This window comes from Vicia villosa, linkage group LG5, assembly GCF_029867415.1.
Source record: "Vicia villosa cultivar HV-30 ecotype Madison, WI linkage group LG5, Vvil1.0, whole genome shotgun sequence".
NCBI lineage: Eukaryota > Viridiplantae > Streptophyta > Magnoliopsida > Fabales > Fabaceae > Vicia > Vicia villosa.
The window spans coordinates 138,279,947-138,350,055 of NC_081184.1; the positions used below are offsets into that span (position 1 = coordinate 138,279,947).

Below are 70,109 nucleotides of genomic sequence, written 5' to 3' on the forward strand. Positions count from 1 at the left end.
AATGTGAATTAGGGTGAGAAACCTGGGTTTATGAAGTTAAAAAGACTAAGGGTAATTAGGTCATTCCATTTCATGACTTAGTGATGTGGCATATAATTTTATTAAAAAATTACAGAAAATAATGCCACATCAGATTTTTTAATGATGTGGCGTGATAAAGGTCTAAATGCAAACTTTTGAAATTTTATGAGGCATGTTTTGAAACTTTTTTTTTGGCAGGGGGTTTTTCAACTAGGGCCCATATGGCAGGGGGTAAAATAGGTATTAACCCTTTATTTAATTATTTGGTCTTCTCAAACTGAGACACATTTGGTATTTTCATTGGTCTACAAGCTCATTGAATTGGCTTTGATATTGCTGGTGTCGACAACATCTGTTGAAAGAGCTTTTTCAGCAATGAAGATTATCAAGTCTAATTTACGCAACAAGATCAACGATGTGTGCGGTTCAATGACTTGATGATATGTTACACCTAGCGGGAGATATTCAAGTCACTTAAAGATATGGATATTATTCGAATATTCACCGCAAAGAAGTCCCGGAGAGGGCATTTACCTCTTAATTTTATTTAGCACACTATTCACATGTTAGGTTTCATCTCTCTTATGTAGCATACTTTATGACTATTTATATATTATTACATGTAACGTGCAGTTAAATTTTCTGCCCAGGCTACATAAAATTTCTGGCTCCGCCACTGGGTGTTAGGATTAAGCATACTCAAAATGCAGCCAACACACCAAAACCTAACAGAGGCTTTCACTCGTATTCTACCGATTGCTTCATTGGCTTCCCTTTATTATCCTTTATTGTAATCTCCATAGCTAGGTCTTAAGTTATGTCAACTTCAACCAGTATTCTTGCGTACAAAACCCTTAATCTGTTTATTATGCATTCATCTGTGACTAGAGGTTTTCCTATTGCACTCCCTAATTTACTTAGACTTTTAGCACCCTATAATTGCAATGGAAGTTGAGGTAACTTCACCTAGATTGGGATTATCCTCAACATATCCCTCTTTAGACAAAAGTCTGACTTGCAATCCCTTAGAAACATTGTCCTATAATGAATTTTATATGGCCCTTTATTAACACTGCTTCTTTGTCTTGGAACGACCATAATTTCAGAATGAGGTAATGTTCTTCTTTGTAGAACATACCCGGTAGTTGCACAAAGTTCCAAGTTGTGATCATGTAGTGTTTGATGGCATTCATGCTTAATTCTCCTCCTAACACATACATTATCAAAGCGGATTCCCAAAATTTTACCTCTGATTCTATATATTCATATTCAATTTCAACTTCGATTTCACCATCCACGATCTTCGGCGCCACGAGTTCAATCGCCATTCTATTCATTGGGTTTTTGTTGTCGCTTATCACATCAACCCATAACTTCTTTGGTTCTTCCTCTTTTGTTGTATCGTTATCGCTTTTGTTTTCCATGTGCGTTTTAGGTTTTAGGGTTTTGGATTCACTTATTTCTGCTTCCTCTTCGTTGTCTTCTCCCTGTTTGCCTTCTCGTTTTTGAATCTTCTACTTCCTCTTCTTTCGTCTTGTTGCTTTTTTTCAAGTTGAGTGATGTGAGTTTCCGGTGGTGGGGATACCTTCTTCCTCGGCCATCCCCTCCCCCTTTGAGCCCCCATTCTCAATCCGTTTGATTTTCTTATAAGTTCAAGTTGGATATCCGTCGAATGGTCCCTAATCCGATGATTAGGAGTTTAAACCATCTTAGTTGGATATTCAGCTGTTGAACCGTACTAAATCTGTTCACCAGAATTGTTTCATAAAGAAAAAAGTTATAAAAAAATATTATTATAATTTTTTTTATAAAAATAGACTAGTTTGATTTTTATTTTGTCTATGGATATTGAAAATATGAATTTAGCTAAAATCATATTAATAAGAGGATTTCTCAACCAATCTCATGGATCTCTTAAACACCATACGAAATTTCATTTTTGTCCTCAGTTTTCGTAGATGCACTCCATATTTTTAAAAAAATTGGTTTTTTCCGTAGATGCATCTACGGAAGCGTATAAAACATAGTGAAACTTGGGATTTTCCCAATTAATTGGAAAAATCCCAAGTTTCGTAGATATATCTACATAACACTTTATTGTCAAACCCCATCAAACCTTTTCGTAGATGTAACTACAAAATATTTCTCCCAATTAATCAAACTCTATCAAACCTTTCTGTATCGAGATTTTTTCCAATTAATTGAGAATTTGGGATTTTCTCAATTAATTTGTAATTTAATTGGAGATTTTCCCAATTAATTGGGAAAATCTCAAATTAATTAAGTTTGATGACATCTACGCCATTGTTAAAACATAGCGAAATTTGAGATTTTCCTAATTAATTGGGAAAATCCCAAATTAATTTCTCAACTTATTGTGAAAATCTCAAATTAATTAAGTTCATGAAATCTTCCGTATATGTATCTACGAAACATATTTTCCCAATTAATTCACAATTAATTGGGAAAATCCCACGTTTCATTATGTTTTAAGGGGTTCCGTAGATGCATCTAGAGCAAAAAACCAATTTTTTTTAAAAAAATGGTGCTTCCAGAAATGCATTTACGGAAACACGGAGACAGTTTTGTCAATTTAATGGTGCATAAGAAGACCATGGGTTGGTTGAGAAATCCTCATTAATAATATATCCAAAATATAAATTTGATTGAAACTATATTCATAATTAACATATTACTCATTAACCGATTATTAATAACTAAATTTAAAATATGATTATGAATAATTCAAAGGAGAAAATTTATCTACAATTTCTTTCTTAGGTGTAGTTTATGCTATTTTTCAATGCTAATATGACAATGTATTTTAACATCATTTAAGGAGTAAAAATAGAAAAAAATTACATACGTATAAGAAAAAACTATAAAACTTATCATATTTTTATTGAAAAATAGTACACACTACACTTAAAAAATTGTAAAATTATAAAACTTATCATATTGAAAAATAGTACACACTAGGGCTGTTCAAAAGAACCGCCAAATCAAACCGAATTGCCGAACCGGATCGAACTGAAGTTAAAATAACCAAACTATTAGTAATAGTTAGTGAACCAAACTTATATTTTATTAATGGTTCAAGAACCGAACCGTTAAGTAATTAACCAATATCTAATTAACTCCGAACCGAACCGTTTGTTATATTAGTTTCTAAATTGAATTTCTTTTTTCAAAAATAAAAAATTTTGATTTTTTTAAAAAAAATTACTATAAAATCGAGTTTTTCCAAAAATACAGTAAAATGTGTTTATTGAAAATACAGTAAAATTGAGTTTTTTTTAAAAAAATTACTATAAAATCGAGTTTTTCCAAAAATACCATAAAATTGTGTTTTTTGAAAATATAGTAAAAAGGTTTTTTAAATGCAGTAAAATCGATTTTTTTGAATAACAGTTGATTGAATAACCAATAAATATGTCATTCGCAAAATGAGGGAAAAAAACTTGATTTATCCCAAAAATACAAAAATTCGTTTTTTTTAAAAATAAAAAGTCATTTTTTCGTAAATTTGAAAAGTCATTTTTTTCGAAAATAAAAAAGTCAACTTTTTACCGAAAATAAAAAAAAAACAATTTTTACCGAAAATCAAAAAATGTCTTTTTTTAAGCTAAATATAACGGTTTGGTTCTTTAACAAATGGTTTAATTTGAAAAAATTTGTCTTCAAATGGTTTGGTATGGTTCGGAATTAAGAACCGTTATACCAAACCAAAACCTTTGGTTCAGTTCAGTTCTAAAAAAATTGAAAGTGTTTAGTTCAGTTCGGATGACCTTATATAATAGTTCGTTATGGTTCAATTCAGTTTTTTTACAGAATTGAACCATGAACAACCCTAGTACACACTACACTTAAAAAATTGTACCAAAAGTATTTTTCTAATTCAAATTACCGGTTAATACTAATTATACTTCGAGAGGAATTGTTAAGAATGTCAAAATAGATTACTTTTAAGTTTAAGAAAGGTTTTTGGTTACTTTAGTTAAAGGTTACTTTAGCTTTTCTCTCATCTCGCATGTTTTTACCATTTACCATAAAAAATAGATACAAAGACTAGCGCTTTTAAAATGCGTTACGTGTAAAAGAACTTGAAGTGCTAACATTGATTTTGGAACAAGAGGAATAAATATGGAGCAAAGTAACAAAGCAAAGTACCATTTTAAAAATTGAAAATCTTACTTTAGGCTCACTAACACCCTCACCTAACCTGTCCAAACTTCAAACTGACACAGCAATATAAATATTTCTTACAGAGTTCAATTCCTCACCGGAAAAATAAGAATTTTTTATGGTCCTACCATCTTTTTAGAAACTATTACCCATTATACCATACTTTTCAAACTTTTTCCCAAAATGCCATGTTTTCAAAAAAAAAAAACTGTTTCATAGAGCATCCGCCCTTTGAATGGGCGGAGCTATTGCTTTTTTGTGAAGAGCCGCCCTTTGATTGGGCGGAAGTGTGTATTTCGTTTTTTTTTTTTTGAAATTCTTAATTAATTTAAAAACAAATTTAAATAATAAAATAAATATTATAATTAATAATAAACCAATAATATATATTAAAAATATTATAATAAAATATAATATTAATTTCACATGTTTATAAAAAATTGTATTATTTAATTAAATTATTTTATTATATATTAATCATATTATTATTAATTATAAATTTTAAATACCGGTATATCACTGCAATTATCAGTACCGCTATTGCAATGGGCGGAGTTTTTAAACAATTTATTATTTAATTTCAGATCCGCCACTATAATGGGCGGAGCTTTTAAATATTTTATTATTTAATTTCAGATCCGCCACTGTAATGGGCGGAGCTTTTAAATATTTTATTTTTTAATTTCAGATCCGCCACTAGTAGTGGGCAGAGCTTTTAAATATTTTATTTTTTAATTTCAGTTCCGCCACTACAATGGAAAAAAAAATCCAAAGAACCAAGTTTAACCTCAGTTGGCGCCAATGCCCATTTGCCTTGATCATATGCGCCACCAAGGGTGGCTTCATAGTTCGTTTTCTTCTTTCAAGGCACCTAGGGTGACGCCTATGTACCTTTTTTTTGTAGTTTTTTTTTTGCTATTTATTAATAAAATTGTCATTATTTTAAAGTATTAAAAATATATATATATATATATTAAATTGCAACAGATAAGATCAGTGAATCAGTGAATCAACGGAAAAGAGTAGTTCATTCATTAATTAAAAGGACTGCAAATGGACTAAAACCAACAGAAAAAGATAAAGGTACATAGAAAATAACCAACAGAAAAAGATAAACTAAAACATCTAAGAAATCACCACGGTTAAAACAATGTCATTAGGTCCATGCATCATTTGAATGACATCAATGTCATATTCCACCTTATCCCAGAAAGTTGTTATTGCTCCAGTCACAGCATCGGCCCAACTGATAGTGACGTGTGGAGTTCAAAAACTTTTATCATAAGCTTCACTTATGTTGAAATGCATCATTCTGATAGGGTTAAGCTCCAGTTTGGCATTAAACAGGGCATACCGGGTCCTCCAACTTGCATGGAAGAGTATCATAAAAGTCAATTATCCGATCAATGGCCATACGATGATTGGAAAGACCATTACAAAAATGAGCGTCGTCAATGGCATAATCGCCATAAAACTGTCTTGCAGGGGGAAATCATGCCTCAAGAATGTAAACCGAGCCCAGACTACATGTCATGGTATGCCACTGTGTCAAATTTGTATTTATCGCCGAATAGATACTTGTTTGACCCTCGTAGCCAACCCTCCACCTCAAACTTCCAACAATCTATACCACCTATCCCTAACATGCAACAACATTTTCATAACACCCAACAAAATTACATTCCAACACAACCACCTTTTACCCCAAGCCAACATTATCATCACCAAAACCCATATATTTCATACACCCAACCACAAACACCATTCTCACAACCTACCCCTTTCCCAACCCACCAACACCACTACCAAACACCCCAATACACCCAAATGCAACATACCACTACCCAACATAACCCATCTACATCTTATAACCAACCACAATACCACAACTATCAAACCCCCCAACAACAAATGCCTTTTTCTCAATCACAACAATTTACCCCAAATCCTTCACAAGAAAACTATTTCAACATGCAAACCTCAATGCATAACACCACTCAACAGGATTGGAATAACGAGGGGACCAGATTGAGTTATGGCAGTGCGACGGCGACTGATTTTATCAATGAAGAAATGGTCGAAGAATTATATGATCGCGGATATGGAATAGGTCCTTCTACTCAACCTGCAAATGATGAAGATCCTCGTAGAAGAAGTACGAGAGATGGACATCCTCCTAATTGTGGAACCAACCAACGGTTACGCCGACCGGGTCGAGGCGGCAATTAAATACCGTTTACTTTATTTTATTGTAATTTTATTTTTTTTAATTGCATTGTAACTTAATTTATCAATTAACAGTATTTTATTTATGTAAATGTTATTTAATATATTTTAATTCAATTTAATTTAATTTAAAATTAAAAAAATTAATTGTATTAATTTTTAAATTTAAAACAAAAAATAATTAACACCTATATATTCAAAAAATAGAATTAGAAAAAAAAAACGTTTTAAGGCTTCCGCCATAGCAATGGGCGGAGCCTCTTAAATTTTTAACACTTCCGCCCTTCTGATTGGCGGATCCAAAAAAGTTGGAAAAAATTTACATACCTCCGCCCAACCAATTGGCGGACCCTTTATACCAAAAACGAAACTTTTTTGAAAACATGGTATATTGGGAATTTGTCTCAAAAGAATGGTATATTGGGTATTAACTTGCAAAAACATGGTACATCCATAAAAAATTCGAAAAATAACAGCAAGTAGTAGCGAGTCTCGCCGGTGAAGAAATCACCGATTCGGTTTCCGTTTACACCCAAACCGGACGAAACAGCTACGCTAGTAGCTGCCACGAGCTCAGTAGTCACGTCCATTACGCAGTTACTGAGATGCCTAGCTCTACACCGTTAAGACAGAGAAGCGTAAACAGTGGCGGTAGTTTTGGGGATTCGGCGGTTACAGCCGTTGATGGCGGTTGCGAGAAGGAAGGTAGTTCTGTTGGTGCTGTAACATCAGAGACGGTGGAGCCTTTGGAATTGAAGCGCCTCTTAACAGAGGAATCGATTTGTAAGTAATAATATAGAAATATTCATAAAAGAATAATAGTATAAAAATATTATTCATATTTATTTAAGAAGCCGGTCTATTAGATTTAAATTTTCTTTTTATACAATTTATTTATGTCATGGCTTTTTTAACTAAATAAATTTTTACAAAAGTCTAAGCTTTCTATAATTAAAAAAAAAAAAAAAAAAGAGAAAAATTTTGTGTCTTATTCTGGTAAAGAATTTATAATGTACATGTTTTCGTGACAGTTAAGAAATCACCTGTAGCATACTTCTTGGAGAAAGTTGGCAATGAAAATTCTTTATGGAACACAACAACTCTTGGAAATGAAAAAGGAAGAGAACGCGTTTATGACACGATCTTTCGCTTGCCATGGAGATGTGAATTGGTATTTGGTATACTTGTATTTTCTTCGCAAAAATAAAAATAATTAGAAGGAACTGTATCTGCAGTTCTTGATGTTGTCTATGAGTATGCAGTATGCTCCAATGTTTAGTTGCTAAAATTTTCCTTCGAACTTATCAATTTATCAGAAACAAATATAATGTTGAAGTTTTGGGGTATGGATGTGACCTGAAGCTATTCATTTACTGTGAAAAAGTTACTTTAGAATTGTGTTTGTGTATTTCTGTTTAGGCATTCTACTTTTTATGTCATGGTATCTCAAGTGCTGAATTCATTTGCAGCTTATAGATGTTGGCTTCTTTGTCTGCTTCAATTCCTTTCTATCATTGTTAACTGTGATGCCAACAAGGATGGTAATGATCGCTTGGAAGCTTCTGAAAACAAGGTTCGCCACCTTTCTTCAATATTACTTTGTCGTAGTACTTTGAAGTTTGATGTCATTCAGTCTACCTGTTAGGATTTAGATGATATACTTATCCGTCTGCATCCTTTTGTTTAGTTTAGAGTTTTCACTTGAGCTTTGATCATTTAGTTCAATCTTTGTATTCAATTTCCAAAATTGTATTAGATTTATAAAGGAAATTGAACACGGTTCTTTTTTGTTGACTCGTGTCACCCAAATGAAGCACTTGGTTTAATGAGACAATCTACCCTGATTCTTTGTTCACCAAAGAAGTTGAATCTATTACATACTTAACGATACGATCTGCTAATTCATGTGCTTTGGTTTGTTTGCTCATCTACTAATTCTCATGTTCTGTTTTAAAGAATTAGGTCATGATTCATGATTTTCAGCTTAATTATTTAATTTAATGCTATCAAGATGACATCGTTATGCTCTTGGCAGGAAGTTCAAGAGGCTGTCTACAGTTGAGCTGTCAGATTTTGGATGTTTTGTTATTATGGCTTGTGGAATTAGTGTCTTGCAGCAAATAGGTTTAGTTCCATTTTGAATTATCAGGTTGTTTCTTATACTGAAGTTGGTGTTATGCTCACCACTCCTAATTTTTTGTTGTTTTAGATATCAGCTTAGTATATCATATAATCCGTGGACAAGCAACAATCAAACTGTATGTGATCTACAACGTCTTAGAGGTGAGCAAAACTTAAAGTTTTACTTATTATTTTGCTCTCCTTGCATACCAAATTTCTGGACTCCCCTATTTTGAGCAATAGCATTGTGTGACCAACATGATATATTCCATAATATGAAAGAATGGAATTTTGCACTGTGAATCAAGAAAATTTCGGCTGAAATGCTGTTATTTTTGGAAACTAATATCTATGTTTTCTCCCGTTATATTTTGGAGGGGAAGATTCAAAGCTTTGAAGGATTAAGTCTATGTTTTAACTTTTAATATATATTTGATATTTTAAATAAGTTGAAAGAACAACGTGATACATGAGCTTATAATATAGACTTAGTCTTCCAAAGCCCTTCCCTCCAAAAACCAATTTCACAAACACCCCCTTAGTGATATGGGTTGAAACTTATATTGTTACTCGTTCTTGAACCTTTTTGCAGGTATTTGATAAATTATGTCAAATTTTTAATGGGGATGTGTTGCAAATGTTATTTTATTCGGCAGAAGAACTTGCAAGGTGTCCTTCTGAAACACGGAGTATGAGATTATGCATTTGGAGATTTGTTTCTGACCAAATTTTAGCTGTTGTTACAACAAATATCCTTTTTTCTTTAGTATGATATCATGATTATTTTTTTTACCGGTATTAGTTCTCTAAGTTGGGTTAATTTCCTTAACTAGTCATACTTGTTCATTCTTTTATTTTATTAGCTCAGGCAATTACTTTATCAGCCTGCATTGTTGCTCACTACAATGCACTGCCAGCTTTGCTGGTGTCAAATAATTTTTCTGAGATCAAAAGCTACGTGTTTAAGGGATACAAAAAGGATAATATTCACACTATGGTGTACTTTGGTGAGTTATCTTTCCAACAACATTTGGTTTTCATTTTGTTAGTAGGTTTTTGGGATTTCATTTTTTTAAATTCATTTCAAACTTGAAAAAGGGCCTTAATGCCTAATTGTTACTACTTTCGTTCCAAATTATAAGATGTTTTGGACATTTTACACGAATTAAAAAAGGTAATTAATTTTGTATGAGAAAGAAATTATGTATGACATTACAATATTGTCCCTCATTTATTACACATGGAAGAGAAATGTAAAGAATTGGAAGAAGAAATAGTAATAAATGATAGAGGGTATATTGGGAAAATATCATTGATGTAGTATTGGAATTGTAAAGTGACTTATAATTTAGGACAATTTTTTTCCAAAGTGTCTTATAATTTGGGACTGGAGGAGTAGAATTCAATTTAAGTGAATCCTCATAAGCTAATGTCTACAAATTATCTCCCAATTTCAATTATCGATAATGATAACCTTGTAAAATTGCTTAAACGTTATGCAACTTGAATCCAAAGTATATTAACATCATCACCTTTTGTCACATTGCTTTCAGATGTAATCTTGTGCTACATAATACAGTTGCTTCTAATAGTTTCTTCATTTGATAAAATGCATGTTCTTCATTTTATGTTTAATCTTATTTATGATGTACTTTTCATATTTGGTCTATATTTTTTTCTGTTCGTCCCTTTTACTTATTGCTGACAATCAGATTCAATTGAAAGATTCCACATCTCAACATTTATCTTATTCGTTTTGGCTCAAAATATTCTAGAGGCAGAAGGCCCCTGGTTTCAAAGCTTTCTCATTGTAAGATTATTTGGAACTTTATAAAAATGCAGATCAATTTCCTTTGTTGTCTCTATTTTTCTTAGCTCAGAGCTATATTCTGTGGTGCAGAATATGCTTTCGGTTTATCTATGTGAAGTGGCTATTGATGTTATCAAGCATTCGTTCATTGCTAAATTCAACAACATCACTCCCATTGCATACTCTGAGTTCCTTGAAGCTTTATGCAAACAGGTATTGTCATTTGAATTCATGTGGAATTTAGCTGTGCAATACGACTAGTAATTACTGCTTAAACGGGTATAATAGCTGGAACTACTTTTGCTTAATATTGTTTATTTTAAACTAGCAGCTTTCCAAAACTGAAATTATCAGTGGATTAGGACCAGCAATTTGCAATGACATTTTGTTTATTTTCTATTCAAATTGATTACTGGTTCAAAACTGAAACTAGCAGCTGTGCAATATTCTTTCTTTAGTTTATGATCCGGGGTTTATCTCCAAGTGAATTCATTTTAAAAACAAATAACTTATGATTTAAATTTTGCAGAGGTTTTTTTTATAATAGAGTGTGCATAGACATGTATTTTTGTGAGACAGAAAACAACAGTATTAGTCGACATTTGACAAACCCACCCTTTTGTTACATGTTAAAATAACAAACTTCTGGATTTTTAATTTGTTTTGTATTAGGACCAGCAATTTGTAGTGACATTTTGTCTATTTTCTTTAATGTATCATTTCAAATACATAACTGCGATGTTTTTCTTTGTAGACTCTACATATGCAAACTGAGGATGTACAGAAAAACTTGAAATTTATCCCTCTTGCTCCAGCATGTGTGGTGAGAACGAAATAATTTTAGTGTCCCGGTTTCCCCCCTGATTTATGCCTTCTGATTTGATGCTTTTTTCCCCCTTTCTTTTTCTAAGGTCATTCGAGTCATAGCCCCGGTATACGCTGCTAATCTTCCTTACAGTCCACTTTCATGGAAGCTTTTTTGGATTATGCTATTTTCAGCAACAACCTACATTTTACTCACAAGCCTCAAGATTCTAATTGGATTGCTTCTAAAGAAACATGCCACTTGGTATGTTAATCGCTGTCTAAAGAGGAAGCATCATCTTCATGTAGATTAATTCAGGGAACTACTAGTTTGATGCCCTCTGCTGTTAAAGGATTCCCTTGCTTGTGCCTGTAAATCACACATGGAAACAACTTCGTAAGATAACTTATTAACTTGGGGTGATCAACAGCACTTGGCAAGTAGGAAAATAACTTAAAGTTCATCCAGAAGGTTTCTGCAGTGGGTGGAACTGGAATCTGGAACTTATTCCTCTGCGGTTTTGTTAGCAGTAAACTGGTTTTCCAATACGAGGAACATAAAGTTATGGGTGTGCATTATTGCTGGCATCCATTTGGATTTCCAACATTCAGAAACTACTGAAACTTCATATTTTATGTGTTGTATTATGACTATAATCGTGCAAGAATTCTTTGAACATGAAGCATGTGAAACATGGCAAATTTAGAAAAGAATATACTGTTGTCTGTATGGTGACATGGTATCGAGAATATGATCACACTATATAACTCTTTACTTGGTGATGGTACCTGAGCTTTGATTGTTTGAATAATTAAGGAAGGTACGTACACCGTGTTGTTTGTAATTATAGAATCCATCAATTTCAGCCGATAGCATTCTCAAAATCAGTGTGCGGAATGAAACTCTATGGGGGCAAGTAGGCATGGCAACAAAATCCGCATCCGTGGGGTATCCACCCGAACCTGCTCCAAAGTTGACCGGAAAAGTCCGTTTTGATTGGGTTTGAGTTTTTCCGATTACAAAATATGGCGACGGTCGGATAATGGGGACACTAGTATCCACTCCGAACACAATATGTATTTATTTGGAAAAATTAAGTATTTATATTAAAAAAAGTTAATTTCACTAAATCGATGGTGGTGGGGTGAGGATATTCGAACCCGTTTGGGTTGGGTTTGAGTTTTAATTTTCCATTTCCGTTTGAGTTTAGGACGGAAAACGGAGATTGTTTGAGAATTCGAATTTGAGTTTTCGGAAGATAATAACCGTCTCTGACTCGTCTCGTTGCTATCCCTAAGAGACAAGGCAAGGTTAAAAACCGCCAAACATTAGTAATAAGCAGTAAGCACAGGTTATTTTTTAATGTCATCGCCAATATCCTCCACTATCCACCACTATTTCTTAATGTCATCGCCAATATCCACCACCAGTGAACTTCACTTTCCAAAAAATAATTTAATTAGCCAAGAAAATTAATAATTTTAGGGTCCGTTTGGTGCACAGGATAAGAGTCAGAATAGAATATATGTATTATATCATATTTCAATGTAGTGTTTGATGACACAATATGATATGATAAGTTAATCCTGAAATTTATTTTATTCCACCTCATTAGTTCAAATTCTTATCCTAAATATAAGCTGGGTTAGAATCCGACAGAATAGGATAAAAAAATAATTTACGTCAATAATATATATTTTAAAATAAAAAAATTAATTATAATAAAAATAAATAAAATATTAAATCAAAAATATTAAAAAATTAAAATTTATATATGTATGATATTAAATTTAATTATAATTTTTATTTAGTTTTAAAATATTTAATACTATTCAATTAATTATAAAAAATATTTTAATAATTTTGTAATTTAAGGAGTTTTGATATGAGTTACACGCTGAAATTGAGATTTGATGATTAAAATATACATTCTAGATCAGATTATATAATTGGGATAATGTAATTATTCCTTTCATTGTAAGTTCCAAGCTTAGTCATTCATTGTATATGTTTTACATATCTCGCAGTGTATAAAATGGATTGAAAAGGTGTAGGTTAATGTAGATCTCACAATAGTGATAAAGACAATTAAAGAAGGCACAATAAGACATTTGGAGTGTGTTGCTATTTTTCCAAATATCAAACAACTTATGGATGAGAATGAGATTATGATAGTCTCCGATTTGTAGAGAGATGCGAATAGATGCACAAATATATTAGTTAACCATAGATTTTTGAGGAAGATTTCGTTTATATTACAAGAAACTCCAAACTTTTTGAAATCCCGATGTTTTAGGAATTTTAAACTCTAAAATTTACTTTGTAGATTTTTTTTTTTTTGGACTTAAACCCTCTCTTCAACCAAAAAAATCTATGTCTAGGGTAATTCATAAAGGTCATTCAATCAGATTTTGGCATCAAGATTTGATAATCTATTTAATATGGCTGATCATGTTCCTTCCATACCATAATTTCAATACTAATAAATTGAATTGACTTATACTCTCTTTGACAATCCGAAGAATATATTGTGACAAGATAAAAACCAACTCTTTTTTTTAGGAACATTCCATGATCCTGAGCAATTTTTGAGTAAGCTTCCAAGGTTCCTAGATTATATTCCTTCTCTGTTTTTGTCATCCAACATGCCGAGCAAATGAAGCAGAAAATTAATGTAAAATAAAACCTCCTACTTCAATAACTCTTCAGTACATGGCTCTCAATTTGTAGGTATCTCAATAGGGATTCTAATGGAATTTATATTATTGATTTTTCTTGTAGCATTGATTGATCAACTTCTGTTTCGATTGAGTTATGTGGCTTAGTAAATGGTTTGAGAACGATGAGTATTGGAAATTTCTGTTCTTTATTTGCCGAGATGGATTTCTTTAGGGGTGATCGCGGTGCGGTTTGGGCGGTTTTGACGAAAAAAATCATCCGAACCGCAAGAGAAAAAATCATGCGGTTTGGTTTGGTTTGGTTGACTTTTAAAAAAAATCCGAACCAAACCAAACCAACCTAATGCGGTTTGGTTCGGTGCGGTTTGTTCGGTTTTTTAGAAATATTTTATTGAACCATTCATATACATATAGATGATAACATAACTTTGTATTTAGACATTCATACACTATTAAATAACAACAAAACCCGTCATATTTTGACAATAACTTTCTATTTAATATGTAAAAATTAAATTAGACAAAAGTGAAATAATAAACATAAAATAATAGTATAAAACAATATAAAAATTATTAGAATCAAACAAAAAAATAGAAGATACGAGAGATTAGTGAAGGTGAAAAAGAAAAAACAAAAGAGTTGAGAGATTAGAGAAGAAGATGTGCGATAAAAACGAAACTGAAATAGGGAACATTTGCCTAAAAATGAGAAGGTGAAAAAGAAAGAATATAAGAGAGTAGAGAGTATAGAAAAAGAGGGAAGATGTATGTGGCAAAGAAGACGCGATAATGCTATTAGAGATTTGAGAAGATCGGAACTAAAATCATGTGTAAGGATCAGAAAATTGTTCGTAATCATAAGGTTAAGGTATTATAGGTTTAAGTTTGGGTTGGATGTGAGTTAACTAAAAGTTAGGTTGTAACATAATGCGGTTTGATTCGGTTTGGTTCGGTTTATAAAATACAAACCGCAAACCAAACCGAACCATGCGGTTTTGTTAAAAAATGACCCAAACTAATCCGAGCCAAATGCGGTTTTTTGCGGTTTCGGTTTGGTTTGGTTTGGTTTGCGGTTTTCTATTGGGTTGGTTTGGTTTTGATCACCCCTAGATTTCTTTATTGTATTCAGGGAAATGATAACTAGTGTCTTCAGGACAACTTTAAAAATAATAAATTTATTTCGATAATTTATGTATTTAATGTCTCGAAAATTAAAATATTAAATTTTTTATAAATTTTTAACCATTATCCTGAGAACACTGGTTAACCAATCCCTTATATTTAATATGTCCATGTATCAAAAGACTTATAATATTCATTTACTCTCTTTTTCTTTTTCTTATTATCTCTCAATAATCGAAAAGTTGAGATCAAATATATTTATTAAGAAGTCAATTATTATGTAAATCGTGTTACAAATATCGGCCGCAAGAACGAGTTTGATTAGATAGAACTCTCCATCTCTCTTTAATTTTCTTGTCTTTTTCCTCATGGCATTTCTTATTTGTTTTTAAATTTTCTTTTCAATTGGCTAACGATATTTTAATAAATTAATTTACAAAAAATCTATTAAAAATTAATTTAATTTAATTTAAATAAAATAAATTTTTGTTTGTTTATATGTCGGCGTGTAACTATTGTAAGAGGTGTCATCAATCACACTCAGTCACTGTAAATTTGGTCGTCGCCAAACTAACGAAAATGAGAGAGATTCCATGGGCATTAGCCACGAATGCATATATCATATTCATATCTCATATACATCTCTCTCTCTCTCTCTCTCTCTCTCTCTCTCTCTCTCTCTCTCTCTCTCACCTTCCTCTCTTCTCTTCATTTCGATTCTTTTTTGCATCTGGCTCGGTACGTCCTTTCATCTTCAAGCTTTCTTGCTTTTCGTTTTTTCACGCTTACCCTTTCCATTGCTTTTCCTCTCCCTTTTTCTGATTCAGGGGGAATTTCCAATGGTTTTTCCCTCCGATGAAAATCATGTTTCGATTTCTTATTATCATTTAATCTCAATGGCGTGTATTAACACTGTAATTTTCCGAGGGCTTCATCAGATTGAAATAAATTATTCCATTTCAGATAAAAAAAAAAAGTTATCTTATTTTTTAGTTTACTTCTAGTAGGGGTATCAATATCAATTGCAATTTTCTCTTAAGATTGCATGCAGCTTTGTTTTCATGTTATTTTCGGAAATTGCGTATTGCGTTGGTTGGTGTTGTTTGTTGCTATTTTTTGAAGGTTTGGTTACTTTACAGTTTATATCACAGTGAAGATTAAGCAACAAAGTTGTGCTTTTTTGTTTGTAATCGTTGCTGATATTCTAAGCTTGTTTGTGAAATTCACATGTGTTAGTTTGAGGCATGTGCATGAGTAGTATCTTGCTTTATGTGTGTTTTGTAAGATGAAATAGTTTATGAAACTTTATGTTGCAGCAAGCAGTTTGTGTTTATGATGAAGACTGAATAAAAGGGTTCAGTTTTCTATGAAGTCAAACAAATCATGGAGGTGGCCAATCACAGAAAAGACTCTCTTGTTTGATGGTCTGTTCCGCCTATTTTTGTTCAATCTCATTATTTTTTGTAAACAGTTTTTTATGTCTGAGCCTTTGTAACATGGCTTTTTCATTTTGATTAGGCAAAACCAAGTTTGAAGATCAAAAGGCTGCCTTTAATGGCAGTTGCATGTACAGTAATGTTGTTCGTTGTATATAGGACTTTAAAGTATCAATATACTCAAGAAGAGGTATGAAATAGTCTCTGAAGTAGGGCCAAATCATTTATTTTCATACACATGTTGCTGTCACAAAGTATCCACCGGCTTTGCCGAGTGCCTGACTTGTCACCTTTAGTGAGGTCTCTCTTCCCAACCGCATTTTTTTTCATCCTATGGACTCAAACCCGAAACACTGCTTAAGGGATCTGAGTCCAGTTTCATTTGGACCAACGTAATATTAGTATGGACCAAAGGTTTTGATCACATGTTTGACGAATTACAATGGTAGTATATCTTGATTTGAAATTTTGTGAAGTGGTGCCAAAGAAATTGTACAACCAAATTCTTGGTGATGATTGGAAAGATATTTTAAAAATAACTAGCTTTATTTTAGTTTTTCTTTTTCAGTTGCTAGTATGGTTTAGTCCCCACCTAGTAGGATAAGGCTTGGTTGTTCTTCTATTGTAGTTGCTAGTATGATTTAGTTTCACAAGCCATTTTTTATAGTAGGTGACAACAGCACAGACCAAGCTTCCTGATTTTATAATGCATCAGAAAATGACATTATATTCTTGTACCTCATTCGCTAATTTTGAAATTTCCTTTTTTGTTTACCATTTGTATTTATCAGATAGACAAAAGGTGGAGTAACAAAAGGTGGAGTATTTGGAGAGATGTAGTGGTATGCTTCTTTGACTTTTCCGATTTGTTTTCTAATTATTTTCCAAATTTGAGCTTTGATGTGTTTAAGACAAAGGTTCTTTCGTTTTTATGGTAAACGATGACTTTGATTGCATTCAAAAAAATTTCTATACGCCCACCTACTTTACCATTCTTGCATCAGTTTGATGATGTAACTTGGATGTCAATTCTTTATTCATATTGGAACTTTTGATGCATCTGTGCAGCCATATGCGGCTCATTCTGGAATGTTAAAAGGCTTGCCACGAGGTATAATACACGCCACTTCGGATTTGGAGCTAAGACCTTTATGGTTGCCAAGTAATTTAAGATCAAAGGTCAGCTGGCATCTTTGCATTATTCTTTTACATTATAGGTCTATTGAAACTCACAAATGATGGCGAGAATTCGCTACTATGTTTTGGAAAGGCCTATCTAACTAATGGTTTATTGGTCGTAATTATTTGCTCTTAGGATAATGTTTACTCGAATCGTAACCTGTTGGCAGTTCCAGCTGGTATCAAGCAAAAGGAAAATATAGATGCTATGGTGCAAAAGGTATTTTTGATGATTTTTTAGGTTATCAAAAATCATTTGAAGCAGAACTCTAGGTCTAATTTCATTGATTTCAGTTTCTCAAAGCAGATTTTACAATTATTTTATTCCATTATGATGCCAATGTGGATGGATGGAAGGATCTTGATTGGAGTAGCAGGGCAATACATATAGCAGCTAAAAACCAAACAAAGTGGTAGGTATAAGACTTATCAAATGAATCTTCTTGTTACAAATGATTCGAGCAATCAGCCACTGCCTGACCTTGGCTCTGTTAATATACTTTTGAATGTCTTGTGTTTATATGGTTTATCTTTCTCAATTTAATTATTAAGTCTCGGATTCTTTCTCAGGTGGTTTGCAAAAAGATTTCTAAGTCCAGATATAGTTTCTATTTATGATTACATCTTTCTCTGGGATGAGGATTTGGGGGTCGAATATTTTTCCCCGTCGAGGTATACCTAATGGTTTTGTTGATCCTTATTATATGAAGGTCACATAAGGTTGCTAAGTAAATTAAGTTACATACTATTTATATTCTTTATCTTGTTTTAATTTTCTAATCAAATAACTAATTATTTAATTGGCATCTGTTTTGCAGATATATTAAGATTGTAAAGGAAGAAGGGTTGGAGATATCTCAACCAGCTCTTCATCCGAATTCGACTGAGATACATCACAGAATTACAGTCAGAGCTAGGACCAAGAAAGTGCATCGGTAACTTTTGGTTTAAGAACACAATATTATACTCTCTAATCAATGTTTGTCGGTTGTCATTCCTACATTTGAGTTTTCTTACTTGCAGACGAGTCTATGAACTCAGAGGTAAAACCAAGTGTTCAGATGAAAGTGATGGACCACCGTGCACTGGGTAATTACTAATTACTACTTTCTTTGAATCTGGGTGTGCCGTGTGTTTTACTATTTTTGTAAGTCAATATTCAATATCCTATACATTGGCGTTATTGTCCATCTTTCTATCATTAGGATGGGATTTTTAGGTTTGTATCTGCTAAAATATTGAAATGAGAAATCGAGAATTTTACAAATTTAATAACATTACCTTTGTAAGGATTTATTATACTTTTGGTGGCATCTGTAATCATCATGTTATGGATGACTTAGAAACTTCAATACAACTTGTGAAGGTTTGTCGAAGGTATGGCTCCAGTTTTCTCTCGAGCGGCATGGTATTGTACTTGGCATCTTATACAGGTAATTTTCCTTGGTATGTAGGAATTATAAAAGTTATTTATGTGTTCTAACCTGAAACAACACTTGATTTTCTAATGAAGTTTAATCTTATCTCATTTGTAATTTTAATATTCAATTTTTTATTTGGACTTGTAATAGATCAAAATACACCATGATTTTGACAACTCATTATTATGATTTTCCTTTTCTAGAATGACCTTGTACACGGATGGGGAATGGATATGAAACTAGGATATTGTGCTCAGGTGAGAATTACATGATTTCTGGCCAACCCAACATCATCCATTTAGTATCCATAAGACTCGGTTGTGTTTGTATACGCTGGAATGATTTGCACTTGTCCCATTTTCTTTAAGCTTCATTAACTTCATGTCAAGTATCATTGGTAGTGAAATTAACGTCATTTTCAGGGAGATCGCAGTCAAAATGTGGGTGTTGTTGATAAGGAATATGTTGTTCACAAGGCGATACAAACTCTTGGTGGTAACAATCAGGATATAATCAAAGTATTTACCCCCTTCCTTTCCAAATTTTTGAATCCATATAGTTTTCGTTTGCGTCATTACTATGTGTTTGTCTATTTGCTGATTGCCCTCAAAATCATGAATGACTATGTTATGGATTGCAAAAATGGTCCCGGCGGGGCTCGAACCCGCGACCTTCGGCTCATAAGACCAACGCTCTAACCAACTGAGCTACGGGACCTCTTGGAATCTGTGCATGTTTGTTAAAAATATTGTTTATGATGCACCTATCTTGTGAAATCCATTCTCTTTGCATTTCATTAATTAACAAGTCAATCTTACATCCACCTTCTTTTCGATTTTGGTCCCTAATCAGAAACAAGGCTCAACAGGAATTGATATGAGAATGGAGGTGAGGCTTTTGAACTACATCCAATTTTTCTATTTTATATTGGTCACAATTTCAAATAGTAGCTTTTGCAAATGACAAATGACCTTGTCTAAATTTGTAATACATGCCTGTGAGCAGATTCGACGGCAGTCATCATGGGAACTTGAAATCTTCAAAGAGCGCTGGAAACAAGCCATTGCGCATGACAAAAGTTGGGTTAAACCATTTAAGAGCGATAAAAGACGCATACGACGAACACGACGAACGCGCAACCGCAAACTGTTTTCTTAGCAATTCTTTCATCAAACTAGCATGGTTTGATGTGTTACTCTTCATTCATTCATAGCCCTTGGTCTCATACATAGTTATAGGCATAATTTAGTTTTTGTAACTGAGTGAATTCTCAATTCATTGAATTTTGGAAGATCTCATATTTTTCAATATTGTTTTGTTCTTTCAAGGAGCCAATGTTTTGTTTCTTTTTTTTTTTTTTTCCTGCATTTTAAAGTATTTTTAAGTCTTATGCCTTTCCTATTCTCATACATGTAAGAGAAAGACTAATTATCTTCGTGTATTCTGCAAAATCAAATTGTAATTTTTAAGTTAGTGGTATGACATGGCTGAGTGATGAATTTTTATTGGATAACCATATCCATTAAATTCTACCGGTAAAGGTCAAAATGAATAAAATATTACTTTATGATTTCAAGATCTTGAATAAAAGTTAAAGGTATGGTTGAAACAAAAGTTTAAATTTTGGCTTTTCATGAGTCACATTTGGATAAACGTAAAATTGATTGCCCATTCTTCTTAACAATGGGAAATATACAATTATTTTCAAAAGGCAAAAAATGTAATTATGCTTTTAGGTTCATTGTTGTTAATATGTCTTTCAAAGGGAGCTATCGCCTCCAAGTCGGTTCTATCGTTCAGTCATAAAAATATGGGATAAGACATTTTTTAGGCACAAAGAAGTTAGGATCGTCAACTGATCCATATCTCCTTTAGAAATAGGGACTCAACAATCCACTATTGACTGAGTGACAATAACCACTTCCAAGAAAACCCCAGGGCCAAGAGCCTATTTAAATACCTTATTCTAAGGATGAAGTAGGACATATCATTACACTCTAAAAGCATAGTGTTTACAGACTCAAAGTCATAAATACACTCTAAAGTTTAAAAAACACAATGCTCCCCATGATAATACATCACTGTCGGTGACCGTACTAGCCATCAGTAGGATCTCTCACCTCACGTGAGCAGGTCTCATAAACAACCTCAAAAAACTGTCGTATATGGCTTCTTTCTGTCGCGTGCAAGTCCTAACCACCTAAAGGTGTTATACACCTACTAAGGCCTTTGAGTCTTCTTGACCTTGCAGGGGGGATATGCACACATGTATTTTTTATCAGTATTGTGGCGTCTACTGTGTGTCCTAGTAAAATTAATCAGGGCCACGTATCCACTCCAACCCTTTCATCCCCCATTTAAAGATGTTCAACAGGGTCCTACTTTACGAAGCCAACACCATCGTTGGAGGTATCCCTAGGAGGGGAAACTTCAGAGCCGCCCGAAGAAAATACGCAAGGTAGATGTTCACATCAAACATTATATCCCCTATCTTTCGTAGAAATGCCCTAGGGAAAATAAGGGTTGACATCATTTTCTCCAAAGAGGGTGTCATCGACGTCGACCCTCACGACGATGACCCCTTAGTCATCACCGTCTAGCACGACGACTAGAACATCAGGCGTGTCCTGATAGATTTGGGCAGCTCTACTGATGTTCTGTCCTAGGATGCTTTCTAGAAACTACAACTAGATCCAGACGACATAAAAAGGTTCAACGGTTCCTTGAGGGGATTATTGGGCGAATATGTACAAATAATGGGCCATGTGACCCTAAAAATCATAAGCGGTGAGGCAACGTACGCCAATGCTATTGGCGTAACCTACCTCATTGTAAATACCATGTCACCTTAATGCATCATCTTGGGGCGTCCCGCCATTAACACCCTAGGAGCGGTCGTATCCACCCGATACTTAACCTTGAAATATCTACTCCCGGATAGACGAGTCGGTATAATCCAAGGGGATCAACAAGTAGCTCATGAATGCTATCGGAGTAGCTTGAAGACATCCAGAAAAGAGCTCGCACTTATTGATATCCATCCTTTTGAGTTCCCAATACTGACTTTGAGGGTTGGGACCCCAGATTGGGCGTAGAGGCGGAAAGACTCAAGCCCTTGAAAGATCTGAAGGAAGGTCAAAAAGATATGCATTTCCTTGTCCATAGAGGAGGAACATAAACTAGTCGAGCGAATCAGAAAGAATATTGCCTGTTTGACTAGGCCCCCTCAGGCATGCTAGGTATAAACACAAAAGTGGCAAGTCATCGCCTTACCATCTATTCCTCCACTAAACCGGTGGCCTAGAGGAAACAGAAGGTATGCGAGGAAAATATGGTCTTCTTGATGAAGAGGTGGAAAAACTATCCAGCGTCGAATTCATCACTTAAACAAAATACCCCACCTAGTGTGGCTAATGTGGTTCTGGTATGAAAAGCCAATAATAGATGGCACATGTGTGTGGATTTTATAGATCCGAACGTCGCCTCCCCCAAAGATCTATATCCATTACCAAATATCGACAGCCTCATGGACTGATCGTCAGGCTACCACATGCTAAGTTTTATGGACACATACTCAGAAAATAATCAGATTCAGACGGACCCTTGGATGCGACCAAAACAACTTTCATGTCGAGGAAAGGTAGTGAAGTTAATCCAGACAAGTGTCGAGCAATCATCAACATGAGGAGCCCCAAGAACGTGAAGGAAGTACAATAGCTTACTGGGTCCTTTACCGCCTTATCTCGCTTCCTCACTCGTGCACATATAATGTATTCCTTTTCTTCGCTGCCCTAAAGAAAAATGAGAGGTTCAAATGGACTGCCGAATGTCAAGAGGGTTTCACCAAGGTCAATAATTTCCTTACATCACCCATGATCCTCACTCGTTTGAAGGAGGACTCACATTTACTCCTTTACCTCTCAATTGAAAATTAGGCGATGAACTTAGTCCTCATCCATGAAATAGATAGGCAGAGAGGCCTGTGTATTTTATAAGCAATATGTTCAAAGACGCCAAAACACGATATCAGAAGATTGAGAAACCGACATTGACCGTTGTCATTGCTGCGAGGAAGCTCATGTCATACTTTTAGGGACACCAAATCATGGTAAAAACCAACTATCCTGTCTGCAAAGTTTTGAAAAAACCCGATCTGGCAAGAAGAATGGTGTCATGGGTACTGGAGCTCTTGGAGTACGACATCCAATACGTCTTGAGAGGAAACATCAAATGTCAATCCCTAGCCGACTTTATAGCAAAACTTAGCTCACTCGTAGATGAAAACCCCTTTCAAATTGGGTGTTGTCTATAGATGGCGCCTCCAACGTAAAGGAAGCGGTGCAAGAATAATTCTCAAAGGATCCGGAGATATAGTTATTGAGTAAGCACTGAAATTTGAGTTCACCTCCAATAATAATTAGGCAAAATATGATGCTCTCATCGCCAGTATGATCCTAGAAATGGGAGCTACCAAGGCCTCGGGGTAATATCAAGCCAATGAACCACATTTGATAAAATATCTATAGAAGGCACGAAACCCATACTCACGTTTCCTCTCTTTTAAAGTAGGTCATGTCCCATGCGAGCAAGCTTTCAGGGCGGACCTATTGTCCAAGTTAGCCATCTAGAAGACCAGGGGTTTAATAAAATAATCATACATGAAACTCTCCCCTCCCCCAGCATCGAGGCAGATGAAATATACTCTTTGGGACTCGTCCCTAAATCCAGTTGGATATCGTACATATTGTGCTATATATAGTCGAGCAATCTCTCGCCAAATGAGGGATAAGTGGTGAAAATCAGAAGGCAGTCTTCCAAGTATATACCCTACTCAAGAGGAAGCTTTACATGATGTGTAGGGCTACTCCCATGTTGCAATGCATGGAAGACGATGATACCTCTCTAATGCTTGTCGAAGTTCACAGGGGAGTTGATCGGCCACCATTTATACTTGGTTTTCGTCAATCAATCGGCCAAAAGTCTATCATTCCGGTAACACAATATTTATCTTTTATCGTTTTTCATATATTATTTCAGTTTTCGCGTTTGGTTATTCTGCATTTGCATTGCTTTGAATTTCATGACAATTAGGGTGCTTTTGATGTTTGGTTTGGTAGTGTTAATGTCTCAGGTACAAGCGAGCAAGTCCGAGTAACCGAAGCGAAGCCGAAGGATATTTCGCAGAAGTTAAAACTGTGATTTTCTCAAAGAACAGAAGCCTTAAACAAGTGCCCGTGTCACCTGACACGGCCCGTGTCAAGGTGGGCAAATGAATAGCACAAGAGGACAAAAAACAGAAGGCTGACACGTCCCGTGTCAGCAAGCCTGATGCAAAGACTTCAAATGGGAGAAATCAGTGGGCCAACACGGCCGCCCGTGTCAGCTGACGCGGCCCGTGTTGGCAGGCGCGAGGATAAAAATTGTTTTCAAATTTTGAAGTGCCTTGGTTCATTAAGGGTACTTTGGACTTTCCGCATTGCTGTTTGGTGACCTAAGGCTATGTAAACCTAGTTTTTGAAAACATTTGGATCTTTGATCATTGAGAATAAATAATTACACAAGGAAGGAGGAGCTAGCAAGGGTTTTGGGAGAAGGAGATCTTCAAGAGCAATAGCAATTGGAGATCACAAGAATCCAGAATTTTTGTAATGTTTATATTTGTCTTTGTAGTTTTCTTGAATATTATGAGTAGCTAAATCCCCCAATGCTAGGGGGTGTCCCTGAATTGTGAATGGTATGAACCAAGTTTCCATTGTTTTTATGATATTGATTTTTTATGAGTTTAATTTATTGTGCAATGATCTTAATGCTTTTTTTATCGGACCAATAGTTTTTGATTTACGGTTAAGGTTAGGTTGGACAAACCACCTTAATGCTTTTGCACAATATTACTAAGGTGAAAACGCTTAGGAATGAGGATTTAACCGTAGTGACCGTTAAAGTCTTGGTAAACAATTCAAATTGCTTGATATCACCATTAATAGCTAAGGAATTAGGATTCTGAATGAATATCAAAGGTTTTCGGTTAAGGAAAACAAATCATGAGATTCAGTATTGATTCATTGTTACAATATGTCATAAAACATGGATGAAAGGTCTTTGCAAAGCAATTCACACACCTAACCCTAGCATGCTTTCTCATATATTATATACCTTTATTTTTTGTTGTGTTTAATTTGCTCGCATTTAGTCTTATTCTCAAACAAACAACAAACCCCCATGTTCTTTTATTCAGTGAATCATTATAATAACTTATATTTCCTGCGCAGTCCGCGAGATCGATACTTGGGATTAACTCCCTTTTGTTAGTACATCGGTAAAAATAATACACTTGCTATTTTTCCGATCAGGAGCCTGTAGCAGCCACGTCAGTGGAAAAGATCTCACTCACAAGTTATCTAGAGCAGGATATTACTGGTCCACTCTAATGAAGAACAATAACACATTCATTAAGAAGTGCGACCAATACCAGAGACATGCTGACCTTCACCACGCCCCGTCAAAACTTTTTCAATCAATGACTTCACCGTGGCCTTTCTACCAATAAGGTGAGAATATCTTAGGCCTATTCCCCTTGGCATCGAGTCAATTAAAATTACTGATAGTGGGGGGTGATTAAATCTCCAAATGGGTAGAAGTAGAGGCAGTAGCCAAGATCATGGCAGAAAGAATGTGGTGTTTCTATTGGAAGAAGATTATGCTTTGATATGGACTCCCCTGGGCTATTGTCTCTAACAATGGTACCCAGTTTTCCAACGCCACAGTCACAGACTTTTGTAAATACTTGGGCGTGCAGACGAAATTCGTGTCCGTGGTGCACCCTCAAGCTAACGTTTAAGCCGAATCGACAAACAAAGTGATCCTTAAGGTACTCAAGAGGAAGCTCGACGACGCCAAAGGCCTGTGGGTAGAACTACTATATGAGATACTATGGTCTACCACACCACGCCACATTACACTACCAAGAAAACCCATTTTCCATGGTCTATAGAGTCGACATAATGTTAGCCATGGAGATAAAGATGCCCTCATGTCGACGAACATAGTTCAACGCGGAAGAAAATGAGATAAGCTTAAAATGCCCAGCGGACCTGCTAAAGGAAGTAAGGGACATTGCCCATGTTCGAGAATTTGCCGCCAAAAATAGGGTCGCATGGAGATATAACACCAAAGTTAAACCATGAGAGATGTAGCAGGGCGACCTGGTCAAATAAAGTACAACTCTGATGGCCCAGTAGAAATATATAAGGTAATGATAGTTTATTATTTATCTCTTATAAGAAACATATATGAGTGGATGTAGTCTTACCAATACTCCCATGGACTCAAATGACAAACTTTGGGGAAAAAAGGGGATACACATGCCAACATAATATATTAGATGGAAAGTTAATTTACTTGGCACATAATCAACTTGATATTGTTTTCTGTCAATTTATGATTACTCTATATGAAGAATACCTTGAGATGATGTATAGAATATTTATAGCATGAAGTGGTTTCTAGAAGCAGTTCAAAGGTTGAGTTTAGAGCAATGGTTTAAAGAATTGGTGATGATATTTGGATTCTAAAGAAGTTAAAGACAACACTTGAACTTCCATTGAAATTATCATTTTTTATGAATGATGTTTTCCATGGATGAAGAATGAATCTAAAACTATCATATTGTACTCAAGTGAAAAATACACAATTTTGAGTAACTCATCATCATAACATTTGATGGTTGTGGAATGTCTTATAAATTTGAGTAACTCATCACCATAATATTTGATGGTTATAGAGAGCCTTATAAACTATAATAAAAATTATACTTGGCATGAGTCGTCTAAATGCTAGTTATCTATAATTTTGAAAAACCGTGAGATTGAATACAAAACCATGATATGCAAGTGTAAATTGTACAAAAGCGGGAATTAAGTACAAAAAGATTTTTGAACTTCTATTGAAATTATCATTTTCTCTAAATAACATTGTCCATGAATGAATAATGACTCATAAATTAGTATAATAAAAATTATACTAGGCAAGACACATAAAATCACTTGTATTAAAATTAAAATTATGTTATTTGGTTGGTCCCGGCGGGGCTCGAACCCGCGACCTTCGGCTCATAAGACCAACGCTCTAACCAACTGAGCTACGGGACCTCTACAAAATTATATTGCACTATAACAAGTTGTACATTTTCTAACAAACTCTTACCTTGGCCAATTAATCAATCGAGATAAAATCTATTCCATTAGACGTCTTTCTATCATTTAATTTTTAAGCCACTTTCCTCCCTGGTCAATGTTACCAACCGTGGGAAATGTCCAAATTCGCTAACTTACAGGGATAATTTAACTATTTAAACCTTTATTCATTATAATAGTGGAGTGTGTTGAAGTATAATCCAAATTCAACACAATTTAGTTAGCATTTCATTTTGCATTAAGTGTAGTTTTGCATTTTGGGATGTAGTATATAAATTGAGTTTGTTCAGTTTATTGTAACAAATTTTCATTTTGAGAATGTAACTGAATTTTCCCCTTTTGAAAGTTAGTTATAGATCTATTTTCTCTCTCTTCTTTCATCTACATCTTCATCTTTAACCTTGTGCACCAACAATGTGTTCCCTTTATTTTTATTTTTAAATTAAAATTAAGAGAAATTATATTTATACATCCAAAATTGAGTGTAAAAAAGGTGTCATTTTGTAAGTTTATGGTATATTAATGTATTTTTGAAATTTTTGCAAGTGTATGAGATCAAAAAGTAGGAGAGAGATAAACACACTAGTATACAGTGTCAAATTTCTGGTGTTTAAATAACACTACTCTAAAATTAAATTACTTTTCTCTTAGTCATATTTAGCAACGTGAGTAAGTGTCCCTCATAGATACACTTCAAATCACCACACGAACAATTTAGTTTTTTAATTCATTTTTAATCTACTTTCTCCCATGATAAGCCTTAGAAACTATGGGACAAATAACTTATATTGCGAAAAAAAAAATGAATGAAAAAAAAAAAAAGGAATCACCACGATGTTTTTTTTCTTTGTAATTTTTTTTTTACCGTTCACCATTTATTTTTTGGGTTGCAATATCTTCTCATTAATTTATTATCCTAAAAATTTTGACTTTAAAGATTAAAGTTAAGGTTCAAGCATATCATTTACTTGATAAAGTGAAATTTGATATTAATTTTCAAACCAAACTTTTAAAGATACTGTTTTAGCATCTTCAAAGACAAAATTTCAAAGTCAGTTATACAACAATAACATAATAAGAAATGATGTTAGCGAGTTTGGTTTATAGAAGAAATTATATTTTGATTTGGATTTAGAGGAGAAATAGATTTTTTATAATGGAAGATGAAGTTTGGGGGAAGAATGAATCAGGTTTAGTGCAAAGGTGAATGAACGTAGAGTTTTTAAAGATAAAACTGGAAAACATTTCTCCAAGGTTGGTAAAATGGACCGTGGTGAAAAGTTGTCGACGTTTTTTTTTTATATTAAAGCTGATTACCTTTCCCCACAGTTGACAAAATAACCGAGGTGAAAAGTTGTTCCGCTCCTTTTTTATTTTAAATTAAAAAAATTATATATATATAAATGAAGCTACCTTATTTCCCTTCTGAACAAAACATCGCCCTAGCGAATTCCCACCTCCATAAACCTACGAAGCACCATTTCTTAATTAACTTCCATCATATATTCTCTAACTTGTACAAAGAAATGAAAGGAAACAATAAATTCAAAAAAAGTAAAAACAAAACTTATTTATTTGACTTCTTCACCTTATTTTCGGTACGTGAAATATTTTCCCTATTCATGTTACAATAATGTTGTTGTTGTTGACAGTTGATGTTGTAATTATTATAATAGTTGTTCCAAAATGACAAGAGAAGTGAATTTAAAAAATGGCAACACTTCATGAAGTGTTGTAGAATGAAACCATGCCACTTTTGAAGTGTGTTGTTATAGGCCAATCATTGTGCCTTTTGGTAAAAGATATTGTTTCACCAAGGGTCGCTACCTTGTGAAACAATACCAATGTGGCCTATAAATAATTCATTCTGAATTTAGAAAAACATAACAACAAAAACACAAAATCCAAAAATTCTCTTTAATCAATTTCAACCACTCTTCGCTACATTCGAGTTTTCATCCGTCTTGTGCAAACTCGAGAAGGCTGAATTATCCTGGGTATACCTGCGTAGAAACTCCAAGACAAATTGGGAGTGCTTGAAATGCTATGAGAGTGTTCCGTACATGATTCTAGCCTCGATTCCATTCGATTTAAATTAATTTTCTAACAATCTTATAGTATTTCAAATAATGGCAAGCGAGTCTTCTGTTTCAAGCATTAAACTATAAACTGGTGTGTCGTAGACATTTTCTAAACCCAAGAAGAATTTACTTAATGAATTCTGGCAAGTTTAATTATTTCTAATGGAAATTTATAGTATTTGCATTATACATGGTTTGAATTTCAATGTTACATATTTAAATGCTATATCTATTTACAGTATAGTAGCAAACATGTTTCTAGATGTGTAGATATATATAGTTTTGATACAATTATCATCTTATTTTGATTGCATATACACTCATCTGACTTTAATATTAAGGATACTGCATATATAAAGCCTTATATTGGTTAATATATCATGATCTGTTGTATCAGTAATACGGAATTTGTAATATTGAAAGGTAATCATGATAATGATATATCATAATTGAGTATTATTTTTGTATATACACAGTAAGCAATTATTTTCACATGTCCCCGAATATATGACTTTGTTTATAATATTAAATTGTCATACACTGTTTACTATGAATTGTCATATATACAGTTGTTATCTTGTTATTGTGATACTACACACAATGCAACAATTTCTAAAAGTATGGTTTTTGTTTGCATTGAATTTTAATGTGATTACATTAATATATATTTCATGGCCTCTGTGTGTAAGTGGATTAAACGAAACAGTATCACTAAATCATGATTCAAATAACCATGAAATTATATGATAAAATAGTGCCAATTTTAATTTTCATTTAAAAGTCTTTTTTTACAAAATGAAAATAAACATATAGAAGGAAAATATACCTTCTTTTTTATACCCAGGATACCAACGTTCAAATAAAATGAGCGAGTACTATGCCTAGAAATATTAAAACGTTTAACATATTTCTATCAGGAATTCAAATAAATTTGAGTTAATTTATTTGTTTGTTTTTTTATATAATTTATTATTTTGGAATTATTATATCAACAATTTGTTCATTATGCAATTAAATTTTGATTTAGATTCTATGTGAATAATACGTTTGTGTTCAATGAAATTTTTTATAAGACATACAAAGATAGTCTAAAGATGGAATTGACTTATATAAATCTCTGAATTTGGATAATAATATAACTATTAAATCCCAAGATGTGGAATTTGAGAATCTTATTGCGGAGGATTAGGAATTCGATTTTCCCACAAATAAAGAACCTCGTGAGGAAGGTTATCCAAAGATTATTGAAACGAAAATCAAAAGTTTGTCAATGTTTGTTGAAAAACAACTGGAACTTGGAATAAGCAAAAAGTTTGAAAGGCTAAGGATCTAGAACCGAACAAAATCATTCTTCGACTTATTTCTCTTGTGTAAAAGGAAATAATGAGAGTTTTTTTTTATAAGATTCCTATTATTCTTCATGTGGAAGATGATCCTAAAATTTATAATGAAGCGGTAACTTTAATGGAATCCTCTTTTAGGAAGGATGATATCCAAGACGAGATGGATTCAAAAATGTCAAACCATACTTAATTGGCTGCAAGTGGGCGTTTAGAAGGAAGTATCATAGTGATGGTATACTAATTACCAACAAGGATAAATTAGTAGTCAAATGGTCTAGACAAAAGAAAGATGTTGATTAGCTTCATTGCAAGACCTTATTGTTCATCAAAAGGTGGTCAAAAACGAAATCCCTAAATAGAAATCTCGATGAGGAGATTGACATGGAGAAACCAGAAGGTAATATGCTTCCTGGTAATGAACAAAAGATTCAAAAATAAAAGACGAGACACACAACTTAGGGGGAGACTTTTAAATCTTATTAAAACACGAACTCAAAGAGTTTGTCATCATAAAAAAGAGGGAGATTGTGAAGAATATATTTTATATCTAGTTTTGATGAAGACAAAGACTATCAAAGAAGAAAAGGATAAAAAATGTCATACACATCAATGATGAAGTTGATCAAGAAGGTTGAACATATAAATTCAAGTGAATATTTGAGACAAGAGAACTTAACTAAGGTACTCATTGCAATTTATACTATACTACTTTAAATTGCTCATAATTTTATCTCTCACTTCATCTAAAAACCTTCTTTCATCGTCATGCATGATTATCTAAAAACCTTCTTCATCTAATTCTTGTGACAAGTGTTTGTACATAAAGTTGTGTGAGAATATTGTGATATTCCTTTGTCTCTATGTTGATTACATGTTGATCGTTAGCAACGAGATGAATTGAATCTTAGAAACAAAGAGGTTTCTAGATTTCATATTCAAGATGAAAGATCTTAAAATAGTGGACACTCTTTTGGATCAAAGTAAGACAAAAGATTGGGGGTTAAAAACATAATCAAACAAAAAATATTGAGAAAACCACATTCAAGATGAAAGATCTTGGACTAGTTGACACTCTTTTGGACATCAAAGTAATGTGAAAATAGTGTGGGTTATGAACTTAGTCAAATACACTTTGTTGAGAAAGTTCTTGATAAGTTCAAATTGTCTCATTTCAAGAAAAAGAATATTCAATTTGATCTTAGTGTCAAAATAATAATGGAAGAGTTGTGTTCATATTAGAATACACAAGTGAAATCGGTTTTCTAGTGCAATGTACTATATCCGACATAGCATGTGAAATTAGTAAATGAGTAGATTTACTAGCAATCCAAATGGTGAGCATTGGAAGGCCATCACGGGGATTTTTGATCACAAGTAATTTGATTATCTTTTAAAATCCAAAGTCTAGACCTCCATTGTGGTGGGCTTCCTACCATATTAGAAGGATATACCAATATGAGTTGGATATCGAGTGTTAGAGATCATAAATTTACAACTAAGTGGATATTTACACTAGTTGGGGTGATATTTCTTGGGAGAGCAAGAAATAAACATGCATCACTCTCTTGACCATGGAGCCATAGTGTGTGGATCTCTCTCCCATTGGTCAAAGAAGTTGAATGGTTTAGGGACACCTTCTGTTGGAAGTTCCATTGGCTAAAGACAAGTTTCAAAGGCGTTAACACAATGTGATAGTCAAGCTAACTTAGCAAGAGAATTCAGATAAGTGTAAAATGAAAAGTCTGGGCACTAAGGCCTCAGACATTCTTTCGTAAGAAAATTGATTAGAGATGTAATCATTTCGTTCACATATATACGATCGATCTATAATTTGAATAATTCATTTACTAAACTACTGGCCATGGATTTAGTAAAGACAACCTCGAGAGGTGTGAGGTTGAAACTCCTTGAATAAGCGTTCCGACAATGATAGCAACCCAATCTGAAGTTAATACATCTTAACCTAAGATTCAATGGGTAACAACAAGTTGTTGATTTGGAAGTTAGTGCAATATTTATTGACAATGTTGACTATTACATAATTGTGGGTTGAGTTTTTTAAAAACTCTTAATGAAGTTCTATATCGAGGAGGATATGTATATCAAGAAATAGATACAAACTAAATTTCACCTATATGAATTTCAAGATGGTGCCGTCTAAAAGTGAGATTTGGAGTTTCTCTCATTAAAAGTTCATGAAAACAGGAAAAGCACATGGCCATAAATAGTGCTAGGCAAGATATGTAGGCGAAGAACCTTTAAAGAGTGTGTGTATAGTAACGCCGGTCTGATCACATGGGATAGCGATTCAAAGCATAGCTACCTAACATTCCGATTAGGCTTTGCGTTGTCTTTACTAAGGTTAAGTTCAAATCGAAAGATACGTAACTGTATTAACACTCTTTTGCTTTCTACTTTCTGGAATTGATCTTGTCATTATTAGAACAAGTGGGGGATTGTTGTAATTATTATAATAGTTGTTCCAAAATGATAAGAGAAGTGGATTTGAAAAATGGCAACACTTCATGAAGTGTTGTAGAATGAAACCATGCAACTTTTGAAGTGTGTTGTTATAGGCCAATCATTGTGACTTTTGGTAAAAGACATTGTTTCACCAAGGGTCGCTACCTTGTGAAACAGTACCAATGTGGCCTATAAATAATTCATTCTGAATTTAGAAAAACATAACAACAAAAACACGAAATCCAAAAATTCTCTTTAATCAATTCCATACACTCTTCGCTACATTCGAGTTTTCATCCATCTTGTACAAACTCGAGAAGGTTGAATTATCCTGGGTATTCCCACGTAGAAACTCCAAGACAAATTGAGAGTGCTTGAAATACTATAAGGAAAGTGTTCCGTACACGATTCTAGCCTCGATTTCATTCGGTTTAAATTAATTTTCTAGTAGTTGAGACCCTAAATACTAAAGGTTTAGTATTGTTGTTGTTGAGATTGAAATTGAAAATTTGATGTTGTTGTTATTGATGTTGAGATCCTAAACCCTAGAGGTTTAATGTTGTTGTTGTTGATGAAATTGAGATTGAAGTTTTTATGTTGTTGTTGTTAAGATGAGATTAAAGATTTTATGTTATTATTTGTTGTGATGTAAATAAAAGGTTTAATTATATTTTTGTTATTTAAATTGAAGGATTTATGTTGTTGTTGTTTATATTGAGAGAATGTTATATGTTGTTGTTATTGAGATTGAAGAAGATTTTAGACAAAGTTTTATCAATGTTCTAAGAACAAGTTATTCTGATATAGTCCATGCTTTAATTAATGAGAATTTCTTTACCCACCTCCCAACCTTCTAGGTCACCTCTGGTGAAAAACCACATATACCCCTGACTTCGGAAATACATTTCCGAAATGCAAGAAAAAGGTGTTTTCAAAGATGCATCTTCGAAAGCGCCTTTTTTTTCAAAATTTGTCTTATTTCGGAAATGCATTTCCGAAAACACCATTTCGGAAGTTCATTCCCGAAATACTGCGCGTTTTGCAGATTTAGCAAAACAGCCCCCCTCCCCCATTCATTTTACCCTAATCTTCTTCCAAACTCAGCCTCTCTTCAAGTTTTCTGCAAAAGCAAGTGTGAAGTATCAGAGATTGCCAAAATCTTCTTCCAATCTCAACCTAAATCATCTCAAACTCTATTAGTGGTAAGTTTATCAATTTTTTTCAATTTTTAGATCCATTATTCAATCTCTATTAGGGTGTTTAGAAATTGCAAAAATCATATTAATGTAGGTTGGTACTGCTATTTAGATTGTTTACAATGAATAAAAGTAGTTTTGATTTAGGGTTTTGGGGTCTGCCATGGAAGTTGCAGAAAACTTCATCGCAGGGGTGTTTCGGAAGTTCATTTCCGAAAACACCTCCATTCCCAGTTTCGGAAATGAACTTCCGAAGTGTATCAGAAATGCAATTTTTTTAGTTTTTTCTGTTGTCTCGCATATTAATCGATTTCAATTGTTTTCAGGAACATGTCAGGCAACCAAGCACGCATCAGACAGGGTAGAGAGACTCAAAATGCGTCGGCTAGACGCGAGCGGGCGGCGGCGCAGCTGGCGTCGATGCAGGGACGGGGGCAGGGCCGGGGACGACGTGTGCGAGTTCCCGTGGAGATGGACGAGGGTACCTCTACATCTGGATCGAGGAGTCGTCTGGCTCGGGTATCTTCTTCCCGCCAGCGAGAGGAGGAGGAGGCGGAGGAGGAGGAGGAGGCAGTGACATACCACGAGGCGGAGGAGGTACCAAATGTTGACCCTCCACACAGGGAGGAGGAGGAGCAGGAGGAGGGCTACCCGGGAGGGCCCAGTGACACTTCCGTGCTGCTTACCTACCACGAGCACGTCGCTCGGCGTATCTGGGAGGGAGAGGTATTTTTTATAATTTGCCCGACTATATTATTTAACCGTTTATAATTTAGCCGTTTATTCAATATTTTCTTAACGGTCTACTTAACATACTTTTTTTTTTCTTTTTTTTTGTAGCAGGAGAGAGAGCCTTTGAAAATGGTGAACCACTCCCGGAAGGTTTTCAGTCTGTTTAAACCAACTGCTGAGTGGTTTAACGACGCAGTGAGAGCTTCAGGGCTTAGTGGGCTCTGCATGACGGGGTATACCAGCATCAGCCACGGCATGCAGGGGGCCTTTGTGGAGCGGTGGCACAGGGAGACGTCTTCTTTCCACTTACCAATTGGGGAGATGACGATCACCTTGCATGATGTGCAGTGTCTTCTCCACCTGCCGATCAGGGGGGCGCTGTTGCACCACTCCCGGATCTAGAGGATCGAAGCCAGTGAGTGGATGGCGCTCTATTTGGGTATGGAGCCCGAAGTTGCTGACTATGAGTGCATCACGACATATGGGCCTCATATCCGGTTCACCACACTGAGCACTTATTTCGAGCACCACCTGGTGGCGGCGGCCGAAGCCGAGGATGCGGGTGACGACCTATTTACACATTATCACCGGGGCTGCGCTCTCCGATGCTGGTACATGTTTGTGGTAGGCGCTGCAATCTTTGTGGACAAGAGTGCAAGGTACGTCGACGTGACCTACCTCCGCTACTTCATGGACTTGACTACCGTTAACCAGTGGAACTGGGGGGCAGCTACTCTGGCATACCTATACCCGAAGGTGAATGAGGCCTCCAACTGGAGGACGAGGCAGTTGACCGGATCCTGCACACTACTTACGGTACGTTTCATTTTAATTGTTTCGTATTTATTTATGTTTCGTATTTATTTTTAATACATTATCGTGTTTATGTTTCAGAGCTGGATCATCTCTTACTTCTCCCGCATCCACGACTTCCACATTGATCCTGAGTACGATGACGCCATGCCCAGGGCCGCCAGATACGTTCTCCAGAGGGGGAGCAATGCAGTGGGACCATATCGTGGGTACCTCGACCGCATGATGCACGATGACGTCACTTGGAGGCCATTCAGCGACTAGACTCATGTTGTCCCCTTTGACGACATATCTTTATATTCTGGCTGGTTGGCATGCGGGACCAGCACCATGGTGCGGTATCTCCCTGAGCGGTGCATGAGACAGTTTGGGTATGTGTAGATGATACCCATGTCACCTTTTGAGGCTGCTCCCGACACGGTGACCCGAGTGCAGCTCACTGGCATATTTGAGGATTGGGAGCGTCATGTGGTACCGGAGGAGTATCGTCGGATTCGGTTCACCCAGGACTGACACAGTGTGGAGGGGTATGCCACTTGGTTCTATCGGGTGTCACATCCTCTGCTGAGACCCGACGCTCCTAGGCCAGCACACGAGGAGATCCTGGAGAACCAACAGGCCGAGGATGACCACGCCATTGATCTCCTGCCGATCTGTCAGCGGATAGAGATGCTTGGACGGGACGCGTTGGATCGAGGTGTCGTTCATCAGGGCGGTCCAGAGGCAGTCTCCGTGATGGAGATGATCGTCACTGATGCGGGCCGTGCGGCGGCATACAGGCGGCAGAGGAGGTCTCAGGGAGAGAGGGTTAGGCATACCCAGTAGGGGTCCGGGTTTATTTTTTTTGTTTTCGGATTGTATCTCTCGCACACTATTACTATTTGATCGGCTTGTATATATTATTTGGATTTGATTTATCATATTAGTATTTTCTGTTTATATGTCGCTTATTTTATTTGGCGTTTTCCTTTAATTAAAAATACGAGACTGTTTCGAAAAACATAAAAAGAAAACACAGTTTCTGCATAATTCGGAAGTGCATTTCCGAAACCCTCCAAAATTTGAAAAAAGGTGTTTTCGGAAGTGCATCTCCGAAAACACCCCCCATTTAGTGTTTTCGGAGATGCACTTCCGAAGTCTGAGAAAATTAAAAAAAAAACAACTTCGGAAATGCATTTCCGAAGCAGGGGTAAAGTGGAGTGTTCGCTGGGTAAAGAAATTTTCTTAATTAATTTGTATGTGGAGTTTAGGACTCTCAAAAGTATACAATCCTATCTTTCTGTTATTGAATTTTGGATAGGTAGTTGTATTGTGTAATCAGTTGACATATCTTAGGCTTTGTCGTAGTATAATTTTATTTTGGCTTTCTTAAAAAAATTATAAGAAATGGTATTTCATATATATATATATATATATATATATATATATATATATATATATATATATATATATATATATTGAGTATAATAATAACAAAAAAATATATTTTAAAATTAAGTTAATTATAATATGAATTTGTTTGAATTATATTCGGATAATGTGAACAATAGTAGTCAACTAATATTAAAATAATTAAATTATTTCTTAAATTTAATATAATTATTATAATTAACATTGTTGTAATTAATCCATTGAATTACATAATTTAATAAATATTTTAGGTTCAATTTATGCCGTTTTATCCTATTATTTTTAAAAAGTTATATCTGTAGAGAGAAAGAAGAGAGAAAATTAAAACAAAAATTAAAAAATCGATAGAACTTATAAATTTTTGAAATAACCAAAAAAAATCTATGTAAGATAAATATATCCAACTAAATTGCCGCATCAACAGAAGTTAACGATTTTTGATAAAATTTATCATAAAAGATCAAATTAGACCATTTACAATGGGGGTGTTGAAAAAATTATTCAATAGTTGAATGTCTACAATGGTTTGTTGAATGAGGTGTTTAATGTGATGTGGATTAATTGGTGTTGAAAAGATTCAACATGTTGAATGAGAAAAAAGTGGGGCCACATGCAACACTTTACACAATTTTATTGGTTGTTGTGATTATTTAGATTTTATTTTCTTTTAATCATTTAAAATTAATTATTTCATAGTAAATAAATTTTTTATTTATTTTTATTTATTATCAAAATTCATTATTTTTTTCCTCTATAAATAGAGACTTGGTTCATTTGATTTGGACTCATAAAAAAAAATTCACTTTTTTCTCTCAATTTTTTTTTCTATTTAGCCTTAAAAAAATCATTGTTTGTAGCTCTAAACATCCTTGTAGTGAAATGGATCCCAACAATAACCCTTTTAACACCCTGAGGCAAGTGAGTCTAGTACACCGGAGTCATTCTCGACCGAGGTGCTACCTGCATTTGCGAATCACGTGCGTGCTAGATCTGTGATGCGTGATTCAAATGTACATCACGAATTGCAAGCAGATCTAGTCAAACACATATGGAAAAAGTTCGGAATATTTCATAATTAAATAAATTGTTTGTGAGCCGAGTCTATTGTACTAATTAAATTATGTGTGTTTCATTTTTTGTGTGTTTCTTTTTTAGTGTGTTGTGTGTTTAGTGTATTTATTGCATTTTTAAGTTTTTTTATAATTTTATTTTTTTAAAAAATAACTATTTTTACATCTCTTATTTATTACTTGCAAGAAAAAAAATTAAGAATAGAAAATTAGAAAAAATAAATAAATTATTAAATTTAAAAAAAAAGTTTAAATTATATATTATTTTAATTTAATTTTAATTGATAATAGATATTAATATATAATCATAAAAACAAAACTTTAAAAGAAAATAAGAATATGATGTGGGGTAGGGTGTTGAATTTTATTAAACAAAACCATTGTAGTGAAAAAAAATTGAATAGGTGTTGAATTATTAGGTGGAAGAGAGAGAAGATGATGTGGAAGATAAAAAGTGAAAAAGTAGGGTGTTAAATAATGTAACCATTGTACATAGTCTTAGATATTAACTTGATGTAAATGTAAAATTATGAAAAAAAAGAAATAAAATAATTTTGTTTTTTGAAAGACGCGTTTTTACATTACAAATTTTGTTCATATCCGTAGACCGTAAGATAGCAATTTCTGTTGTTGACGACTTGTATGTTATGCTGACCAAACGCAATTCTTTTGCATCTTTACTTCTCCTATTTACCTTCTTTTCCAACCTTTCCTTTTCCTTCTAGTTTCTATTACAAGTTTCAAACTTTCAAATCTCAACTCTCCAAATTTCATTTGATTTGACTTCCCAGATCTCATGGCTGGTCGCTATGAAAGCAACCCCTTTGACGAAGAAGAAGTTAACCCCTTCTCTGTAAGCTTCTTTTTTGTTAAAGTTGTAATTTTTTTAACTGGGTATGCACTGTTTTGCTTGATCTTGATTTGATCTTTTAAAGGGGGTCTTTGGAACTTCAATTGTAGTTAAATCATTCTTGTGTTACTTGTTGATTTTCGGTTGACTTGGTATATCTTTATATTGTTCTTGTGATTTGCTTGTAGATGCAGATGTTGTGATTTTCTAGTGATTTTTGTTGAGTTAATACAAATGAATTATCTTGTTTGTGATGGGGATGTTCTTGAGATTTTGAAGTTCATTATTTATGAAAACATTGAAATACCAATCTTGTAGCATCAAATGTCAACTTGAAACCGAAATTCATGTTGATTTATTTAGAAAAGATTGTGAGAGACTGTCTCTCCTTTAATGGAGGATACATATCGATGTAAGTATATAACTATGATTGGAAGATATCTGTATTGGTTCTCATACTTTAACAAAATTTGATTTTGGTCCCTCGATTTCAACATTTATCCTCACAATTTCAAATTAAATTTCTGTATTGATGATAATGTGGTAATGCCCTTTTTGTTGTCATGGTATAAAATTATGATGACTTGCTTTTTCTTTTACTTTGCTCGTACTAGCATCATAATGTCCCATTTCTCACTTTACAAGTCGGTTTTGTGAGGGTGAAGTTCACTCTAACCCTCAATTAAGATCCTATTAGACCCTTTCTAAGATTCATTGGAATATCTGCTATCAGACCATTCATGACATGCTCCTGATGTGTAGTCCTGGGTGCGAGGAGTGTGTGTTGATAGCCCCACATTAGATGTTATACGGCTTGAAAACGTGTTAATAAATGGAAGACATCTCTAATTACAAGTCGGTTTTGTAATGTCTAAGTTAGATCCAATAGAAATTCTAATAAAGCTAATGCACTATGAAGAAATAAAAACTATGACCTTATATATTTGTATTAAGATACAATCTATCTGATTTTAGAGGATTAGAGTTTATGATTGAGGATTTTAGAACTCAGTTTTTTGGACTTCGAGATAACTTATTCCTTGCTGACATATTTACTATGTTTTCTTTAATTTTGGTTGAAACTAACAGGAACCAGCTGTAAGGGGAAAAACATCAAACCAATCAAACTACAGTGGCGGTGCATTTTACACAACAGTGAGTTTGTTAATCAAACAGCCATTTTTTTGTAAGATATATAGTACATGTGAGATGCCGATAAAACATGTAAATCATTTTCAACTTACCTTATGCCATACTATTGTTTTAAAAATGTGTCAGAATCCTGGAAGTGTTCCATCTGCCACAAATTCAAGGCTTGCACCTCTTAGGCCAGAGCCTGCTGATTATAATAATTATGGCTTTGGAGAAACAGTTGATATACCTCTTGATGCATCAACGGTATGCATATAATTGAGATTGTTGAAATCCTCAATTTTTTTTTTCATTTACTATGTATTGCATGTATTCTTGCGAGAATTGAAGGAGTTCTTTTTCTCATTATTATTAATTTTCAACTTTAGGATTTGAAAAATAAGGAGAAGGAACTGCAATCCAGGGAAGCCGATTTGAAAAGAAGAGAACAGGTATACAATGCAATTTCTCTGTGTCCTTTTGTTCACTTTAGGGTTGAGAGTTCCCTCGGGGGATATTTACCGAGATCGAAGCACTTGCCCCTTTGATACTTTACGTTGTTTACATTTCTCATTTTTTTTCTCATTTCTGTTTGAGAGGTCTTCAATTTCTTCATCATTTAACTATGAATGATTGGAAATTGACATGAGATTTTTTTTTATAAATTTATTTATCCAAATATAGGATGTGAGACGGAAAGAAGAAGCTGCTGCACGAGGTAAATTACATTCCTGTTCATATATTTGTTCAGAATGATTCAGTTGTTTATTTGGCTATCTATCCCTTTTAAATTCAATTTTTACATTGTTATTACTTTTGTGTTTTTTTTTTGTTTGTTTCTACTATTGACATTCAATTGAATAGTACTGCATACTTTTATAAATGACTTTGAAGCTTGAACATTTTGCACTAACTTAGTTCTGTTTAATTCTTCTAATATCCATTTACATTTTATTTTGTAGCCGGAATTGTTCTTGAGGAAAAGAATTGGCCACCGTTTTTCCCAATTATCCATCACGACATTGCTACTGAAATTCCGGTTCATCTTCAAAAATTGCAATATGTTGCATTTACTACTCTGTTAGGTATGTAATCCTCTTTGGTTGGTACCAATTATGATATTGTTTTTTGTCAGAAGAAGTTATTGAGTATTGTTAGCTATGAAGCACGAACACCTCTAGGAGTAGGCGTGTCACGGTGTCCGAAACTTGTACGACACCTGTATGACACGTGTCGGAAATGTCAGATAAATGAAGTTCAAGTACTATCATATATGTAGCGGTGTCTATGTCCGTGTTGTGTCCCGGTGTTCGTGTTGGAGTCCGTACTTCATAGATTGTCAGAGTTTGTTATATATCACGGTCATTGATTAGAAGTTATACTATGCAGGACTAGTATTTTGCCTGTTGTGGAATGTTATAGCTGTTACTGCAGCTTGGATTAAGGGTGAAGGTGAGTTTAGATATATATAAAAGAAGGTTTTATACTTGTATTCAGCTATTTAGCAGATCAAATTACAAATCTGACATTTCAAAATCCCATGCATGCCGATCATGGCTTTGATTGTTGTAGGTGTAAAAATATGGTTTCTGGCCATTATCTACTTCATAGCCGGAGTACCTGGAGCATATGTTCTGTGGTATCGTCCATTATATCGTGCTTTTAGGTATAAAAAATCAACGCTTATTTGCATTTTGCTAGTTTTTTCTAATATATTATGCAACTGCAACAAGTTGAGAGTTCGATACTATTGATTCTAAATATGTTCCTTTTTCATTGCAGGACCGAAAGTGCTTTGAAATTTGGTTGGTTTTTCATGCTCTACCTGGTACGTTGTTTATACATCTTGACGTGCATAAGTCATGCTTCAAAAAACTGAAGAAATCTAATCATCTTTGTGTCTTTTTCTGCTTGCAGCTTCACATAGGGTTCTGCATTTTAGCTGCCGTTGCTCCTCCTATAGTTTTCAAAGGAAAATCCCTCACGTACGGCAGCTTACTCTATGCACTCAATTTAACTTGCCAATATTGCTTCTTCGACATTATTTATTGGAACAAGGAGATATCATTTAAATTCGTTTTCTTTGCATACAATAAGTTTCTTTAAGAAAAACAAATTAAATTACGAATCTTTGAAAGAAAATTTGTAAATTTTGGACATATGTATGAACACTCTTCTTCACCTGATTTGTCTAATTTGAAATCTAACTGGTCCTGTAATATCAAACCTGTAGGCACGTTGGTGAGAGTGATATACAATATTGTATTGAATGTGTCTGTGTTCATCTCTTCAAGTGACCGAAGTTATTATCATTATTTATAATCTATATTGACACTGTCTACTTACGCTGATACAGGGGCATTCTCTCTGCCATAGATGTGCTTGACAACCATGCTTTGATTGGGGTAAGAATACTATTTTAATCGTCATATTTTAGCAGTTTTAGACATGCAACACAGGTTGGTAGGTACTTTGGTATTTCTCGCACGTCTGTTAATGCACGGTTTTATTTAAAATTTTGCTAATGTGACCAAAATAAACTTCTAAATTGTTGGATCATTTATTTTATTTTTCTGCATTTGCTTGTAGATTTTCTACTTCATTGGATTTGGATTATTTTGCCTAGAAACGCTGATAAGCATTTGGGTGATTCAGGTTTGGTTACACTGTTTCTAAGTTTCCAATTTTTTAATCACATGCTGCCGCTTTATTCAAAACCAATGGTTTTCTTACAACATACAGCTGCTCACTTTTTCTTTGGTTGGCATATACAGCAAGTATACATGTACTTCCGTGGCAGTGGTAAGGCGGCTGAGATGAAACGCGCGGCTGCCAGGGGAGCAGTGAGAGCTGCATTCTGATGATATATCATTTTGTGGAGAAGGCAGTATAGTATGGATGACTTTTGTTTGGATCAATATTTTGTATATTACTAGCCACAAATACTAAGAAAAATATTACACTGAGTGTGATTTTTGTATTGAAGTTTTGTTTATTCATTTGTTTCTCTCTTGTTTACCATGTTACCTATTTATATGGTTTGTTAGTGTACATTATAAGCATAGCTTCGACATAGCAGTGGCTGGTAGAAACATTCCTTAGTGAAACTCATGTCATTTTCTAGATATTATGCTTTTCAAGTTTCTTTGAAGTTGTGTCATATTGATGAATAGTTGAATACTAAACAAGAGAATACAAAACATGACTTAAACTCTCATGAAAATCGAGTCTCTGCTGTTACATTTTTCACGCAGTTATGATAGTAGTGACTGTCCGATTCTGATCTGACCGTCTAAAACAAATAGATTTAAATTTTATTTAATAATTTAAAAAGTATCTTTCTTAAATCACAACCGTTTGATCTTGATCTACGGTTAACAATACATGACAACGTAACTGCAATCAAACTCAGTCCGTTTTACCTAAAAATCAAATGAAGATGGCAAAATTAGTAGTACTAACTAAACTTCTGTGACAAAATACAACTCAAGATGTACATATATATATAAATACAACTCAAGATTCACATAATTTATTTTAGAGAAAGAGGAGAAAAGTCTAGATCAGACTCTTCTCAGCAATGTCTCATAATTTCACAAAACTACATATTTAGATAGAGATTACAAAAACCATATATATAATAAAAAGCAAGTTCCAACTTTGATCAACCATGCAATATAATTTTATTTATCTTGTAAAAGGGTGTTGGAACAATATATGGTGGATTCCCTCAACAATATGCAATGCATTTCTTTTTGCAATCAATGGTGCAGCTACCACCTCCACCGCCGCCACTGAATCCTTTGCTGGAGTGACTGAACGACGAAAAACACCCTGCTGGACATGTGACTTTCTTCTGGTAACAAGGTCCTTGGTCTTTGCAGACAACAGTTGGTCCAATAACACCATTTATGGAGCCTCCTCCACTTGGACTACCATATCCACCTCCATATCCGCCTCCTGGAATGGTGTTGTCAAAGCCTGGTATTCCAAAACCTCCTCCAGGTCCAAATCCAAAGGAGCCACCGTTGTCATTTCCTCCACCACCACCACCGCTGCTGCCGCCATTGTTGTTGCCAGCAGATGGTGAAGGTTTGGTTGATGATGGTGAAGGTTTGATCGATGGTGGTGAAGTTTTACCAAAGGGTGCAGGTTTTGTTGATGATGGTGAAGGTTTGGTTGGTGGTGGTGAAGTGTTGGCAAATGGTGGAGGTTTGGTTGATGGCGGTGAAGTGTTAGCAAACGGTGAAGGTTTGGTTGATGGCGGTGAAGGTATGGTAGATGACGGTGAAGGTACGGTTGATGATGGCGAAGGCTTGGTTGATAATGGTGAAGGCTTGGTTACTGATATGGATCTGCTAAAGGACACAGAGGTAGTAACTGTTAGCAACATACTCATGATGAGCAAAACAAGGACGATTGCATGTTTCATTTTTTCTTTCTTTGTTGAGTGAACACAATGGAAGAAGAAAGTGTATGTTTTCGGCAAGTGAAACATTCAAGATATGTTGATAGTAGGGAAGGAACATTAAATTGTGTTAGTGAAATGAAGGAAGAAGCATGTGAAGTACACGTGGCGAATTTATGATGGTTTTGTTGGTTGTCTGCAATTATTATACTTGCTGACTTCACAATCACAGCTGCAGATACTAAAACTAGTTTCTTCAATTTCCATTTCTCTTGGTCCATGTTATTAATGAGTGTGTATTTATGGTTGAAACATGAATTGGTGGTTGAAATATGAACAACTGCTGCAATGGTACAATTTACAGACACACAAATAGTTTAACCAAGGTGATTTATACAATGCTGTTTGCAGTAAACAGAACAGGAAAGCTCAAACATACGTAATTTACAAGATCATAACGTGTTTACATATACGTGTAGGTTATTATAAAACAAGTCTGAACTCAAAGACCAGAAGAGGCCCAACTAGCATCAACAGCATCTATGATCTTTTCGTGTAATTTGGATCCAGCACAAGCAACTATACCACGATCGATCCCTTCCACATATGAGCCTTTGGAGAAGTCCAACAAACGACCCCTAATATCTGTTACTGTGCCTCCTGCTTCTTGTATTATGATAGCACCAGCAGCATGATCCCATATTTTCTCCTTGTAACCACTTCTTGCAAATTGCATGAAGGCCTCAGCGTCTCCACAAGCTATTGCTACATATTTTGCCATGCTGTAAACTCTTAATGGCTTGTTACTGCATACAAATATGATGAATATGAGCTTTCTTATATTAAATAAAAACTATTCGGTAATAGAACCTTTTCATCATTGTATATAGTACTATATTTGCAATAATTATTGGTTCTTTCTTTAAGAGTTTTAATATACATATCATGGCAGGTTCTACGGCGAGCCTTGAAAGTATAAGTTCACGGTCTTTCTCATCTTCACGGCTTGGAAGATGACATGATCGATGTCTGTTAGATATAAAAATAAGAAAAAAACCAAAGAATTGAGTTTTTGGACATATTTGTTTTTCCTTATTTTTGTCAGGCTGACACCGATCAAGTTACCGTCTCATCTCAACCATAAGAACGTGGAGAACCATGAACTTTTACCATAGAAGGCATCATCTATCTTCATTAGAGTTTGGATCGGTATTCAAGTATCGGTCTATGGTTGACTACTTCTCAAAGTGGTCAACTGTAAAATTGAGCCGCAACCTCAGTTTTTTATATTTCTGTGACCATGATTAAGGTCGTATTTGATTGCAATTCTCAACTGTATTAAGAATTGCGACATGACCATGACCACAATTTAAAACATAGGAATAACTGATACCAAAACACATGAAAGATAACTGACACAAAAAGATAGTAACATAAAAATGCACCTGAGACCAACACTATGAGCCAGTCCATCAATAAAAGAGTGGTTTGAATCAACCTTCTCAACTGATTGACATAAAGTGGCCAATCCGAGGTTGTCAACAGAAGAGACAGAAACCTGTTTTGCATGGTTTGGCCACACAAACTTCTCATTGACATGATGGATCAATGGTTGGATCCAAGCCTTGCCACTACCCTTCTTAGCATAAACAACACAACCTTCATTCCATGTTTCAGTTGTTAAAGGAATCAACTTGGATATAATCCTATGATAGCTTTTCTGATAACTAAACCAATCCTTTCTCATAGGGTAGTTAGGAGACCCAAGAACACCAACCACCACTTCTCCATCCTCTATAAGCGATAAACCGACCGCATATTGATCACTGCTTACAAATCCCAATGTCCAAAATCTTCCAGAAGGATCCCGAATCGAGGCACAACGACTAATGATTTCAAGAACCTCTGAAGTTCCAAGAGGTGATTTTAGTTTTACTGCTTCAAATCCAAATTGAGGTGCTTCCGATAGACATTCATTCACAATTTTTACCACAGGTTCTAGCAACTCAGATGCATTAGAGTTCGAGAGAGTACGAACATCATCGTCTTCAGCTAGAATCGAGATGTTTTCACCTCCTAAATATGCAGACAGTATACAGCTGAAAATTGCTTTGACACACCAACCTATATACAAAGTGTATACAATTCAGTTTCAATCATTGATTGTAAATATGAATATAAATACGAACATTCACCTGCAACTGCGACCGAAGAACTACAACCCTTAGATTGTACCTGATCATTGCTACTAGGCTTGGAAATCAAAGTGTGTTGCACTTTCTTACTTAGAGAACAAGCCATCTGCACAGCTCTGACAGCAACGTCCAATTCTTCGGAGTATTCCTCCGACTGCGAGACAAGATCAACCATTTGTTTGTCCTCCTTCATCAAAGGAGAAGAAAAATTTTGTTCGAATTTGGACACAAAACCGACGTGGCTTGAGAGATTCTTTTTATTTTGGAGGGACAAGAAGCATGAACTAGCTTTTGGTTCTAAATGGCTGAATGCGAAGTAGTCAATTCTCTTTCCAAGTTTTAATATATGTGGTATGTTAGCACCTAACATGGAACAATATAAAGACATGTAGAGTACACAACAAGTTATTGGTTTTGGTATTATCAGTTACAAGAATGGCATTGATAAACCTATGGGAATGTATCATTATTTATAGGACTTTTGTTTCCTAGCAAAAACCATTATTCATTTCATGTCATTTTCTGCAATACAGAAGTAAAATGTATCAAAGACCTGAAAATGTCACTTTTGCTTCTTGTACAAAAAGAAGTAATCTTACAAGTCACAAGTAATACAAGAGTATTTGTTGAAAAGCAAACAAAAATACTATAGGTTGGTTGCTATTATTCATGTATTGTACCTTGCTTAGATGGTGTAGAAGCACTTTTAGATTTTAAAGCTCTTGTACATGTATTGGAAGTTTTTGTATATTATATTTTGATGATAATTGTGTGGTTTAAGTTAAACTATGGTTCCCATCAAATCAAAAGTTAGAATTATGGTAAGTGGTGACTTTTTAGAGAAGTGCTTTTATCCCTCAATATTTTCTTTAAACATCTTCTTTTCCATTTTTGGATTGATCAATCCAGACAAAACTGTATTTTTTTTCCTTTTGGATTACAATGGTATATCCGAATGATATTGATTTTTAAGAAAGTGGATTTTAAGAAAGTGGTGTAAGAGTAAAAACATCTTTCAACTTTTTATTTAGGTAAATATTCTGGTATCCTTGAGTTTAGTTGGGTACCAGTACTCTCAAACAATCAAACACTATGATTCATTTTCATGTCATATTTTTATTTAATTTTATTTTAAATTTAATTAAAATTTTAATACAATTTACATTAAAGGTATCGGTACTCAACTTAACTTCATGGGTACCAAAGAATTTACCTTTTATTTATTAGGAAAATTCTCTCCTTTATATATATATATATATATATATATATATATATATATATATATATATATATATATATATATATATATATATATATATATATATATATATATATATATATATATATATATATATATATATATATATATATATATATATATATATATATATATATATATATATATATATATATATATATATATATATTAGGAACTTCTAAAAATGCCAATAAAGTTGTTATGTTTTTTGGATGGATCCTTCCGGACTCAAACTATCATTCTTAGGTCATGTTCAAACTCCGGGTCCCGCACAATAGGAAAACTAAATTTTCGGACCTGTGATCGGTTACATTAAACCTGTAACTAGAGCTGTCAAAATGGACTAGTCCATATGGGCCGGCCTACCAGGCTCGAAAAATCATAGGGCTTGGGTCTCAAAATCAGAGCCCATATCCAGGCCCGAAAAATCATAGGGCTTGGGTCTCAAAATTAGAGCCCATATTTTCAGGGTCTTTTTAACCCAGCCCTGAAAAGGCTGCTACCCATTAGGGTTAGCCCATATGGGCCGTGAGTAGTCCATTAGACCTGCATAGTCATAAATTTAAGAAAAATATATTAAAATTTATATTATCTTACTCTAAAATAGCATATTGATTTTTCTCACTTCACTAAACTTTATCTCTATTTTATTCAATCTTTCTCTTTTAAATCTTAAACAATAATATAATCAACATTTTTCATCGTGTTATATTAGTTTTTCTCTTATAATAAATATTCAAGTATTATTTTATACAATTTTGACATATATTGTATTTAGAAACACATTATAGTATTTATAAGAGATAATATAGTACTTAAAAATGTATTATGTTTAAAATAATATAATTTTTAATTTTATTTATAATAAATATTATGGAGTTTTTATTTTAATTTTTTTAAATTAAAAAATCTATTTAGGACTGGGTAGCCTGAAGCGCATCTAGGGCCAGACTCGGGTAGTAAATCTCGAGCCTATATTACACAGGGCCTTTTTGGCCCAGCCCTAAAAAGCCCAAGGCCCGCCAGGGCCGGCCCATTTAGGGTCGGGTAGCCCATATTGACAGCTCTACCTGTAACCGATTACAACTATTAAAAAAATTAAATCCATTTAGTGGTATCCGATTACGTTAACCGGGTACGTCCACGATAACTTGCTCAGAAGTGAATTTCTCTCAGCTATGACCAGTTACACCTCCGTGTTAATCGGTTACAACACTTGAATTATCAAATTTTCACTTAACAAACCACCTTAATTCAAGTGCTCCAAGTCTTTCATGTCCATGTTCATCTTCAACCTCTTGTACACTTCAATTATGACTCCTTTGATCAACAAATCAGCCACTTGGTTGTCACTTATATACAATATCCCAGTCTCAATCTTCCTTCACTAACAAGCTTTCTCAAGTAGTGAAACGTCGTCTCAATATGCTTGCTCCTCTCATGTACAATTGGGTTCTTAGCAAGGTTTATAATGAATTAAATAACCAATAAATCATTTGACATATCTTAGAATCCTCTTGACTGCTGCCAAGTGAGACACCCTCTACTCACAATATCGATACTAAAAGTCAAACTCGGTCCCGTATTGCACAAGTAACACAAGGATCCAAGAACCTCCTATACTGAGGTGGATTCACCTCTTGCTATAGCCTTGATTCAGCTCGAATAATGGCAGCATTACAATGCTCCATTTTAAACTTTTTCAAAATCTCAAGAGCATATCTTATTTGGTGCATGAGCAGTCCCTTTTTGGACTTGTGGAACTCAATAACTAGGAATTATGTCATGAGATAAAGGTTGATCATCTCGAATTCCTTAATAAGTTCACTCTTGAACTTAGAATTTTTGAAATCAAGAAATTTATTACATATAGCATTGAAGAATAAGCACAATCTGGTTATAGTTACTCTTACATTTTTTGGAAGGATGCCACAGATAGCCAGTGGTAGAATTTGTTGCATCAAGACATGACAATCATGATATTTTAAGGCAATTAACTTGAGATCTTTCATTGATATAAGTTTCCTTTTTAGATAGAGTTTGACATGCTGGAGGAAAATAAGATATTTTTCCTCTATCTTTTGGAGCCAACTGTTGTCTAATACCTATCGCCACCATATCTAAACGGGAACTCCTACTATCTTTAGTCTTGTCCAAAATGTGTATAATTTGTGACGACTCATTTTGATTATTATCCACTTCTCCATGCCACGTCCTTGTCGTATAATTTGACATATTCCATCACAACATAGGTGATTGAATATTTCTTTTTTCGACTATTTTTTGATATTCCCGCAAGCAACACAAGAACAATAAAAGATACCATTATTATCGAGAACACTTTTATTTTTGGCAAATTCAAGGAATTCAGAAACTCCTTTCTTATACACCAAACCTAATCTACCAGATTTCTTCCAACTACAAACCATTACAAATTCTAAAATTTATATAATAGGACTATTGTGAACGACACACTAATGCTACACACACAGAACCTAAAGCATATGTAGTAAATCTGAATAAAACATGAAAGCACACTAATCTAAAGCATATTTAGTAAACATAAACCATTGATTCATAAAAGAAACAAGTAACCATTGATTCACACAAAACATTCAGAAGCGTCAGAGAATGGTAACGTACCAAATATTCAAAGAGGATGGTGAATATTTAGCTTCTAGAAATGATTCTTCGAAGAGGATGGTGAGGATTACACTTCTAGAAATAATTCTTCGAAGAGGATTGTGAAGATTTCGTTTTGAGAAATGATTCTTCGAAGATGATGGTGAATATTTCGCTTCCAGAAATTATTCTTCGAATATGACGATGAATATTTCGCTTCCAGAAATGATTCTTCGAAGATGACGGTGAAGATTTTTCCTCTGTTGTCTCGTTCGCTAGAGCACACAGTGTGTTATGAAAGGAATAAAGTACTTGTTATGTTTTAATTTTGTGGGTAACATTTTCACAACGGTTGCAAGATTCAACCGTAGTGAAATATGAACATATAACTACGACATATTGTAACAGCCGTAGTTGTTATAATTTCAATTTTTAAATAAAAATAAATGTTAAGGAACACACACTTATTTCCATTGAAAAAATGGAAAGATGTTGACACTAGAATTCGAAGCTTGTCACCTAAATTATATGACAACGGTTCTTTAAAGGAACCATGAAGAAATGTTTCTGAATAATATAATAAAAAAACATAAAAAATGAGATATGACAGCGGTGAATAAATAGCCGTGGTAATATTGTGTTACCGAAGGTGTTTTCCGTAGTAGTAAATTTTTTCTTGATGCCTTTATCTATTAAATTTCATACTATATATAATAGTGTAAGTAATTAAAAGTAATTTCATAATAACCATTCTTCTACTATACGAAATTAATTATTTACGATGAAAACAAAGATTAATTCATGATTAGTTAATTATTTACAATAAAGGTAAAGAATAAAGAGAAACTCCAACAAGATAGAATAAACCATGGTGAGAGGTTCCTTTCAAGTAGAGAAGTATATGACGAACCATATCCAAGTGAAGATGGCGAGGAGAATGCTTGAATTGACTTACTTGTCGAAAAACAAAAGATATATTAGGGCAGGTAATAGTCAAGTAATTAAGGCTACTTAGAAGCTCTCAATTCAATAAGGGAGTATGAAAAAGATAACCATCATCACAATGATATTTAACATTAAACTCAAGGAGAGTATCTACCAGATTAGCCGACTGGAGACCAACCATGAAAATCAAATCTATAGCATATTTGTGTTAATGAAGAAAGATGCCATTGGATGTAGAATGAACATTAAGACCAATAAAATAATTCCGGTTACGAAGATATTTCATATGAAATTAAGCTTGTAACTGCTGTTTAAGTCTTTGAATGGAAGCATGATCAGAACAAGTAATAGCCATATCATCAACATACATAAGAAGTAAGACAATTTTCATTGACGTGCTATGAATAAATAGAGAGGAATCATACTAATTCTGAGCAAAGGATGACCTAAGTATAGTGGAGCGGAATTTCTCATTACATGCTCTTGGTGTTTCTTTACAACCATATAAGTAGCATTTATGCTTGCAAACATCCTTCAATGAAGATAACAGGCCTTGACGAGGTGTTGTATAAATATCTCTTGTCATGTCACCATGAAGGAAAAAATTCTTCACATCCATTTGCCGAAGAAATCATCCATTAAAAGCAATATAGATATTAGAGCGCGAACAATTGTCATTTTAGCAACCTGTGCATATGTCTCATCATAATAAATTTCCATATTCTTGCCTGATTTCTAAGGCAACCAAACGAGCCTTGTAAGGATTGAGGGACCCATCAAAATTCAATTTCACAAAATACACCCATTTGCAGCCAATGGGTTTGACATTAGGAGGACAAGAGACAATATCTCATGTGAAATTTTCTTGAAGAGCATAAAGTTCCTCATTCATTTCTTTTGTCCAACGCAGATCTATAACACCCCGTGAGTAACAAGTAAGAATATATATGCTAGAAAATGTGACAGTCAGAGAAGTACGTGAGGAACCATACATGTATGGTGAATATTCATCTGGTGCTCGAGATATTAAACCAGAACATCGTGGTTTAATTGGTACATGATTAGGTGGTGGTTCAACATCAAGAAGGGTATAAGAACCCACTGTCTGTATTTTCTGATATATTCATGACCTAGAAAGAGTAACAATATCATTCATGGCCGGGAAACACAAAGAAATATAAAGTGATTATAAAAAATGTCACATTCCTAGATCAAGGTTTCGCCCACACTTTTTCGAGGGGCAAATCACAGTTTTAGATCTACACCCTCTAATATGTCTATCATGTTCTGTACCGTTTTTGTGAAATGTTACGCGCGCGGATATTAACATGATTTTTTAATAATTTTTAGGCTAAAAAATTGCATTGTGCGTGGGACGGCCTGCTACACCCCATTTTTTTTTAGATTGGTTCAAAATTTTAACTCTACCCCATTTTTGTAGACTTTTGTAGGACAAATCAAAATGGATTAGACATGCCAATTTGTCACCTCTAATAATTCTAAACCAAAGTTAAATAATATTGTTCCATGAGTTTTGATTCCTATCTCCGGTTAGAATATATATATTTTTTTCTAACCAGAAGTTTCGGCATGTGTTTAATTAAGAAGATTTGTCTCAATTTATGCGAGATACACATAATTTTGTTGTTGACATAAGTACGGTTTCCATAATTTCTCTTAAACTTGACTCATACAATTCATTCATAAGCTACATACTTGTCCTTTTTTGATAGCTACGTCCTTAGTTCCTTAGTTCTCGTGAACTCAATTTTCACAGCTATTATTGACCCATTTTGGAGCATTATTTTTTTTCTTCATCATTTGTATAGTTCGGTTCGATGATCAATTTAATATTAAGTAGTTTTAGTTCTATTTCGAATGCAGTTGCAAAATCGAACCACGATCTTTTCTACTAAGTCCAACATCAATCACTACTCGATTAACTAACTATTGATGGAGCATGAATTCTTTTATTGATGATGTTCTAATGAATAAAATTTGAGTCATGACAAAAAAAAAACAAAAACAAAAAGGAAATTTCTTTGGCCACCTCCCAACCTTCTAGTTCACCTCTGGTGAAAAACCCAGACTACCCCTGACTTCGGAAATGCATTTCCGAAATGCAAGAAAAAGGTGTTTTCGGAGATGCATCTCCGAAAGCGCCTTTTTTTAAAAAAATTTGACTTATTTCGGAAATGCACTTCCGAAAACACCATTTCGGAAGTTCATTTCCGAACTATTGCGCGTTTTGCAGATTAAGCAAAACAGCCCCCCTCCCCCCAAATCATTTACCCTAAACCAATATCAAACTCAACTCCTCTGAAATTTTCTGCTAACACACTTCCAAGGCTGCATCAAAGCTCCAATCACATTGCTATACTACATTCAAAAGTCCTCAAATCACTCAATTTGTAAGTTTTATATTCGTTAGATCCATATTTCAAATGCATGTTAGGGTTGTTTTCAATTGCATAAATGATATAGGGGTAGGTTGTTAGTAGTATTTAGGTTGTTTAGAAGCATTATGGGTTGTTTTGAAGTTTGGTTTTGGGGTCTGCCATTGTAGGTTGCAGAGAAGTTCTGCGCATGGGTGTTTCGGAAGTGCATTTTTTTTGTTTTTTCATTTGTCTCGCATATTAATCGATTTCAATTGTTTACAGGAACATGTCAGGCAACCAACCAGCACGCATCAGACAGGGTAGAGAAACCCAGACTGCGTCGGCTAGACGCGAGCGGGCGGCGGCGCAGCTGGCGTCGACCCAGGGACGGGGGCATGGCCGGGGACGCCGTGTGCGAGTTCCCGGTGAAGTGGGAGAGGGTACCTCTTCATCTGGATCTAGGAGTCGGCTGGCTCGGGTATCTTCTTCCCGCCAGCGAGAGGAGGAGGAGGAGGAGGAGGTGGCAGTGCCATACCTTGAGCCGGAGGGGGTACCGGATGTTGACCCTCCACTAGGGGAGGAGGATGAGCAGGAGGACAGCTACCCGGGAGGGCCCATTGACACTTCCGTGCTGATATCCTACCGCGACCACGTCGCTAGGCATATCTGGGAGGGAGAGGTATTTTTTTTAATTTAACCGTTTATAATTTAGACGTTTATTCGATATTTTCTTAACGGTCTATTTAACATATGCTTTTATTTGTTTTTTTTTGTGACAGGAGAGAGATCCTTTGAAAATGGTGAACCATACCCGAAAGATTTTCAGTCTGTTTAAACCAGCAGTTGAGTGGTTTAACGACGCGGTGCGAGGTTCAAGGCTTAGCGGGCTCTGCATGACGGGGTACACCACCATCAGCCACGACATGCAGGGGGCATTTGTGGAGCGCTGGCACAAGGAGACGTCTTCTTTCCACTTGCCGGTTGGGGAGATGACGATCACCTTGCATGATGTGCAGTGTCTTCTTCACCTGCCCATCAGGGGGGCGCTGTTGACCCACTCTCGGATCCAGAGGGTCGAGGCCAGTCAGTGGATGGCGTTCTATTTGGGCATGGAGCCCGAAGTTGCTGACTTTGAGTGCGCCACGACATCTGGGCCTCATATCCGGTTCACCACACTGAGCCGCTATTTCGAGCACCACCTGGACGCGGCGGCCGATGCCGAAGCCGCGGGTGACGATCTATTCACACAGTATCACCGCGGCTGCGCTCTCCGGTGCTGGTACATGCATGTGGTAGGTGCTGCATGCTTTGTGGACAAGAGTGCAAGGTACGTCGACGTGACCTACCTCCGCTACTTCATGGACCTGGATACCGTTCACCAGTGGAACTGGGGGGCAGCTACTCTGGCATACCTCTACCAGAAGCTGAATGAGACCTCCAACTGGAGGACGAGGCAGTTGGTTGGATCCTGCACACTACTCACGGTACGTTTCATTTTAATTGTTTCGTATTTATTTATGTTTCGTATTTGTGTTTCGTATTTACTTATGTTTCGTATTTATTTATGTTTCAGAGCTGGATCATCTCCTACTTCTCCCGCATCCACGGTTTCCACATCGATCCTGCGTACGTTGACGCCATGCCCAGGGCCTCCAGATACGTTCTCCAGAGGGGGAACAATGCGGTGGGACCATACCGTGGGTACCTGGACCGCACGATGCACGACGACATCACCTGGAGGCCGTTCAGCGACTACACTCAGATTGTCCCCTTTGACGGCATATCTGTATATTCTGGCTGGTTGGCATGCGGGACTACCATCATGGTCTGGTATCTCCCTGAGCGGTGCATGCGGCAGTTCGGATTCGTGCAGATGATACCCAGGTCACCCTTCGAGGCTGCTCCCGACACAGTGACCAGAGTGCAGCTCACTGCCATGTGGGCCGATTGGGAGCATCATGTGGTACCGGAGGAGTACCGTCTCATGCGGGTCACCCAGGACTGGCACAGTGTGGAGGGGTACGTCACATGGTTCTACCGGGTGTCTCATCCTCTGCTGACACCCGACGCTCCCGGCGCTCCTAGGCCAGCACACGAGGAGATCCTGGAGAACCAGCAGGCCGAGGATGACCACGCCATTGATCTCCTGCCGATCTGCCAGCGGATAGAGATGATTGGGCGGGACGCGTTGGATCGAAGTGTCGTTCATCAGGGCGGTCCAGAGGCAGTCGCCGTGATGGAGATGATCGTCACTGACGTGGGCCGTGCGGCGGCATACAGGCGGTAGAGGAGGGCCCAGGGTGAGAGGGTTAGGCACACCCAGTAGTGGTCGGGTTTATTTATTTTTTGTTTTCGGATTGTATCTTTAGCACACTATTTTTATTTGGATTTGGATCGGCTTGTATATATTACTTTTTTATCATATTAGTTTTTTCTGTTTATATGTCACTTATTTTATTTCCCGGTTTCCTTTAATTAAAAATAAGAGACTGTTAAGAAAAACATAAAAAAAAAACCAGTTTCTGCATAATTCGGAAGTTCATTTCCGAAACCCCCCAAAATCTGAAAAAAGGTGTTTTCGGGCTCATCTCCGAAAACACCCCCCATGAGGTATTTTCGGAGATGCACTTCCGAATTGTGGAAAGTTTTTTTTAAAAAAAAGTGCTTCGGAAGTTCATTTCCAAAGCAGGGGTAATTTGAGTTTTTCGCTGGGATGATCCCATAGGAAAGTGGCTAAAGAAAAAACCAAACAAAAAAGACTTGAGTCATAATGAGCGAAACTAAGCATCAATAAGATACATTCTATTCTATTTTTGATTTATTCATAACATTAATCATAACTCAACTCATTGATCATTCTATCTTTGGCTGCAATCGGAAATTACCAATTAGAAGACCAATTAAGTCAATAATTATGGCTTATCACAAAATTGACACCTTCCACTGATTAGAAGTATCTCTATGCGTTTTACAGTCACAATTACAAATATATTTTTTAAATTTATTGAAAAAAAAATCCTTACTTATGATACTGACCTATACATACGATAGATGTTTGTTTATAACTTGTAAGATTCATATTCATCATTTGAGATTCAGTATATCATAATCTTCATACTGTAACTTGATTTCACGCGCGGAGCCGAAAGTTAACAAAAATTCATTTGATGTTGCCATCATAATTATCGACATTCCTGGAGAGAAAAAACAAAAACAGTTGGATAATAACACAAAGATTCTAAAATATGTTTTTTTTTTGTTGGCTAATAGTAACAATTACTTGTATTAATTAAGCACTTCTTACTTGTTTATGTTCTCTTATTCTTCATGACGTGAAGCACATGCAAGTATGATCTCATCAATTCCATTGCTTGTTAAGAAAAATTTGAATCTAGCAAGATAAATTCTTAATAATTTAATATCTTAGAATACTAAACCATAAAAAAAAGTAAATATTAATTAATTTTTTTCCTCCATTTAAACTAAAGTACTTAACTATTTGAATGGAACCTAATGATTGTTGGAATTAAACTCAAACCTTTGAGAAATTATCGCTACACAATAGCAATGAAGAAAACAAGAAAGAAAATTTGGGAAGCAAAAAGTTAGGGTTTCTGACAATAAAAGGAAGAAGAAGATGATTTTCTGTAAAGTTTCTCTCTCCCACAAACTATGGAAAATCTATTATTCACTTGCAACAACAAATTCTATGAATACTCATCTTATTACTAAATATGGGTTACTCCCTCTATTTATAGTTTTAGGTTTGCTTTCTCCTTAAGCCAAAGCCCAAAACATAAAAGTCCAAAATACCTATTTTAGACCCAAGTCGAAATATTGTGTGAAGCTAACTGCTTCGACTCGACAGACTAAGCTTTTCAACACACCTTTGTCAAGCAACATGCTGCTTCGATACAAAGAATTAAAATTTAACACACCACCTAATTCATTGTGTCTAAACTATTTACATTCGTCATAGCTCTTAGTCTTCTAAACACTTCGATTTGCACTCCCTTCGTCATGATATCTATAATCTGATTCTCAGTTCTGCAGTGTTCTAGATCCATCTTCCCTTTAGCTACCTGCTCTCGAAGACAGTGGAACCTCATTTCGATGTGCTTGCTTTTGCCACGTGCTATCGGATTCTTCTCCAGATTTATAGCTGACATGCTGTCGATCTTCATGGTAATTGCTCCATGATCTTCTGTTGTATTCTCTTCGACCAGATTCACCATCCATGTTGCTTGACATGCACAAAGAGAAGCAACTATGTACTTTGCTTCACACGACGATAGTCCCACTATTGGTTCTTTTCTCGAACTCCTAGAAATTCATGCTCCACCTAGCATAAACACATAGCCAACTGTGGATTTTCGATCCTCAACATCATTACACCAACTTGAATTGGTGTAACCCACTAATTTATATTCTTTTCCTTCATCAACTCCAGGAAACAAAATGCCATAGTCGAGAGTTCCTTTCAGATACCTTAGTATCCTTTTTGTCGGTGTTAGATGTGATACAATTGGCTTCTGCATGAATCTACTTACTATACCTATACTATATCCTAAGTCAGGCCTCGTGTGACAAAGGTATCTCAATGACCCAATAAACCTTAAAATCTTGAGCTTTCGACACATATTCTCCACCAACATTAGTTTTTAAAATCTTGAGCTTTCGCCCACTTTGCCTTTCGACCATAGATTTAAACTTGGCAAATACCTCAATCACTTCACTTTTGTTCTTGATCAGGTAAGTCCACAGTTTTTTTACTGAAATCATCTATGAATGTGACAAAGTATTTATTACCTCCATTTAAATCCACCTGGATTGGTCCACATACATTAGATTACATGACTTCAAGAATTGCCTTAAACTTGATTCCACCATCCTTGCTGAAGCTATTCTTGTGTTGTTTCGTCTGCACACTATCCTCACATACTTCTCTTTTCAACACTTTGATGTCATTGAAGTTGAGATGGCCTAGTCGATAACGCCATATCCATTCATATCTGCTAGCTGCAGTCGCAAGGCACTAGTGCTCTATCACATTGAGTTTAATCTTGAAGGTTCTATTATGAGACATACGAGCCTTCAAGATTAACCTTCCTTTTATGTCAAAGACTCACATCAACTTGTGTTTAATTGACACTTTATAATTCTTTTCGACCAATTGTCCTAACGTGAGCTAGTTGCTCTTCATGCCTGGTACGTACAACACATTGGAAATGACTGAACTCTTGCCATCTTTCCTCATGATCATAACATCTCCAATACCTTCTGCTGCTAGAGTATTGCCATTTGCGAATTTCAGCATGTTCTTTATTGAGGGCTTTTGTAATACGCTGGGAGAACTGACTTTTTTGAAATGTCGCGGTTAAGCAAGAGTCGCCACCGACTTTTATTTTATCCAATTGGAAAGGCAAAAAGAACAGGAAAGACCTTTTTAAGAGATTGAGTTTGGGGGGTAGGTTATACAAAGGGAAGGTTTAAAGCACCCTTTGTATCCATGGTTATCCATGGGCTCTTAATTGCTTAGCTCACTTGTTTGTTTGAAATCGTTTGAAAAAGAAGATGTTTTGAATAAGGGACTTTAGCTTGTAAATAAGCGTGGCCTTTTTGAATTGATTTGAAAAGAGGTTATGAAGTGTTGAGCAAGCAATTAAGAACTGCCTACCCTAATTTTGTCTTTCATGTTCTTTAAGTCTTTCGGGCGAAAGGGTCTATCCATACCATGAGAGGGGAGAAAGTCTTTCAATTGGATGTTTAAGGGTCATCGAAATTTATCGTTCGCCATAAGACTATCCATACCATAAAGAGGGTAAGAAGTCTTAGGGAAGGATATAATAGTCATTTTAGGCAACAGGCGAGGATACCTTAGCAATGGGACAAATCATCATTTATCGAGGCAACACCGAAGGACAAATTTGATGATGAATGAACTGAGGGCAACATTTGCTTTAGGTATCCTCGGAGGTTAGGGACTTGACTATTTTCTACAAATAAGGCAACAAGGCAACAATAGAGGATTACCCTAAAGGTGTGTGTGTGGCACAATCACGTGGTTAAATTCAGATATTTATCTTGTAAATAATGTTAGCTACGTTCGATTAATTATCTTGCACTCCCTAGGATTACTAACCACACAGTTTAAAATAAAGGCAGAATTAAAAGTTCCTACGCTATTACAATAAACACATGTAGGCAGAAAAATAAAGGCGGAAAAGAAAGGCAGAAAAATAAAACTAAACTATTAAAAAAAAACCTTGCAAGCCTATACACATTTTCTAGAATTTAAAATAAATAGTAAAAGCGAAACTCAAAAATAATAGATAATTAAAGTTAAATGCAAAAAATTAAATAAAGGCAGAAATTTAAATAAAGGCAAAAATTAAATAAATAAACAAGTTTTACCCCAAGGCTGGGAATTAGCACAAACATACGACAAACATAGAATATGAGGTGAGAAGAGAATGTGCGTTTGAAAAAATTCAATGTTTGATTAAAAGGGTAAACCTAAACCTTTGGAGGTTAAAAAAACCTAGTGGGTAAAATAAATCTGCAGGCTAAAAACCTAAGCCTAGGTTAATGGACAACACCTACCAGTAATTACTAAGCCTAACTGCACTAAAGAAACATGGAAAGGGAAAGTCATTTGATTAAATGAACCTAATTAATCTAAATTGTTTAATCTAAATTTAAATTAATTAGCATAAAAATCCTAATTTGATTAAATTAACCTAAGTCTAAAAATGTTATTGTTGAATTAACCTAAATTAAAAAAATTAATTATTTAAACCTAAAAATAAATATTACTCTAAATTATTAATTTAAATTAAAGAAAATTAATTTTATAAAAAAAGATTTTAGAGTGGTTTATGAAAATAACATGAAATTTATGATTTGAAAAAAAAAGATTAAGGTTTTAGTGAAAATTTAAATAATAAAACAATAAACCAATAATTAAAAAAATGAATTAAAGAAAAACCAGGATTTGATCTGATATGGTGTGGCTGGAGGTCCATGGAATGCCAATGGGATTTTCGAAGAGGCAAAAGCTTTATGCCCTAACAATGGTAAATCCATATTCTTGCACCGCTCCTCTTTAGCGAAAGCAAGTACCTGCAAAAATAAGATAAGAATAAGAATAAGAATAATAATAGTATAATAGTAATAATAACAATAATATAATAATAATAATAATAATAGTAATAGAAGCAATTAACAAAAATATTACTAATAATAATAATTATAAAAAAAGGTTAGTAATGATAATAGTTACAATAAAAATAAAAAATATTATTAAAAGGGTTTGACCTCATATAATTCACAATTTTCCCAAGAAATAAAGAAAGCTTCAGAAAGTTAGATCATGGCTAAAAGGGCAAACATTCCCAAGGGTTTTTTTAAAAAAAAAAATTATGATCGTAAAAACATAATTTTAAACTAAAATGTAGCAACAATGGCCAAAGCAATGATTTTAAAAAAACAAGCCTCAGGTATCATCATTGGCCAAAAATATTGTAATTCTAGATAAAGTATTTGAAAAAGGTTTTTAAAAAAGGGGAGTTGAAAGAAAGTGTTTCGAAAAATAAAGAGGATGTCAAAAACATAAGAATTTTGATAAAAGGTGGCCTCAAGTATCATCATTGGCCAATGACCAAAAGCCAAAAACTAAAGTTAGTATAAAAACATACATCAGGGGCCTCATATGTTAATCATCGGCCAAAAGGTTTTGAAAACAAAAGGTTTATTTTTAGTTTTGATAAAAAGATTTAGAAAAGGTTTTTTTTTCTTTAAAAAAAGAAGAAGAGGAGGCCTCATAGAAATCATTGGCCAAGAACCAAGCAAAAGAAAAACAAAAGATATTGAAGAAACTCGATGAACTGTTTTGTATGTAGGAATTAGGAATGAAGAATGGGGTTGAAGGTGTTAAAAAAATAAGGGTTTAGTTGGGAGAGAGTGAATTGAGAAATTGGTAATTGTTAGTTTTTGTTTTTTTAAAAGTGTAGAACCTAGTGCTATTTATACATAAAAATTAGGTTAGTAAAAATATTAAAAGAATAAATAAATTAATTAATAAATCATAACTCTAAATCAAATATAATTTAATTTTGATTTCTGAAATATTTAACTAATTATGTTGATTCTTTCTTAAACTATACAATTATGCAATATTAAAAAATATGAACAAAATCTTTGCAATTATTATTTTTTTTTTTATGATTTTTGGACTAAAATTACAAAAAATAAAGATTTTAATAAAAAAATAATATTTTAAAAAAGCCTAATAAACAAATACGAAAATAATAATTAAATGATGAAAAAAAATACTATTTTTGATTTTTTTTAATATTTTATGATTTTTGGTAAATTTTGACTAAAAAATACATAAAAGTAAAAATTGACTACTTTAAAAAATGACTATTTAATTAGTTCAAAAATTAAAATTAAAATGATAAAAAAAATGCAATTTTTGTGATTTTTGAATAAAGGGAAATGAAGTTAGAACTAAAATTAAAAAGCAAGTAAAAGGGAAAATGTTAGAAGTGGGATTCGAGCCCGAGACCTCTCGCTCTTGTACCTTTTAACCTCAAATCCTTACCAACTGTGCTATGTCAATTATTCGAAATAAAATAACATTTGCAAATATATGAGGGTAAATTTTGAGGTATGACAGCTTTATGTTGATAAACCAATCTCTCCTTCCAGACATGTGTGATGAGCATCCTGAGTCTAAGTACCACTTGTCCTTCAATCTCTCTTCGTCTCTTGTTGTGACCATCAACATCATCTCTTCTTCTTCGTGCTTTGCAAACTTTGCATCACTTTCTTGGTTCTTATGCTTTTTTGGAGAATCACTACAATAGTGACCATACTTCTGACAATTGAAACATTGAATGTGACTTTTGTCAGGATTTTGGCCACCACCTCTTTCTCTACCCGCAACACCACCTCTTTGGTTGCTTTGGTATGATGGATTTCTCTGATTCAACCAGGTCCTTCTTAGTGATTTCGACCTGCCGAATTTTTGTAGCCTCCTCTGCCTTTGTTGCCATTCCAACTTCCTTGACCTTTCTTTTCTTTTTTTAATTGAGCCAGCATAGCCATATCACTCTTCGAAGCATCCCTCGAAGCTCTTCTTTTGACAATTTTGACAAATCTTTCGATTCTTCTAAGGCTACTACTATGTGGTAGAACTTAGGAGCCAAAGATCTCAAGATCTTTGCAACAACTGATCTTGAAGTCCACACTTCTCCACATACCTTGATTTGATTCACCAGTTTCATAACCCTAGTGAAGAAATCAGCTATGCTTTCACTTTCTTCCATCTGAAGCAATTCATACGTTCTTTTGTGAGTTTGTAACCTCACCATTTTCACCTTTTCTGCACCTCCAAAAGATTTTTCAAGAATCTCCCAAGCTCCTTTTTCACATTCTACATCACTAACCTTTTCAAAATTATCTGGACTTAGACATTGATGAATTATAAAGAGAGCTTTATAATTATTCTTCTTCTTCAATTCATTGTGTGCAACTACTTGTTCACCCGTCATGTTTTCTGCAAGCGGTTCTAACCCTTCTTTCACAAAATCCCAAAGATCTTAACAACATAACACAACCTTCACCTGCTTGCACCAATTCTCATATTTATCTACTTTCAGAATTGGAAGACTCGTTTGAAAATTCCCATTCAGATGATTCATTGCCATGGACATTTTCATGCCTTGAATCGTTCTACCGGAGCTCGGATACCAGATGCTGGAAATAAACTCAAACCTTTGGATAATTTCTTATCGCTACACAATGACAATGAAGGAAATAAGTAAGAAAATTTTGGAAGCAAAGAGTCAGGGTTTACAAAAATAAAAAGAAGAAGATGGTGATTTTCTACAGAGTTTCTCTCTGCCCACAAACGGTGGAAAATCTATTATTCACTTGCAACTGCAAATTTTGTTAATACTCAAATTATTACAAAATAGAGATTACTCCCTCTATTTATAGTTTTAGGTTTGCTTTCTCCCTAAGCGAAAACCCAAAACATAAAAGCCCAAAATACATATTTTAGACCCAAGTCAAAATACTGTGTGAAGCTAATTGCTTCGACACTTCGACAACAACATACAACTCAATAGACTAAGCTTTTCGACACATCTTGTGTCTACCAAAATGCCGCTTCGACAAGGAATTAAAATTTAACAATGATATGGTTAATCGGTGTAATCTGACAGATAAGAAAGAGTTACTAGTGAGAAATATATATGAGATTAATTTAAGGATGAAAGATGATTATGAAAAGAGAAATTAATTAAATCCATTAATTTTAATGTATTAAAAATTATTAATTAAAATTATTTATTTTGATTTCTCCAGATTAGCAAGTATTCTCAGTTTGAGTCCCTCTATATACTTATACATTAAACTGAGAAAATCACATAGAAAAAGATCGGAGGTGCAAGGAGTAATGGCATATGATGAACGGTGGAAGAAGAAGCATCTCTTTGAGGCGTCCAATCCTTAAAGGGGATAAGTCAAGGTTGGAATAGTGGTGGTGGGGTCTTGTCTCGCCAATTCTTTTGCTTCCATTTTCTCTCACAGCAGTTAGTCATAGTTTTGATCATCAGACTTGATCAAAAAAAATTTTGATCATCATTTTCAATTTTGTACAGATTGGGGCTTCTTTTATAATTCCTTTAAGTTTGTTCATCAATAAATTTTACCTTGTTCTTCATGGCAAGATTGATTGTAATAAACTAATATTTTTTTCGCGTCGTGTGCGTTGAACATTTGGAGTCTAGATACCATTTATTTTTGCACTATACAATATATTTCGTAGTCACCATGGAATTTTCTTCTGCTGATAACCAGTTAAAACATATAGGTAATTGGTTACAACCTGTTGTAACCTTTTACTGCTGCATTCTCCTTCAGTGATCATCACCAAAAGTGTGTGTAATATGGGGGAATAACTGACTTTTTATTTTGTTATTTCGCAAAACATGTTGCGGTTTAGCAAGAGTCGCCACCGACTTTTATTTTATCCAATTAGGAAAGGCAAAAAAAACAGGAAAGACCTTTTTAAAGATTTTTAGTTCGGGGGGTAGGTTATACAAAGGGAAGGTGTTAACACCCTTTGTATCCATGGTTATCCATGGGCTCTTAATTACTTAGGTCACTTGTTTTGAATTGTTTGAAAGTGTAGTGTATGTTTAGAAAAATAGTTTGTAAAAGAGTTTAACTTTGTAATGATCCTTGTACGAATGTATACAAAGTGTTATCTTGAAAGATGTTTCGAAAAACATGAGGTGTGAAAAGTATTTGAAATTTGATTTGTTGTGAGCAAGCACTTAAGAGTTACCTGCCCTAAGTTGTAAGGTCTTTCCTATACTTTAAGGCTTTCCTTGGGCGATAATACTATCCATACCATTTATGGGTAGGTAGTCAGATACATTGGATGTGAAAAGACATCGAAGGGTCATCGAGTGGTCATAGAAGGCAACATGTAAGGATACCTTAGCAATCCGAAGGGACTATCATCATTTTATCGTAGCGTCATCGAGGGACAAGATCATTTTATCGTAGGCAACTCGAAGGGACTATGATCTTTATATCGGAGGGACCATGATGATTTGAATCGTAGGCAACATTTGCTAAGGTATCCCTACACTCGAGGGACTTGACCATACTAATCGGAAGGAAACAAAGAGAGGCTACCCTAAAGGTGCAAGTGTGAAGAGTATGTTGATTTCAGTTATTTAATCTTGATTACGGTTAGCTAACGCCAATTAATTAGTCTTGCCATACAATCCTATTAAGCTAGTAATTAAATATATACAAGAAATAAAATGCGGGAAAGTAAAACCTACGCTATTACATGGCTTCAGGATGAGGTACATAACTAATAAAAGGGAAGTGCGGAAAGTAAAAGCTACGCTATTATAAAAAATTTCTGTGCGACCTATACATCAATTTCTAATATTAAAAAAATAAAAGAAAGCAATAAACAATAAACAAAAAGAAAAGTACTATTTAATGGATGAAATAATATTCTAAATCCTAATATTAGAAGAAAATATTTTTTGGTATTTTTGTGGTTGATTTTAATTAAGAAAAACAATTCCTAAATTAATTACAATTTAATTATGAAAATAACTTAAATGAAAAGAAAAATAAAATCTGTTGTGTTTAAAATTAATTAAACATTTTTTTAAACCTAATTCTAAAATTCAAATATTTTTGGTGATTTTTAATTGGTTAGCTTTAATTAAAAAGATGTAATTTAAATAAGTTTGTAAAAAAAATATAAACTAAAAAGGAGAAATAAAAAAATAAGGAAGATAAAAAAGTAAATGGGCCTTTACTTGGTTCACCAATATTGCAATTCCTCAAGAGAGCTTTGCATCTCTTCCTTGCTCATCATTATAAGATCCTTCGGTTCCTCAATCACAACTAATACATTGTCAAATCTTAAATCAGAGAATGTAATATTTTCGCAATACTATAGTACTGCTCTGTGATCATTTCTCCATACGCCTTTACTTGGTTCACCAATTTTGCAATTCTTGTCGCGAATTCGCTAATTGTTTCCTTTTCTTCAATTTGAATCAACTCCAGCTGCCTCTTGTGTGTTTGTGTCCTTACCATTTTTTACTTATTAGCTCCTTTATAACTTTTATCCAAGAGTAATTGTTGAGGGAGAAAATGGTAAAAATTTATTAATGAGATCCCTAAGGGGTATATATATACATTTACTTAGAGTGAGATACAAGTAACAAACAAAATAGTAGAAAATTCTATAGTTGTAGTCGGTTACATCCTCGCAGTAGCCGATTATTGAACACATCTGATTTAGTGCCAGTGTGGTAACTGATTACATTCATGCGGTAATCAATTATAAGTTAATTATGTTTCAGCTATAACCGGTTACAACCCCATAGTAATCGGTTACAAGCACTTGAATAACACTTTTCACTCAACATGACACACTAACACCTGATCAATAACTAAACGAGGTAGAGAGATTCAGTGGTGGCGGTAAAGCCCCACAAGGAGGCTGCTTTGACGTATGAGGATTGAATATGATGCTTTCCCATATCTCAAATTTAAAAACTAGATTTTGCATCATCGCTATCGACAACAACATATAGATTGGATTTGAGGCTCAAGTGAGTTTTATCGGATTTCATATTGGGTGCTATTTACATTTGTAAGATATAAAATAGAATGGAGGGTGTTGGCAAGATAATGGGCAAAAGCCTTTTGTTTGTTGATATATGAATATTCCCATTTCAAAACCTATGATTTTGGGTTGGGTATTTATATATAGGGTTAAATAAGTTCTTGGTCCCTCTAAATATAGCGGTTTTCAACTTTAGTCCTTCTAAACATTTTCTTCAAAGAATGGTCCTCCTAAAAAATTTTAATTTTAACTTTTGGTCCCTCCTGCAATTTAACGACGATTTTGACAATTTAGCGACAGTTTTAGTGACGGAATTAGAGACCATTTTAGCTACGGTTTTGCCATGAGAGACCAAAAGTTAAAATTAAAATTTTTAGGAGGACCATTCTTTGAAGAAAATATTTAGAGGGACTAAAGTTGAAAATCGCTATATTTAGAAGGACCAAAAACTTATTTAACCCTTATATATATATATATATATATATATATATATATATATATATATATATATATATATATATATATATATATATATATATATATATATATATATATATATATATACACACATGACCCTTGGGTCAAATTGCGGTTGAATGATCGATTTCAATATGCAACAGCTTAATAGGAAGATTCATTGAAAGGTTGAAGTAACGTCTCTTTCAAGAGTACACAGTCAGTCAGACACTAATAACATTGTGACTCAATAACCTTGATTTAGGTTGAGCGAACATGTTATTTCTTGATAATAATAATAATAATAATAATAATAATAATAATAATAATAATAATAATAATAATAATAATAATAATAATAATATTATTATTATTATTATTATTATTATTATTATTATTATTATTATATCAATTATACATTAATATACTTATTTAAATATTTATAACATAAAATATATGATCGAAATTCACACTAAACATATCATTTCACGACCAGTCTTGCTTAATAATATTTATAATACATAACATGTAATCTTATTCTCCCTAAAATAGTTATTCCTTAATAATAGTATTATCATCATACCAATTATTCATTGGTATACTTATTTAATCTTATTCGCATTAAACATAATTTCAGGACCAGTCTTGTTTCCATCCCAATTAGTTTTTGGTAGCAATCTCAGAGATCTCCATAGACGCTTTGTACATGACTTCAAATGCTTTCTCCATGCAAAACTTCAACTTATGTTCATCTATAAATCCCTTTAAAGTTTTCATGGTCATCCTTAATATTTTCACGTAGCTCATAATTGTAATGTTTACATCCTACAATCACAGAGATAAAGATAAAGCATGTTAGAAACATATATATATATATATATATATATATATATATATATATATATATATATATATATATATATATATATATATATATTCTTCATTTTATAATTCAATAATTTATTTCTCTCTCTCTTTTTGCATGTTATCTTCAATTATATTTACCTCAGGTCCACATGTCATGGTGAAATACAATCCATTTACAGGATGATTTGCCAAAGCCATCTTTTCTACTGGCCCAACCATGTTTGAGATAAGAACACTCGAGTTTCCAATGGTGTTATAGATTTCTTTAGCTACCGCCTGAAACACAACATTAATAATAATCAAATAGGCTCCAAAAGCATGCAAAATAAATACAAAAATAAATAATTAAATAATAATAACACCTCAGGCCCTATTAGTTTCATCTCCAAATCAATGAGTAAACCTATGAGATGAACACCGAAAGAACGTTTCTTTTTCTTTAACACATCACTGGCTTCCCAAACAAACTCAAGAGGGTTGGAACTTTCTGATTGGCTTGCCTTAGGTATTGGTATTTGTAAGAAAGATATTTTATTCCCCCAAAGACCTTTGGATTCTGGTTTTTGCATTTCCTTCAATGACTGATAACCTTTAATACTTCTTAGGTTCAGCATTACCAATGCTGTTGAATTTGATGTTTTTGTCCTCTCATTCATCTCTTCCATGTAAAGCCTAAGTCCATAGAAGATCATCCCACAAACCACATCGTTTATTGTCTGCAACACCATGCATGCAAAAATAAATCAACACTATTTTATTTAACAACAATAAAAAAAAGAAAGATCTTAGTATCTTACCACTCCAAGTTTTGATTTGATTTCTTTGATTTGATCAAGTGAGAATGATATGTCTGACAAGGTAAAATGCTGAGAATCAGTTCCTTCATATCCGGACCTTATAGGTGTTATGTCATCTGCAATCATTCTTGCCTTGATAATGCTTGATCCAAAATCTGATATGGAGCTAAAAAACGAGTTTACACCAAAACACAGCCTCTTAAACAAGCTTTTATCTTCATAGTTTGAGTTCAATTGTGGTCGTGAAGGAAAAGTGAGAGGAAGAGAAGGGTCATCAGCTCTTTGAAGACAAGAAAGAAGAGCACCCATGAGAGAGTAACCATCACCAAGTGAATGGTGAATTTTGAATATCATGGTGCAAGCAGCATTTGTGGTTGGATAATTTATAATATGAATTTCCCAAAGTGGTTTCTCTTGTGGTGTTTTTTTAGTTAAAATACTACTTACGTAGTCATTATGATAATTGTCATATAGTTCAATTGATGATGATGATGAGTTTGTGGTTTCCGGAAATTTTGGAAACTTTAGATGCTCTTCAGGCTTCACTTCAACTCTTTGCCATCTCATCTCACCATCTTCGTGTCTTACCTGTTGCAAATTTATAATTAATAAAATTTTGTATGTAAATTGTGAAGTATTTGTAGAAATTAATAAAGTATGGAAAAGATATAGAACCATGATAGAGGAGAAACGTGGATTGATAGGGATGAAAACATCT

General features: G+C 34.4%; 5 protein-coding genes and 2 non-coding genes across 8 annotated transcripts in view; 3 read left to right on the forward strand and 4 right to left on the reverse strand.

The window, feature by feature from the left end:
- The first annotated feature begins 6,772 nt into the window (after positions 1–6,772).
- On the forward strand, positions 6,773–11,803 carry LOC131602723 (protein POLLEN DEFECTIVE IN GUIDANCE 1-like). 2 transcript variants are annotated; one of them, XM_058874898.1, is made up of 11 exons: positions 6,773–7,215; positions 7,464–7,603; positions 7,902–8,005; positions 8,468–8,556; positions 8,642–8,715; positions 9,146–9,302; positions 9,393–9,560; positions 10,266–10,363; positions 10,454–10,576; positions 11,118–11,186; positions 11,275–11,803. In XM_058874898.1, exons 1-11 carry the CDS (start codon positions 7,038–7,040, stop codon positions 11,479–11,481), a joined length of 1,407 nt encoding a protein of 468 aa, XP_058730881.1. In that variant the 5' UTR covers positions 6,773–7,037; the 3' UTR covers positions 11,482–11,803. The 2 variants fall into 2 exon arrangements, with proteins under 2 accessions (XP_058730881.1, XP_058730882.1); XM_058874899.1 differs by having other exon boundaries at positions 7,077–7,215; positions 7,464–7,610.
- Positions 11,804–15,551: 3,748 nt separating this feature from the next.
- Positions 15,552–20,331, forward strand: LOC131602725 (uncharacterized). Its single transcript, XM_058874900.1, has 15 exons — positions 15,552–15,706; positions 16,285–16,392; positions 16,487–16,594; positions 17,196–17,246; positions 17,473–17,583; positions 17,720–17,803; positions 17,878–17,996; positions 18,154–18,255; positions 18,402–18,518; positions 18,607–18,672; positions 18,950–19,016; positions 19,208–19,261; positions 19,427–19,522; positions 19,857–19,892; positions 20,010–20,331. Exons 2-15 carry the CDS (start codon positions 16,390–16,392, stop codon positions 20,160–20,162), a joined length of 1,167 nt encoding a protein of 388 aa, XP_058730883.1. The 5' UTR covers positions 15,552–15,706; positions 16,285–16,389; the 3' UTR covers positions 20,163–20,331.
- On the reverse strand, positions 19,648–19,721 carry TRNAI-UAU (transfer RNA isoleucine (anticodon UAU)). The gene has a single exon. It is a non-coding gene; the product is annotated as a tRNA-Ile (tRNA).
- Positions 20,332–27,077: 6,746 nt separating the features above from the next.
- TRNAI-UAU (transfer RNA isoleucine (anticodon UAU)) lies at positions 27,078–27,151 on the reverse strand. The gene has a single exon. It is a non-coding gene; the product is annotated as a tRNA-Ile (tRNA).
- Positions 27,152–38,916: 11,765 nt separating this feature from the next.
- LOC131602727 (secretory carrier-associated membrane protein-like) lies at positions 38,917–43,445 on the forward strand. Its single transcript, XM_058874902.1, has 13 exons — positions 38,917–39,157; positions 40,244–40,309; positions 40,433–40,552; positions 40,675–40,737; positions 40,970–41,003; positions 41,248–41,370; positions 41,675–41,737; positions 41,858–41,951; positions 42,068–42,113; positions 42,203–42,270; positions 42,642–42,690; positions 42,875–42,940; positions 43,060–43,445. Exons 1-13 carry the CDS (start codon positions 39,101–39,103, stop codon positions 43,144–43,146), a joined length of 936 nt encoding a protein of 311 aa, XP_058730885.1. The 5' UTR covers positions 38,917–39,100; the 3' UTR covers positions 43,147–43,445.
- Positions 43,446–44,960: 1,515 nt separating this feature from the next.
- LOC131602726 (PAP-specific phosphatase HAL2-like) lies at positions 44,961–47,559 on the reverse strand. The gene is made up of 3 exons (XM_058874901.1): positions 46,889–47,559; positions 46,139–46,817; positions 44,961–45,499 (listed from the first exon to the last, which is right to left on the reverse strand). The coding sequence occupies exons 1-3, from the start codon at positions 47,274–47,276 to the stop codon at positions 45,196–45,198; spliced, it is 1,371 nt and encodes a 456-aa protein (XP_058730884.1). The 5' UTR covers positions 47,277–47,559; the 3' UTR covers positions 44,961–45,195.
- Positions 47,560–68,199: 20,640 nt separating this feature from the next.
- Positions 68,200–70,109, reverse strand: part of LOC131605558 (wax ester synthase/diacylglycerol acyltransferase 4-like) — a 6,167-nt gene continuing 4,257 nt past the window's right edge. Inside the window, exons 2-6 of the mRNA XM_058877902.1 lie at positions 70,067–70,107; positions 69,392–69,979; positions 68,957–69,310; positions 68,733–68,870; positions 68,200–68,552 (exon numbers count right to left, since the gene is read on the reverse strand). Of these exons, the coding sequence (XP_058733885.1) occupies positions 68,388–68,552; positions 68,733–68,870; positions 68,957–69,310; positions 69,392–69,979; positions 70,067–70,107 (1,286 nt within the window). The 3' untranslated portion in view covers positions 68,200–68,387. The remainder of the gene's footprint in view (positions 68,553–68,732; positions 68,871–68,956; positions 69,311–69,391; positions 69,980–70,066; positions 70,108–70,109) is intronic.

What these genes read in the sequence shown, in the direction of transcription:
- LOC131602725 (XM_058874900.1), top strand. An exon ending in GAATATTTTTCCCCGTCGAG is followed by an intron (nt 18,256 to 18,401) that starts GTATACCTAATG and finishes TCTGTTTTGCAG; the next exon opens with ATATATTAAGATTGTAAAGG. An exon ending in AACTAGGATATTGTGCTCAG is followed by an intron (nt 19,262 to 19,426) that starts GTGAGAATTACA and finishes CGTCATTTTCAG; the next exon opens with GGAGATCGCAGTCAAAATGT.
- LOC131602723 (XM_058874898.1), top strand. Translation starts at nt 7,038, where the DNA reads ATGCCTAGCTCTACACCGTTAAGACAGAGAAGCGTAAACAGTGGCGGT. An exon ending in TTGAAGCTTTATGCAAACAG is followed by an intron (nt 10,577 to 11,117) that starts GTATTGTCATTT and finishes TTTTCTTTGTAG; the next exon opens with ACTCTACATATGCAAACTGA. An exon ending in CTCTTGCTCCAGCATGTGTG is followed by an intron (nt 11,187 to 11,274) that starts GTGAGAACGAAA and finishes TCTTTTTCTAAG; the next exon opens with GTCATTCGAGTCATAGCCCC.
- LOC131602727 (XM_058874902.1), top strand. Translation starts at nt 39,101, where the DNA reads ATGGCTGGTCGCTATGAAAGCAACCCCTTTGACGAAGAAGAAGTTAAC. An exon ending in AAGAAGTTAACCCCTTCTCT is followed by an intron (nt 39,158 to 40,243) that starts GTAAGCTTCTTT and finishes TGAAACTAACAG; the next exon opens with GAACCAGCTGTAAGGGGAAA. An exon ending in CCATTATATCGTGCTTTTAG is followed by an intron (nt 41,952 to 42,067) that starts GTATAAAAAATC and finishes TTTTCATTGCAG; the next exon opens with GACCGAAAGTGCTTTGAAAT.
- LOC131602726 (XM_058874901.1), bottom strand. Translation starts at nt 47,276, where the DNA reads ATGTCTTTATATTGTTCCATGTTAGGTGCTAACATACCACATATATTA. An exon ending in TTCTTCGGTCGCAGTTGCAG is followed by an intron (nt 46,818 to 46,888) that starts GTGAATGTTCGT and finishes CTTTGTATATAG; the next exon opens with GTTGGTGTGTCAAAGCAATT. An exon ending in GCTCATAGTGTTGGTCTCAG is followed by an intron (nt 45,500 to 46,138) that starts GTGCATTTTTAT and finishes ATTTGTATGCAG; the next exon opens with TAACAAGCCATTAAGAGTTT.